The following is a 72,089-nucleotide window of genomic DNA, read 5'->3' as shown; positions in this document are numbered from 1 at the left end:
CCTGTATCACACAAAATTTATTAGTGAACTGGACAATACAAGTTGATTCCTCAATCAATTGCGATATAGAAAGTAAGTTGCAATTCAAACTAGGCACATATAAAACACTAGTCAGTTTCAGATGATCGTCTAATGCAACTATGCCTTCTTTCTCTGCTATTGTTGCTTTCCTGTCTGGTAGCCCAACAGAGCACGGAATGACATTCTTTGTCTTTCATTGACCCGAGGCTTCCTATCATATGACGAGAGACCCTTGTGTCTATTATCCATTCTGACAATTTTTGCTTACCACTTAGTCATTGACTCCCCTCTTTCTTTGTGTTCAAAAGGTTGAGCAGCATGCTCCACTGCTCACTACTCGGTCCATTTAACCCAGTCTTGGTTGGATCAATTGATTCTCCTTGAGACGCATTGCCTTGCGTAGAGGCTTTAGCTGTATCGGCCTTGACTTGGCCGCCACGACCTTTTCCTCCTGCCCTTGCTCCTTTTTCTCCGTTTTCAGTCATGCCGACTATTGTGTCTAAAAGCCCACAATCGGCGGCAGAATCACCACAAAAGATAGAGAACCGATCTCCAGATGTCTCAAAAAAAACTACCGCAGAACGTTGACTCGCCGGAGTCTTCGCTATTATGCGCACAAGAAGAACCGTCGGAAGAGCTCTACGAAAAATCACAGTGTCGAACTGAATCTGGTCTGCAAAAAACACAGTGTCGGACTGAACTTGGTCTGAGAAAAACACAATGCCAAACTGAATCTGTTCTGTGAAAAGCACAGTGCCGAACTGAATCTGCTCTACGAAAAGCACAACGCCAGACTGAATCTGTTATGCGCATAAGAAGAACGTTGACTCGTCGGAGTCTTCTCTGTTATGCGCACAAGAATAACTGTCGGAAGAGCTCTATGAAAAACACAGTGCCGAACTGAATCTCCTGTGGTCATGGAATGTAGACCACTTGCTCCTATTTCGAGGCTCTAATACCATGTAAAAACCAGAGCTTTTCCGGTTTATTCTTTTTTGTTCTTATTCGTTGAGAATGCCGATATATATATACATGAATACAGTCGAGTCTCCTACGTTTACAAGGACTCAAACTTACTTTTCCTAACTGAATACATGACAAGGATAAGAAGATGTATACAAAATGAGACTCCTAATTCAATCACAACGGAGACTCTTAATTCAATCCTAACAGTACATTAAAGAATTATGGAATATTCACACTTCAATTTCAATCAAATTTATTGATAACGGCAACATTGAATTCATCTTCGAGCAACCTGCAGACAAAACAACATCCTTGGAAGGAGGTTCATGGTTCTATAAGTCTAGTTGGATATTGCTCGAAGAATGGTTAGACTATGCTACTGAAGCAATTGAGAAAGTATGGTCCTAGCGAGTTTGGTTGCAGATTCACATGATCCCATGAAGCATGGTAGAGGAAACAAGGATCTGTTTTTTGGAAAATTTTGCAAGAAAAGTTATACCAAATCAAGAAAAAATCAGCTCCAATAACCCGTGGACTCTACGTCCGAAGGAAGATCATCACCAATCTATAGGAACCACTCTATACAGGTCGCTTCTTCATTTTCTTAGGGAAACCTATCTTGCTTTGCTCCTACTATGAGCAACTACCACGGGTTTGTGCAAACTGTGGATTAGTGGGGCACGTCTAGTACAACTACAAACGAATGGACCAAACAATTAACAATCACAAGGCTTTCCTTGACAATCGCACAATCAACTACCCAAGAGACTAATTAAGAGCAAAACATAGGCAAGGCGTGCAACTTAAAATACCAACTTTTTCTACTCAGTTGCATGCTCTAGAATCATGCAAAACTAGACATAGTGACCATGGCTCAAATGAAGACACTAAAAATGAATACCGATGTCCTCACAAGCGCAGATGCCTCAACATCTCCGACGAAGGACACTAGCAAAACAATGTCATAACCTTAAACAACATAGTATGTGGTGATAAAGGGGTCAAACCCATAGGGAAGCAAGAATAATTTTTATTTTTATTTTTTTTTTGTTCTAGACAAATAAAAGGAAAATGGATCTAGGATTTGCAGAAAATCAGAAAATAAAATTTATTAATGCTGAAATTAAATGTTCAGAATTAGACAAGACAATAATTTATGTTAGGAAATTAAAGAACACTGAAATCAATAAAAGAAATAAATAAAAGTGATCCAAAATTCAAATCCAGTGGTGGTAGCTGTCCGGGAAGACGAAATACAAGCTTTCTCCTTCCGTTCAGCCCTCGAACCCCTCGAGACACCTTAGCCTTGAACTGGACGAATTCAGATCTACAAAACACACAAACGAACAAAAATTAAATCTAAAAGATTGCTGGAATAAAATTAACATAAAAGAAAATAAAGAAAATGAAAATGATGGCTAATCAAATCCAGTGGTGGTAGTTGCAGATTGGTTGGACTTCTTATAGGAACCCCTCCTGACAAGATATAAGCGTTCTTCCCTTCTATAACCCTCAAACTCCTCAAGAAACCTTACCCTTGTGAACTGGGTGAATTGACTAACCCCTTCTCCAAGGCCCTTGGGTTCTTTTTTATAGAGAATGGTGGACAAAACTAGGATTAGAGAGGAAGAGATGGACAACTCTTGGGTATATGCAGAAATATGGGCGACCTAAGGTTTGAGAATGGAGGGTTAGGATTGTTTTAGGGAGATCCTAAGGTTGAAAAGAGGAGGAGAGAGTGCCCAATATTATGTAGGGATGAGATTTGGGTGCCTAGAATGGAGGGTGCAGATTTGGGTGCCTATAACTGGAGAAAGGTCATCGGTTGGTGTGATGTGGTGCCCTAAGTTGATTGGTTGAGGTTTCAGGAGTGAGGTGTAAGGCTAGGATGTTGTCTAGGGAGAGATCTATGGGTATGAGGGGCTGCTAAGGCTTGGATGGTTGAGATTAGAGGTTAGGAGAGAGTGGAGGGCGGAGATTTGATAGTTAGGGGCGGCTAGGATTTGTTAGAAGTGAAAAGAATGAGTGGGGAGGCGCCCTAGGGTTTGCTAAGGAGAGAGGAGTATGCTAATACAGTAGGAGGGGCACCTATCTGGGTTTGGCAGATAGGAGGCACCCTCCTATGCTCAGTTTTTCACAGAATCACTCCCTCTCTCAGTTGGAACTCACACTAGCTTCCCAAAAACTGCATTTCAGCCCTAAAACTTCCCCAATTTTCCCTAGGATTTGCACAAGAATCCTCAGAGGTCACAATATTGAATTTAATTGGGAAAAGGGCACATTTTGGCTATTCTAAGGCCTAGGTAACCCTAAAATGATGCCCGTTAAGGCATCAAAATACAAAGTTATCACACCCCCCAACTTGATCATTGCTAATGTCTTAGCAATGTAGCCTTAAAATTACACTGAGTATAAAAGAAAATAATTTCCATTACAAGATTGTCCCTAACAAAATTAGCCAAGTATCCTAATTCCATAATTCTCAAACTTTGTATAGATTGGTATTGGATTTAAGGGGTAAAATCGTCCTGCTTTAAACATTATAGAAATTTGCCTTAAAAATCTTATATACCCTTCCATTTGCTGATTGTCTCAAGCACGTCACACAGTATCGATAATAACTTCTTTTCTCTATCTCTAATCCTCTCCTTCTCCATGTATATCACTTCTTCTTCTCCTTATAGAACTCTACCTCTTCATGTACCTATCAATATTGGATAAACATCAATAAGAACATATACATGTTTTCTCTCATTCTTCCATACCATTCTACATAATGTAATATTTTTATCATTTCTAATTTGAATTAGATTTATTTATTAATAGTTGCTCAATATTCAAAGCCATCTAAATCCAATGCAAAAGACTTGATTCAAACCTATACTATTAATAATATAATATTTTGATAACATTTTGTTTGATTTATTTATTAATTATTGTTCAATATTCAAATCCATCTAAATTCAATGTGTATGATTTGATTCAAATCTGCAATATTAACAAATCAAATTTTAAGCATAAAGTTAAAAATAACAAACATTAGGATCTTAGTGTGTCTTATATATAATCCCGATCCAATTTATGTGCAACATTAGCCTAATCACCAATGCCAATTTCAGTTTGTGCCACTAAAATTTATTGGAAAGTTCCTAAAGAAGTTCTTAATCAATTTCTTGTATGGGAGCAATGAACTCAGGGATTAAAGACCATGTGCACATAGTGCTGCTCTACATGTATTGCAATCATCCTTAGCAAGCACATGGGCAACCATGCATGTTACCAATAGTTAACAAATATCTCACAGAAAAATCCTACTATGGGTAATAATAAAAATTTTCCAAAAAATCATTAGTGCAAATATTGGTAGGTGCCAATAGGTTCATCTGACGAGGTGTACCCTGTAGTGGAATCGCGTTCGTCTTGCGTATGCTTCAGCCCAGACTTTTCTTCGTGGTTGAGTGGCGAAGCTATTGGGGCCTCATCTCTGGCTGGGAAGTCCGTGCAGTTGGGTTCGGAGAAGCTGAGTCCATGCCTCGTGCCCAAGTGGTTTGTTGCATCGAGGCTGTCCCCTGTACGGGTTACGCGTGACGAGAGTCTTCTGTATGCGGGATGGATGCTCTAAGTGATCCGGCCCACGAGTTCATTGGGTCAATGGGTTTGAAACAGCGGGTTGTGGCAAATGGACCTGCCGTTTTGGCTGATGTTGTTTCGTCTCCCCGAGGCTAAGTACCGAGTGTCACGCCACGGATGGGCAATGGAGGTGGAGGCTTCCCCACCGTTGGATCTGGCCAAATCTAGGCCATCTGTTCTCCAAAAATAGGGGCCTTAGTTGTGATTTTTTCTTCGTCATTTGAATCTAGGTGCCCTTGCAATCGAGACTCCCACTTACCCGAGCCTTCTGCTAACACACTTCATCTAATTCCTTCCAACCTTTGTCTTTAGGTAACACCTCAGCCTAGTGTCTAGTTCCAATTCTAGCCCCGAGTGTTATGAGCTTCTCAACATTTTGGAGGGCAGTTCTCTTCAGACTCCTACTCCTCTTAGCTCCAATTTGGGGCCATCGATTGCCGAGGTCCCCCCTCGGTAAGAGGTGGAGGAGATGAAGGACAAGGTAGCTTCTGGGTGTGCCAAGGCAGTGACCCTCCTCTGGCCAAGGGGGACCAGGTCCCTGAGCACAATCCAAGGGCGGCAGTGGAAAGTGTTGCCCGAGGGGTGGCCCTAGCCAATTTACCACATTTGGAGTTTGATAGTACTCTAGACATGAACCAAGTGAAGGCCCTAGCTAACCGCTTCTGCATACCTCGGTCCTACTCACTCTGAGTACCCGACGTTGGTGATCGTCCATGGACTCCTGACCTTAACTTCCCTCTTCACCCTCTGATTTCTGAGTTGTCGAGGTGGTATGGGATCACCATCAGCCAACCTATCCCTAGTGCCCTCCAAACCATGGTAACCATGTTGGTAGTGGCTAGGCTTCAAGACGTGGAGCTGATGCCTAAGTTATTTCATGCCTTGTTCGTGCCAAGGAAGCACACCTCCAAGGCTGAAATGTATTACCTTCAACCTCAGAAGGGTAAGCCTGCTAATAACCCCTCGTCCATCCACAATTGGAAGGGCAAGTTCTTTTTTATTTATTGTCCCAAGGCTTGGTTGTTTTGAGAAGCCTATACGACAATGGAGAGGTGCCCCGCACACTTCGAAACGAGGAGGCCACTGACATAGCCCACCTACTCATGCTGGGGAAGGTCAAGCCCAAGCCTTTGGTGGAGGAGGAGTTCCCCTTGGTGTACGCGGGGCTTAGCCCTGCCCCCATCGGTAAGAGAGGTCCTGTAGTCTCTTAACACGCTCCCATCGTCTTCCTTAGCTTACTAAATTTTGTTTTTTGCCTGTTTGCAGAGGTTCCCATGGACGCGAAGAAGATGTTGTTGGAGGGCGTCTGTGCCAAGAAGAAAGCCCAAGGGGGCAGCACTCCAGGAGGGCAGGCACCGAAGAAGCCTGCCGAGGGAGCACCCACAAGGGGTGACTGGTGTGTTTGGAAGTGTGTCATTAACCAATTTGGAATACAAGTTTAATATTTATATATTTTTTTCCGATTCTCAAACAAATACTAATGCAATAAATCGGTGAGAACGTGTCGTATCCACAGGGAAGCGAAGGAAAAATTAATACATACTCAAATCAAGACAAGAGAACACAAGAAGGAAGTGCAGAAATATAAAGATTAATTAATTAAACTAAGGAAAATATAGAATTCAGACAATACTGAAAGTTAAAAGTGTAGAAACATAAATAAATACAGAAATAAAAAATGAAAGAAATGAAAAAAAAAATCTATAATCCAATTAGAGGTAGAAGTCTCCAGGTCTCTCCTTTGACCTTCGAACTTCTTGAGCTAGGCCTTCTGTCTTACCTAACTGACTTGCAGATCTGCAGAAAAATAACGAAAATCAAATGAAACGAAAAAAAATTGCAGAAAGGAAATAACGGAACTGGAAATGAAAGAACAAAAATTAAAACTAAAACTAATGTAAAATGGTTTGGATCCAATTCCAGAGTAGTGGTGTTGGTGAACTACAAGTAGGAACCCCTCCTCTTACCTGAGTGTCCTCCTCTTCCTCTACCCTTGAACTTCTCAAGATCAACCTTCTGTCTTACCTAGGGTAGAATCGAACCCCTTCTCAGGAACTCTTGGGTCCTTTTAATAGAGAATGGTGAATATAATTGGGATTAGAGAGAAAGAATGGGGAAACAACTAGGTTTTAGCAAAGATATGGGTGCCCTTGGGTTTCTAATGGAGGGTTAGGATGGCTTTGGGGTGATCCTAAGGTAGGGAATACAAGGAGATGGCACCCAATATTATGTAGGGCTGAGATTTGGGTACCTAGAAATAGATGGTGGAGATTGAGGTGCCTAGGGTTGAAAGGTGGAGATTAAAAGAAATGGGTGGCATCCTAGAGTGGATGGCTGAGATAAAAGATGGAATGGAGGGTTGAGATCTAGTGCTTAGGGGCTGAATGGTGAGGATTAATAGTTAGGTGGCACCCTAGGGTTTAAAAGCTACAAAAAGAGTGCCCTAGAATGAGTGGTTGAGATTAAAAGATGTGGAGAATGGAGATTAAACACCTAGGGGCGGTTAGGGTTTGGTAAGAGTAAAAAGAATGGTTTAAAGGTGCCCTAAGGTTTGCTAAAGCAAGGGGAGCATGCTAATACAGTAGGAGGGGCGCTAAACTGGGTTTAAGTTGGATGCCCTTAAGTGGATTAACGGAAAGACAAAAGAAACCCAACAAATGCAACTAATTAAAATGCATGAATAATTATTTCTAAAGTGCAATTCAGCAAGATAACATAAAAGAATAAAATAAACTAAGCACAAGAAACAACTAACATAATAATAAGAATGAAAACCTAACACATTCACAACTAAGAAGATAATTTTAGCAATGAAATAAACCTATATGATGCATGCCCTACAATATGAAACCCTAAATGTTGGGATTAAACACTTCAGAACACCAGTTTAAATATTTATAATTTTTTCGACTCTCAAACAACTACTAACGTAGTAAAGGGATGAGAACGGGTCGTATCCATAGGGAAGCGAGGGAAAATTTAATATATACTCAAATCCGGACAAGAGAGCACAAGAGGGAAGTGTAGAAATATAAAAGTTATTTAATTAAACTGAGAAAAATATAGAATTCGAATAGTACTAAAAGTTAAAAGTGCAGAAACATAAATAAATACAGAAATACATTAACAAAAGAAATGGAATAAAAATCTATAATCTGACCAGTGGTATCAGTCTCCGGACCTCTCCTTTGACCCTCGAACTTCTTGAGGTAGGCCTTTCGTCTTACCTAGCCGAATTGCGGATCTGTAGTAAATAAAACAAAGATCAAACAGAATGAAAATAAATTACAGAAAGTAAATAACGAAACTAGAATTGAAAAAACAAAAATTAAAACTAAGATAAAGTAAAAGTGGTTGGGATCCGATTCTAGATGTGGCAGTAGTGGTGTTGGCAAACTGCAAGTTGGAATCCCTCCTCTTGCCTGGGCGTCCTCCTCTTCCTCTACCCTTGAAATTCTCAAGATCTTTCATCTTACATGGGGGTTAAATCCAACCCTTTCTCAAGAGCTCTTGGGTCCTTTTTATAGAGAAGGGTGGACACAACTGGGATTAGAGAGAAAGAGGGGGTGGTAGTTGGATTTAGCAAAGATATGGGTGCCCTAGCATTTCTAATGGAGGGTTAGGATGATTTTGGGGTGATCCTAAGGCTGAAAAGAAAATAAGAGGGTGCCCAATATTATGTAGGGCTGAAATTTAGGCGCCTAGAAATGAATGGAGATTGAGGCACTTAAGGTTGAAAGGTGGAGACTAAAAGAGGTGGGTGGCATCCTAGAGTGGATGGCTGAGATAGAAGATGGAGTGGAGGGCTGAGTGATAACTCTGTATTTGGATGCCTTAGGGGCATTTTAGTCCTTAGAATAGTCAAGATGTGCCATTTTTCCAATGAAATGCAATGTTGTGGCCTCTAAGGGTCTGTTTGATTCCTGAGAAAAATATGAGAAAAGGGAATATTCCCAAATGATTTTCCCTTTCTTGCGTTTGTTTACAAGTAAACAGTGTTTTGGGATGAGAAACAAGAGTGGCGCGGGATCTCAAAATTAAGTGAGCGGGGTTGCACCAAAACAGTGTGATCCCGGTGAGAAAAGAAAAAGCTAAGACAGGTAAGAGCATGTAGATTATCTAATTTGGAGTGCAAAGACAGGTAATGTTTAGTGTGCTCAACCTCAAAATAGTTGGGCAAAGGCTTTGCTTTTGATTGACTATTTTCTTATTCAAATCTCCTTGTGGTCTTATTTTTGTAGTTTCACAGAAAATGCTTATTTTCTATTCCCTTGATGTTTTTTTTTTTTTTTTATTGATGTCAGCTCTGGGATGTCTAACAGAAAACCAGAGTTATGTGTAAAGTGAGAAGCATCCTACGCCAGCTTCTTTTAATGTCAAACATTTTCTCTGAAAACTGAAAGATATTATAATTTTGTTAATACAAGTTATATTGACACTGAAGAAAATATAAAATCTGCATTTCCTACACTGACCTGGAGGTGGCTTGCCACATTATGCCTTGTCAAACCCTCCATTTTCATCAACTCCAAGATTCGAGAAGGGATGGCTTGGTCGACATCTAGTTGCTCAATTGCCTGCAGAAACCGTTTATGCAGCTCAGGTGTCCAGTCTACCTGAAATCCAAAAAAAAAAAAAAAAAAACAAATAAAATTGGTGCAAATTTTCATTCTTTAAAATCTATTAGTCATATCTGGAAGTTAAAAAAATGTACTTGTTTTTGGCAGGGCTAAGTGTCTTATGCCTTTCAAGTCAAATTGTTAGACAACATGGATATGCATGAATTACCTTCATCTTCTTCTTGTTAATATTGATCATACATGAATTAGGAATAAGAGATGCCTTCTATGAGTTTCCAGCATCAATTCTAGAATACTCTGCATTTCCTTTGTCCTGTGGAGGAGAAGATATTCTACTTCCAGTCTTAGAACCATCAGTTGAGTCATCCTCTTCCATAATCCCACCCTCTTCACATCTTGGTGATGGCTCTGCCTTAACAGTAATCTCCACAACTATGTTGTTGCAAGTAGTTTCAACAGATTTGGGATCTCCTTGGTCCTCAATCTCTTTTTCTAATAAAAAGTTAGACTGATCATACACTCCCCATCATCCAAAAGTCTTTCCCCTTGTTTCAACTGTGGGGTTGAAGGTGCTGGGAACCTATCTGTGGCTACTGACTGCTCATGATCCTTTCTGTGGACCTGAATCTCATTTTCTGCTTCTAAAAGGCTTTTCTGCTCCACTTTGGTGGTTTCCAGTTGGAGTTGAATCATTGAAGATACAGTTTCTCTGATGGGTTTCAATGGTTTGGAGACAGCATTCTCCCCTGCATTGAAGGCCTGTTCAGGATAGACTCAGAAAATTTTCCAATATTTAGTTTATGGCATTAGCAGTGCATTTGAGTAGAAATAAAAGATCAAAATTTCCCAAACCCAGGAATTATTCTGTATGATCTTACTTTATGGACCACATGCTGCCATATGTTCCTAAGTTTATCTTCAGATAATGGTTTCTGAAGGAACTCTGCTGCACCAAGCTGAAAATATTATGCAATTAGAGACTTTGATGAGAATAGATAAAATATGTGTAAAATATTCCAAAGAACGTTTTTGAGAATAAGGAGACTTGATTGAAGAACTTACAGCAATGCACTTGATTGAATAAGGAGACTATTTTATCCATTTAAAAATTTAGTCAGTTTGGTTTGTGGGTTGTACCCTGCAGTATTCCTTTCTTTTGTTACTCGCTTCTGAGCACTAGGATTTTTTTTTCTCTGAAATGTCTGAGCATTAGGAAATTCAAAAAAAAAATTTCATTAACTGGTTGGTTGTATTTTATAACCAAGGCAGCTCAAAGGTAGAAGAAACTAAAAGATTGCTTACTGAAATTTGATGTGTTAGTGGTGCAAATTAAGGTTAACATGCATGCTTATTTTGAAATAATATATGCTGTGGATCACTTTATTCTTCTCTGAAAATCCTTCATCGTCAAGAAATTAAACACCCTAAGCAGAGCGATACTCTCAGAGTCAGTATTTTTTCATCTTTGTTGTTGCTTCCTGATACTTAAAATAAATAAAATGGTCTTCATGAACCATCATATCCTGGTATTTGTTTTTTTTTTTTTTTTCTGAAGTCGTTCCATTTTCTTAAGTCATCCCATCCAAGCCTGAATTAGACTGGGTTAATGAGAATGATTTTTTGGAAGCACGGAACCTAGAGGTAATTTGCACATTGTGTGCTGCATTTGGCTTGTATTCTGTATGTTCCCATGCACATTTTATTGGTTTGAGTGTTCACTAAACTGTTGTCCACCATAAGGCCTCAACTCCGGGATGGAAGCCTGGAACTTTTGTGGTGGTATGCTCAGACACTTTGACAGGGATATGTGCTGCCTTTCATTTTTGCAGTTCCATTGAATTTATATGGATAATCACCATTACCTGGCTTCTTGCATCTAAATGAATCTATCTAATAAATATGTTCCATCTGAAAGAGATTTAGCATATACATGATGTAACTATCTTCCTTGGGGAATGAGAACCATTGGATGTTCTGTTAGTTCCATTTAAGCCAGTGTTTTGCATTTTTATTTCCTTGAATAGCATCATGAACGAAGATTAATTCCAGAAATAGCTAACCTGGGAATGACCCATTGTTTAAGGCTCTCCTGGACTAAAGCATCCTTAGGCATAATTCTAGGACTTAGCTTAGCTTGGCCTGTTTCCCTAGTTTTTATTTCAGAAATAGCTAACCTTTCCTTTTTACTGAGTTAGGACTTTTTTGTATGGATTTTGTCTTTATTGGTATCTATGTATGTTTAGCATACTATGTTTATGTTGGAATTGATGCTACAATGATTTTGTTTGGACTTTTCTGTATGAGTTAGGACTTTTTCTATCTGTATTAATGTAGTAGATGTTACTCCATTTCGACATAGGTCTAGCTGCTGGTCTATTAAACTTGTAAGGCTTGTCTAAGGGGCTGTCAAATCATTCATCCTCTCAATTTTCTTATTTAGTGTATTCATGGTACAGTGAAGGAAGTAAACTTATTCATGGTTAATGGTTGTTCTTATTTTTTTTTTCATTGACTACTTTTCTAGCATGTAAATTATATAAGCATTCTAGAATGAATTCCCCAATTTATTTATTTATTTATTTGTTTGTTTATTTATTTTCTATGAATAGATGGAACAAAATTTGCTTTATGCAATTGTTGGGGCTGCAACTGCTATGATTGCAGTTACATTTCCATTGTTGCAAGAATATGTGGATTATATTGTTAGGGAACCATCCGTGAATCGGGATTTTGAACGAAGGGATTTATTGGATAGATTATATGGACAAAAAGAAATAGATTGTTATAACCAATTGTTATAATCGGGGTTTCCACATACGAAATAGGCTGAAAACAATCAAGCGGAATTTTGTAATATTAAAAAACCTTTTGAACCAAAGTGGCTTTGCGTTGAATGATTCAACCAGAACAATAGATGCAACACCTGATGTTTGGACTACATATATTGAGGTAAAATAGATTAACAACACTTATACTTTAAACACTTGGTTTACAAATTATATAAAAGATGACTAGTACGAAATGTGACTTATTATGGAACTCCCATGGTAAATGAACAGGCACATCCAGAGGCAAAGCAGTTTAGATGAAAAAGCATTCCAAACTATGACCAATTGGCATTGGTATGTGAAAATGATCAAGTGACTAGAAATGGTGCCTTTACAACCAATGAGCTAAATAAGCAAGATGCAATTTCTATAACTGCCACTAGTGCAACACCGAATGTTGAGCATGTGTTTGATGACATTGATGAGGCTGAGAATTCTAGAGATCCTAACCTTCAAACAAAGCCGGTGAAGGGAAGTAGTTTTGTAGAATGGAGAGTTTTAGGAAAACGGAAGTCATATGCTGCAATTGTTACTGAATAAGTGCAAGACATTGCTACACATCTCGGGAAACTTGCATCTGCAGTTGAGAGAGGGTTTAGTTTATTTAGCAAGGAAAATGTGTATACCGATGTTATGAGCCTAGAAGATTGTTTAGTGGCATTTTTTATGAAAGCATATGACTTCTTAGCTGAATCTGAAAGTCGAGTTATGACATTTTATGGAGTGGAGCCAAATTTGAGGAAGGCATGGCTTCAAATGAATGTGGGCCTCCATATATGAAGGGATGGATAAAAAACTTAAACTATTATAACTCACATTTATTAATAAACTAGGTACTAATTATATGTGACAAAAACTTGTTTTGATGGTTAAGCATTTGCATTCATTTTGTATATTTTTTGGGGATGCATTGGCAATTTGATTGTTGTCCCTTTTTTTGTGATAGTCAATCTACTTGTATTAGGTGGAATGAATGGTAATATTTTACCACAAATGGATTTATTGGTATATGGATGATTATGACTACATAGAATGAATAGGTTGAACTATTGGCATTGATGAACTAATTAAAAGTTAAAGACAAATTCAAATGATATATTGATATATTGATGTATGTATGACTTTTTGAATGAAATATGTTATTGAATGCAACTTCTTTGATGTACCAACAGGTACAAATAATAGAGCAATTTTAGTTTTTAGTAGACTATTTTATGAATGCATGCACAGGTCTTTTATGGATGAGTACATTGAGTAGACATATGAACAAATTATGTGATGAATGAGCAGGTCCAAATAATTAAGCATTTTTACTCTTTTTAAGTAAAATTTTTGAATGAGCAAGTTTAATAACACTATCATGCCACGTGGCAAGTTCAATCATATGTGTCATACATTTGGGGGGTGCAAGTTGTCATAAAAGTAAATTACATGCATTTTTTTAGTTGAGAAAAATTTTCTCAGCAAACAAACACTAGAAAGTGGATTTTCTCACAAAAATTTTCTCAGCAAACAAACACATTAAAACTAACTGAGAAAATAAATTTTCCTTTTCTCATCCCAACATTTCTCATCCCATCCTTTCTCAGTCCAATTTTCTCAGCAAACAAACAGACTCTAAGGGTCTCTTTGCAAATTCTAGGGAAAACGGAAAAGTTTTCATGACTGAAAAGTAGGTTTAGGGAAGCTTGTGTGAAGTCCAGCTAAGAAAGCGGGTGTTTTTGTGAAAAACTAAGAGCAGGAGGGAACCTCCTAGCTGCTAAACCCAGTTCGACGCCCCTCCTACTGTATTAGCATGCTCCCCACGCCTTAGCAAGCCCTAGGGCACCATTTAACCCATTCTTTTCACTCTTAAGAAACCTTAACGCCCCTAACTGTTAAATCTTCACCTTCCATCCCTTCTAATCTCCACCATCCATTTTAGGGCACTCTTTTTTTAGCATTTTAACCTTAAGAGCCACCTAACTTATAATCTTCACCATTCAGCCTTTAGCCATTAAATCTCAACATTACATAATATTTGGTGCCTTATCCTTTTCTTTTTATCCTTAAGATCATGTTAGAACCATCCTAACTCTTCATTCTAAACCCTAGGGCGCCCATATTTTTGCTAAAACCCAACTGCCACCACCTCTTTCTCTTTATTCTCAATTATATCCACCCTTCTTTATAAAAAGGACCCCAGGGGCCTTGGAGAAAGGGTTGGTCAATTCACCCAGGTAAGAAGGAGGTTGATCATGAGAAGTTCAAGGGTAGAGGAAGAGGAGGATGCCCAGGCAAGAGGAGAGGTTCGTACTTGCAGTTCGACAACACCACTATTGCCACCTTGGATTTGAATCCCAATCACTTTTTTCTTCAATTTTAGAATTACTTTCTATCCTTTAATTTCTAATTCATTTTTACTTCCTACAAATTTTACTTTTATTTTTAATTTGTACTTTATTTCTTTTCTACAAATCTGAAATTCGACTAGGTAAGACGGAAGGCCTAGCTCGAGAAATTGGAGAGTCAAATGAGAGATCCGAAGACTACTACGTCTGACCGAATTCTTATACATTTTTATTTTGTTCCTTTTATTTATTTGTTTCTGTTATTTATTTATTTTTAAGCACTTGTTATTCTCAATACTATTCGAATTTGGTTTTAATGAATTCTATTTTTTTAATTAATTAATTTTCTATTTCTGCAACTTCCTTTTGTGTTCTCTCTCCTGGATCTAACTACGTAATTATTTTTCCCCTACTTCCTGGTGGATACGACCCATTCTCATCATTTTACTGCGTTAGTAGTTGTTTGAGAATCGGAATAAAATTATAAATGTAGAAATTAGTGTTTTAGAGTGTTTAACGACGTGCTTCTAGACACACCACTGAGATCTAGTGGTTAGGGGTTGAATTAGCAGATAGGTGGTGCCCTAGGGTTTAAAAATGCAAAATGTGTGTCCTAGAATGAGTGGTGGAGATTAGAAAAAGTGGAGGGAGGAGATTAAACAGCTGGGGGTGGCGAGGGTTTGCTAAGGATGAAAATAATAGGTTAAAAGGCGCCCTAAGGTTTGCTAAGGAGAGGGGAGCATGCTAATACAGTAGGAGGGGCGCCAAACTGGGTTTAGTAGATAGGAGGCGCCTTATTGTTCTCTGTTTTTCACAAAAGTACCCCCTCTCTCAGCTGGACTTCACACCAGCTTCCCAAAAACTGCAATTTAGCCATGAAACCTTCCCAGTTTTACACAGAATTTGCACAGAGACCTTCAGATGTCACAACATTGAATTTAACTAGGAAAATGGCACACTTTGACTATTCTAAGGGCGAAAATACCGCTGAAAAGATGCCCTTAAGGCATCAAAATGCAAAATTATCACACCCCCAACTTAACCATTACTAGTCCCTTAGAAATGCAGCCTTAAAATTACACTAAGCATAGAGATCATTTCCATCTCAAGATCATCCTTGACAAAATTAGTCAAGCATCATGATTCTAACATTCTCAAACTCTGTATAGATCGCTATTGGGCTTAAGTGGTAAAACTGTCTTACTTTGAATACTATAGAAACTTTACTTAAAAATCTTATTTACCCTTCCATTTGCAGACTGTCTTGATAAGCTGGGATTGATTTTTAAAATCAGACATGTATTCTTCTTATCATTTTTTACAATGGATATCTATCCCTGAACTTGATTTGCACACTTATTTTTATTGTTACCTTCCACCGCTTCACGCAAATCTCAACACTTGCCTTAGGTGAAGAGACCTAGTTACTAAGTGGTAGGTAATTGTCTTTGGCATTCCTTTCCCCACTTAAAGCGAACCTTGACACTTGACTTAGGTGAAAAGACCCGGTTACTTAGTTTAGAGTATCCATTGACCTTTTATTCTCTCTCTCTCTCTCTCTCTCTCTCTCTCTCTCTCTCTCTCTCTCTCTCTTTTGCAACACTATTCAAGGTAGTCCACTGTCTCTTAATAATTTGAAATTTTTTTGTCTAATTTCTCAATCTTTCTCTTTTATCTTGGCAGGGGCAAACGGTTTCGACAATATTCAAATAAGACCAATTTTTACTCCAATCACTTCCTACCAATTTCTACAAAATTCAATATTCTTTTATCAGTTTCCTCAACTTTTTCTATTTGGGAATCAATTTTAATGGAAAAATTTTACAAACTTTTACAAATTTTGAAATTTTAATTCTTCATTTCTAAAGGCTTAGTTTTTCATTTTTGTTCAAATTTTCTCTCTCTCTTTCCTTACCCCCAATTTAAATGCCATTGTCCCTAATGGCATGATTAGAATGATGCAAAATAAGGATTCGGGCCAAAAGGAACAATGAATAGTGTTTTCTTAAGGGGTTCAAGGTCTGCCACCCAGTCTCGAATCAAGAAAAGTAACAATAATTCTAATGCTACAAACAAAAATCAACTAAAAACTACATTGGGTTGCCTCCCAACCAACGCTAAGTTTAGCGTCTTCAACCGGACACATTCATGCATTGTTCCCATCTATACTCCCTAACTCACTTTTATCTTCCAATAGACAATGTTCAAATTGGTCTAACCACGAGGTAGACAGGGCATCTAAAAGATCATTAACTATATTCACTTTGCACTCATCTTCCCCTAGCTTTGGATACTTAGAGGCACTAAAAATGTTTAACCGGACTTTCTACTCCCCTAATGAAATATCCATTTCTCCAGATTTACAGTTGATATTTATATTGGCCGATGCTTGAAATGGACATCTTAAAATTACTAGGATGTGGTTCATTTCCTCGATTAGGGTCATATCTGGGATGATGAAATCCACTAGGAAGTGACAACCCTCTAGCCTAATAATGATGTCCTCAATAACACTTTGAGGGGTCTTGTTTGACCAATCAGCGAGTTGTAGAATTACCGGATTAGGTTCTAACTTGCCGATCCTGAACCTATCATGAAAGGATGGAAAGCATATTTATACTCACCCCAAGATCCAATAGAGCATGATCGAATGTGACTCCAGAGATGACACAACTTATGAGAGGAGCATTAGGATCTTTCATATTTCGGGGAAGTTGGTTTAGGAGAGCTACATTAACATCTTCCAAGAGCATCATTTTTTGTGGGGCCGATCATGGATCCACCATTTGAGTATACAACTTTTTCAAGAACTTGGCATAGGTCAGGATATGTTGGATCGCGTCAAGAAGAGGGAAATCTCTTCAAATACCCTCAGCAGATGACTTCTTCAATCTCGTCTTGGAGGTTTCTGCAATTCTCCGTGTTATGACCATGGTCCCGATGAAAGTGACAATAAGCATTTGGGTTTCTGGTGGTTGGGTCTCCCCGTAGCCTATGTGGTCATCTGATGATGGAGGAGTCTTTAATGGTCATTAAGATCTCTCCTCGCTTCGCGTTAAGGAGAGTGTAGTTGGTTCATTCTACTGGCAAGGTCTTGGAATGTGGACTTGACCTGTAACTTCATGATGGGGACTTACTCCTCGAGCTCGGGGACTTGTTCTTTTTCCTTTTGTTGTTGTTCGTTCATTCTTCCTCTCTCTTCCTCTTCTCACCTTGCTGGTTGTCAATTTTTTGGTTTATTTCCTCTTTTGTACACTGATGAACTGATCTGCCAACTTAAGGAACTCGATGATGTTTTTTGGCTTATTGGTCACAATGTGCCACTTGAACTCTTTATGAGTGATTCCTTTTCGCACTACGGTGAGACGTATCGCTGGGTCAAGGTTTGGTATCTACAAGCATGTCTCATTGAAATGCTTGATGTAGCTTCGAATTGACTCTCCTTCCCTCTGCACCACATTCAGAAGGCTCTCCTATGACTTCGAGCACTTCTTACTGGTGATGAAGTGGGCCATAAACATGTATATGAACTGCGCCCCAGCTTCTGATGGAACCTAGCACGAGGTTTCTATACCGGGTCTGAACTACTTCTTTGAATGTGGTGGAGAAAGCCACACACATGCAAGCCTCATCGGCCCTGACGAGATGCATCTGGAACTAGAATGCATCTACATGATCATTGGGATCAGAAGACCCGTCATACTTATCTAGCAGCGGTACCTTGAAATCTTTCGACATTGGGGCCGCTAAGAGCTTGGGTGACAGGGGGGATGGCCGACTCAACAGAGCAGGCACCGCTCTTGTGGCCACTGAGCTCACCTCCTCTCTTTCTCGACCTTGATCCACTGGATGGCTAGGCTTCACTGGTGGATCGTTCCTTACCGATGAACGGCGAGTTTTGTGACGTTGTCGCTGTTGCTTCTTTGGTGGTTCAACATTTGTACTACCAGCCTCAGTGTTGTCAAGTATCTCAATCTTACTTCGAATGGTAGGGTGAGGTGGTTCAGGGGTTCTCCTTGTCGCTTCTTCGTCACGTGTCCAGTGTTGGCTGTCGCAGGGAATCAAGGGGCCTCCTCTCGAGCCCGCGCCTTGGGCCCCGAGTTGACGATCTACGTTACCTTGATGTGGAACTTGCTAACTGTGCCTCTTGAGCTGGCTGGGTTTGAGCTTTCTCTTTGGGAAGCACGGGGAGTACGCCAGTTGCCTACTATACCCCACAAGGGGGTCCATCATGAGGGAGGAATCGGTACCTACAAAGTTCTCTCAGTGCGGGCAGGGGACTAGCCAACGTTTTGATGAGCTCGGTGTTGATTCTGGTTTTGAGTTTGCCTTTGATGATGATTTGCCAACTGGTTCAGTTACAGTGGTGGGAACTGTTGTTGGTACTATTGATAGAAATAGTACTGCTGAAGCTACTGGAATTGATGGATCCACTGCATTTGAATTTGCATTGTTCAGTCGTTCTGGACAAGTCATTGAACTGGGAGCGCTCGACCCTAGGGGGACCACGAAAGGTTCCGAGAATACAACGCTCACTTGGGGGAGCAAGACACTCACCTGTTGGGTAGTTTGCAGCACGAACAGTGATGGAACCCCGAAGATAGTCAAGGGAATGGTGAATTGGCCGATAGTCACTGAGGAACCCTAGGGAGTGACTGTTTGCTGCTCTTGCCCCCCAGTGATGTTCATGTTGCTCTTTCCGCTATGGCTGGATGATGCCATTGAGGTTGAGATTGGGACTGAGATTATAACTAGGATTGGGATGACCTTTCGATTGTTTCCCACAGATGGTGCCAATTGATGATGCATGATCTGGAAGCTCCTAACTGGAAGGTTGCCTGGACGTGCTCACCTGGCGAGTTGGATCAAACTACAAAACAAGGATCAGAGAGACCGGGGTGGACGAACCGGGGAGGTTGTTCCGATGCTTAAGTTAGTATTCTTGCTGTGGTTGTGAGCTAAAGTTTGAATGCTAGAGAGCTTGAATGCAAGTAATCGTGCGTACTTGGGCCCTGGAGAGGTTGATGCCCTTATATAGCTGAACTGCCGTGGGTCTCATGAAACAGTTCCGGGATCTTCGTTCTGAGTAGATTAGATTTGTTTCCACTTTAGTCGGGGAGTAACGTATCAGTCAATGAAGTCTATCGTTACTGCCCAATCCGGGCGGGGAGAAGATAAGGTCTATCATTATGTGGCATGATCCCATGAGGTTTGGAGTCCATTGGGAAGCTTCTAGAATCGATTACGTGTCACTTTGGTTCCTGGGCCCTAAACTGGCTTAGGTGTCGAGGTGCCTTTATGCCGAGGTGGCTTTGTGTCGAGGTGATCAAACACCCGAGCTCTGAAAATTGTTGACTAGGATCATATTGTTGAGTTGTCATCCTACAGTAGATCGCATCCACGTGACCTTTACTTACTAGGTCATGTCAAATTATCCCTCATTAGTTGCAATGCAAATAAATTTGCATTGATGCAAAACAATGGCAATGTAAATGATTTAAGTGTAAATTCTGATCTATTTTTGTTTCAAATTTTAGTTTATTTTGTTTGATTATAGTACAAATGAAGTACATTAAAATATGAAGCAAAATCAAGTAAAACCCAAAAAAAATTGAAGAAGATTTTATATTTTTTTCATTTGCACTCCCAAGCATTTGTACTAGTGCAAATAAAATTGCATTGCAACCAAACACAAGCTAAATGCTCAATTTGGAAAAAAATACAAATACAATATACGTTTATACTCTTACTAAATTGAACCTAATGTGCATCCATTAAATCTCTTTATGATATCCTATGGGGCTTAAGTAGGATAGGAAACAAGGTATTTTCTCTAAAACTAGAAACCCATTACCCTTATATATACTTCTAACGAGTGCTGCTCTATGTACATTTCAGTAAATGAAAAGAAACCTATTCATGAAATAAGCATAATAATCTTTCACACTTTTATGTCTTCTATGACTGCCAATACTACAATACTTCTTCTTTAACTGTATCTTTGGTGAGTTGTTCGGATATTTGGTCTTCTTTTGCCGATTCCATTTGTTTGGTTTCCAATGGGTTTTTCAATTCATCATATGAGAATATGTTCTCTGATAGTGCATGATTTGGTTGCTCTTAGTTGGATGACAGTTTAGACGTCGGTCTACTTAGATGGCTGGTCGAACTGCAAGAAAGCACATTCAGAGAACCCGTGGTGGCTTACCCAGTGTGGGCACTCCGATGCTTAAGTTAGCGTATGGAGTTTGCGAGCTCAAGAATTTGTAGCTAGAGAGCTAGTGAGCAAATAATCGTGCGTACCTTATAATGTTGGGGTTGGAGCTCTTATATAGGTGAGCTGCCGTGGGTATTAAAAAACACCTCTGAAATCCCCAATCTGCATTACTAGGAGTCCGTTCCACACTCGGACATGGACTTTGTGTGAGCTGATAAGGCTTATCGAGTCCGCCCGATTTGGGTGGGATAAGGATAAGGCTTGCTGACGTGTGGCGTGATCCCAAAGAGGTTGGAGATAGCTGGCTATCTTTTAGAAATCAGCTACATGTCACCTCTATAGGTCAAGCCATCACAAAATGCTTGGACCTCGGTCTTGGTTGAGGTGCCTAAGGTACCCGAGCTGACTTGGCCTACTAAGGTGGCAGGAAATGATGAGTCATCTAGTCATCGGGTCGATCCACGTATATGCGTGCTAATAAGTTGGACCAAATTACCCCTCATCATTCTCCATCATTTATTTAGAATTTTCTTTATGAGCTTCGAAATCTGCAATTTTATATATTTCAAGAGGTAGTTGTTTAATTTCTATAACCATATTTTTGTAAAAAAAAAATGTATAGGCCTTTAAAAAATTATGTATGAAAAATAAGAAATAGAGGAAAGAATATAATATGTTAGAGGAAGGAATATAGGCCTTAAAATAGCTGCTAATATCTCATGGGCCGGGGTTGGGTTGAATTTTTGCCAAATTTTGAATGGGCCTGGCCCACTGAATGAGCCTGAAGTATTGTAAAAATTAAAATGTTCAGGGCCCAAGCCCAACAGGTCTATTAGAGATTAGAGGAGTGTTAAGGTTTTTCTTTTCTTTTATATTTTAAACAGTATTAAATAGAACGGATGACAAAATGGTAAAACATGATAACCATGATATTATTTTATTTTTTAACAAAACAATCACCTTTGGCTGAATTTGGTTTGAAAAAAAAAAAATAAAAGAAACGGTTCAAAAAAAGCAGGTGTTATAATATATTTGGTAGGAGACTGGGAGTGCAACTCGGGTGGGCTCGGGTTGGTATTTTATGAAAACTTGAATGGGCCTGGCTCGAAAACTCGAAGTCCGATGTGTAAAATCCTAAAACTAGTTACCTGATTTGCACCACTAAGGCTGTGTTTGTTTGTGGTGTAAATACAAAATTACTCTGATGTAGTTTTACAATGGTTAGATTTTTTAGTGTAAAAAGTAAACCAGTTTTATATTCATTTTACACTCTAGTGTGTTTGAATGGTTGATGTAAAAGGTAGTGTCGCTTAATTCTTTGATTCCTCAATCTCTTATTATTTTTTCCATGTCCAACATTGAGCATGATCTTCAAAAGCCTAAAAAGTTGCAGCTGAGATAAATGCTTATTGTTTTCATCATAGAACAAGAACCCCTATTTTTCTCTAACGAACCAGTGGATGAATGATGAGTTAATGTTAAATATTTGCAAGAAATTAAAAGGTAAAACATGAGAAAGAACAAGAGCTTTGTAGAGACAAAATCTGGTAATAGGAAAACCCATGATAAATCAATTTGGGATCAAAATCTAGCTTTGGGATCGAAATATGCTGCACATGTGATAAGAGTTTCATAGGATTTAAGCTTATAGACTGAGATTCTAGTTTTTGGGATCTAAAACTAGAGCTTCTTTGGTGCTACTCCAAACCATGTAGTTGCAGACATGTTTGAAAACTCTAGTTTTTGGGATCGAAAACTAGAGCTTCTTTGGTGCTTCTCCCTTGTCCAAGACATGTTTGAGTTTTCACTGTTGACCAACTGATTCCATCTTGGAATCTTGGATGTCGCATCGTGGTGGTTGCCGACCGACTAAGGTCGTGATCATGATCGCAACCAGATGTCTGAGGTCATGGAGGCTGCCGCAACAGTTGTTCTTGGATAGAGAGATAGAGAGAGAATATCACACCCACCAAGAAGTAGCAGCACCGAGGAAGGGAGATATTAGTGGGAGAGCTACCTTTACACCGATGGAGAGATGAGAAGAGGTTTTTACAGATTTTTTTTTGATGTATTTTTCTCGAAGTAAAAATCTATCAGAAAGCTTGCTTACATCAATATTCGTTTTTATTTTACACTCCAACCAAATAGCTGTAAAACTAAACCAAAGTGTAAAATTACAACCGGATTTTACAATGCTTCCAAATGCAACATAAGAATTGGGGATATGGTGCTGGAACTTGCAGCTGCATATCTTGGTGGGGTTATGGATCGAGGGACAGGTTACTGGCATTCAAAAGATAGAAAAGAAAACCAAACTGGTCACCGGGTTCTTGGTCAATTGTCCAGTCCAGAGTGTGACTACGTCCACACATATCAACATGATTTTTGAGCCGCTGTTGACCCGGATAGTTGGACTATTCGACCTAAGAACTATCTAAGCAATCGGTTCCGTTTTATCCCAAATTTAGTTCATGATCACAAAACCGTTGAATCAATCAATGACTTATTAACCCAAGCAGTCAAACCGCCAATCCATTCGACTCGTTCAATGATTTTAGCTGCTTTTAAATTTTAATTACTATTTTTTATTTTTTGATTTATTTTGTCAGAACAAGCCATCCGTTTAGACCATATAATGAAACCGTCTATCTTTTTTAAAACATTGCATATCAATAATTCCAAAAAAATTATAATATTAAAAAGACATATGATGCTGAAAAGAGTAAGATTTTTCGATATCATGCCTTTTTGACATGGGTCTTTCTGTTTTTACATGATATCAACCAATCACAATCCTGCGAATTTTGATGAAAACCTAATTGATTACTTATGATATCGGTTGATTGATTGTAAATTTTTCCGATATCATATTTATCCGGCATCATAGTGAACTCTTTTCTTATCACCCAAAAAAACTTCCCAAATCCAAGAGTGATTTGGGCACAACCAAAATTGGACCACGTAATGCAAGAAAACTTAAGTATGTGATTTAAATCACCAAAACAACCATACGTCATTCGATACAATTCAAAGATACAAGTAGAGTTTATTGTATTTTCATCAGCCAGAGATGTGCCCAGTTTATGAGAAACGAAACTGGTTCGAATCGAAAGTCGAAACTATAATTTATAAACAATGGGCCCATGTACTGAGGACGCGCTCTCTTCTGCAAAGGGGTTCGGACTCGGGCGTCTTGATTCGAATCGCGCCACACGCACTCTCCTCCCACTAAAATCCTAGCATCCACCTCCTTTCCCCCCCCGGTTTTCTCAATACCCATCTGCTCCGGCGAGATGATCGGTATAAGCTCGACAAAAGTCAGATTCTACAACCTCCGGTGAGATCTTTTCATATTCCTTCTGCAATCCTTGAATCATTATTGCATTAAGGCCTCTCGTTTCTCGAGGAATCTTCGGAGCAGTGTTAATTCTTCAAAGATTTTCGATCCATTGGCGAGAATCATCACGACAAGTTCTCGAAGGTCCTTCTCATCTCTGTTTTGCAGGGGTTTCCCCTCTCCACTGAGAGTTTCAGGTTCGATCCGCTATGCATTTGTTAGATCCTTTATTTGTTTTTGGTGGTTTCTGCTATTCTTCCCCGCTTTCATGTTTATGCATTTGTAGTGTTTCTCTTCCATGATTTGTTTGTAGAAATTCTGGGATTATGTCTGGGCAATTGGGAGTTTGATGTGAGACTGATTATGAACCGAAGAGATTTGAATTCATCAATCTTCTAGCCTTCTACCAAAAAAAAAAAAAAAGGAATCTGCTAGGCAAGTAGTCGTAAGCAATTGATCAAAAAAAGTAGTCGTAAGCAATAACTTTAGGAAAGGGGAAAATGAGCTTTATCTTTTCTAAGACAACTACTAATAATGCTCTCTAATGACGAAGACCAATAGAAATGTCTAAAGATTTGTTGAGTGATAAATTTTCTGAAATACAATTTTTGCTAATCTGTCAGCTATGGTTGCGTCCGTATGAGAGCTTAAGCTGAAACGTTAGATTGAGCTTTGAGACCACTGGGAAAGGTGAGCATTTTTACCGATCCTTTGGTCTTTAGATTTATTTTTTCCATTTGTAGGTCTTGAGATTTATGAAACAATTAATTTCCATAGACTCCCTTTCTTACATGAAAAGGGAAAAGTATAGAGAAACTTTGGCATGACCTGCTATGTCTAATTTCATCCTTTTTTATTGGTACTCATATCTCTCTATCCACACATTTTTATCTTGTCTCTAGAAATTCTATGTGTGGTGCCATCTTATGATCTCTTTTGTCTATGCACTCAATCTATCTGCTTATATTTTATATAGGGGCAGCAGATTCCACTTCCCTCTATTTTGAAAATGGCTGTAACTGATTTTGACATCTTTAGTCTTCTAACCAAAGTGCTTCAAGCTGCTGACATTGATATCAAGAAAGAGGCTGCTAAGTTTGTGAATTCAGATTGAGCTGAAGTGGTTAAAATTTATCCTGTAAAATTAGAATTATAAGAATAGATTTGGATAAGTATTAGCCTAATCAGCAACGAGGATTGAACTTACCATATTGTGTATTGGATAAATTTACCAATTTTTTGTTAATTCAGAGATTAGCAACTAAATATCTGAATCTGCCACATTCTGGGAATGTATGGTTGTATTGAAAAGATGCAATGTGTGCATTTTAAGTAGTTTGTATTTGTGATTGGTAGTTGTTAATGATGGACAGTTCAAAGTTCCAGTCTTCTCATTTACTGAAATCTCAGTTGTGGAATGTAGCAACCGCTTAACATCAAACTGATGTTAATATATGCTAAGATGCTTGAAAGATACTGGTTTTTACCATTTATATGAATTTTGTTTATAGCATTGAAGTAGGATTGATTTGCCAATGATAATCTGTGTTATTTTAATAAACTTTGGGTACTACACTACCTCAAGCAGTTCTGAAGTTTGATTTGGTTCTAAAGACCATTAGGCAGGCCCATTACCTAATGTTGTTCCTGGCCATGCAGGATTTTGGAAGAAGTGGACTGGATAAAGACTTAACCTCTTTTAGCTCAAGTCTGATTCAGTTCTTTCTTCTGTAATGAAGAAATCACTGATTTTCTCATCTAACCCAGTTCTTAGTATAAAAACCTGCCCCTATCTCATCCATCATTAACTAGCAAGATATCAAGTACTTCAAAGAACCCATCTGCAGTTTCTTTGTAAGCTATTGGGAGAGGCTGCAGCTTGCGCCTCTCCAAGGGATGTTGTATGGGAGTACAAATCTAATTCAGTTTCTGAAATAATAAAAATTCACTATTACTCATAAAAAAAGAATCCATCTGCAGCTTCAGGGATGCTGTTTTTGATAGATAACTTGTAACCTTTATTGATTATGATAAAAGAATTTTTACGTAGAAAGAAGGATGATTCAGGCTGGCATTACCACCTGATCCTATTCTTTGGTTACATTTACAGTCCATCAATTGATTATTCCCCAATACAACTATTCCTTATTTGCCTTGTTCTTTACTAAGGAACCAACAAGAGGGTTTGTTGATCTGTGCACCCAACCAAATGTAGCTTGAAGTTCCCTTGCTAGATGTTGCACCTCCCTCATTATATTCTGATATTGCCACATTCTTTTTCTGTCATACTTCAACCATCCCAACCACCACCTTTGAGTCCCCCTTCACCTTTCGATTCCTATAGGGCCTAAAGACCTGGCCAGAACTGTAAAATACCAAAAAAAGTTATTTATATTTAATTAATTGGGGTCTTGGGGGTTACCTTGTAATTTTCCCCCTTGGAGGGACTTCTTGGTAAAAACAAAAGAAAACAAAAAGACTAAACCTAAATGCTTGGTCTTGAACGTAGGAAATAAATTTTTTGATACTTGAGTTTTCAAAAAGTTGGGGATATTTCTCCTTCATATCATCCTCAAGCTCCCAAGTGGCCTCTCTCTCAATGTGATTACTCCATTGAATCTTAACATAATGGATAGTGCGGTGCCTCAACACTTGTTCCTTTCTGTCCACAATTCCCACCAGTTGCACCTCATAAGTTAGGTCCTCTTTGAGCTGTAAAGAGGGGTGATCTGTTACATGATTAGGGTCTGGTATATATTTTCTCAACATTGAAACATGAAACATGTTATGTATTCCAGCCAGTGATGGAGGTAAAGGAAGTTTGTATGCCACTTCACCGACTCTCTCCAAAATCTCAAATGGGCCCATATATCTAGGGCTCAACTTGCCTTGGATCCCAAATCTCATCACTCCTTTAGTAGGAGATACCTTTGTGTGGTGATCAATGTAGCCAAATTACTAGTGGAGTTCCTACTCAAAGCATCTGCTACCACATTGGCTTAATGGTAATTGACAATCAAATCATAATTTTTTTGTAGCTCCAACCACCTCCTTTGTCTCATATTAAACTCCTTTTGAGTGGTAAGGTATTTAAGGCTTTTATGATCGGTAAATATTTCACATTTCTCCCCATACAAGTAATGTCTCCATATTTCAAGGGAAAATACTACAGTTGCCAACTCTAGGTCATGTGTGGGGTAATTTCATTCATATGGTTTCAATTGCCTCAATGCATAGGCTACAACTTTACCATGTTGCATGAGAACACACCCTAAACCTCGCTTAGAAGTATCACAATAGATGGTGAAACCCCCATTTCCTGAAGGAATAGTGAGAATTAGAGCTGATACTAATTGCTTTTTTAACTCTTGAAAACTTTGCTCACATTCATTTGACCATTCAAAACTTAACACCTTTTTGAGTTGATTGAGTCAAAGGCATGACTATACGGGAAAAACCCTTAATAAATCTCCTGTAGTACCCTGCCAAACCCAAGAAACTAGGAATTTCGATAACATTAGTTGGTCTATTCCAATCCACCACTGCTTCTACTTTCTTTGGATCCGCTGATACTTTATCCTTGGATATTACATGACCCAAGAATGCTACATTGTCACGCTAAAATTCACACGTTTTAGTTTTGCATAGAGCTTCTCTCTTAGAATCTGCAACACCATTTTTAGATGTTTTTCACGCTCCTCCTTACTCTTTGAATACACAAGGATATCATATATGAACACTACAACAAACTGGTCCAGGAAGAGCTTGAACATTTTGTTCTTTCGATCCATAAAAGATGCTGGTACATTAATTAAACCAAATGGCATCACAAGAAATTCATGATGTCCATACCTCATTCTAAAGGCGGTTTTAGGGGCATCTTCCACCTTAATCTTTAGTTGGTGATAAGTAGAATGAAGGTCAATCTTGGAGAAAATTTGAACACCTTGCAACTGATCGAAAAGATCATCGATCCTAGGTAGAGGGTATTTATTCCGTATTGTCACCTTATTTAATTCCCTATAATCAATGCAAAGGCACATGCATCCATCCTTTTTCTTCACAAATAACACTAGAGCACCCCAAGGAGGCACACTAGGTCTAAAGAATTCTTTGTCTAACAACTCCTGCAATTGTTCCTTCAGCTCCTTTAATTCCATTAGAGCCATCCTATATGGGGCTTTAGAAATAGGTCCTGTTTCTGGTATTATTTCAATGGAGGATTCAATCTCCCTATTTAGAGGCAACCTTGGTAAGTCCTCTAGAAACACATATGGAAATTATTTTCAATTGGAATATCCATTGTTTTTCTCCCTGGCTAGTGTCTCTGACTATGACCAAGTAAGCCTTACAACCTCTTCTCAAGAACTGTTTAGCCTGCGGGGCAGAGATGACTTGGGGTTGAACATCCGCCCCACTACCTATGAAGAAAAATTCAAGCTTACCAGGAATTCGAAATATCACTATCTTTTGCCACATTCCATGGATGCAAAATTAGTTGCTGAGCAATCTATGCCAAAGATTATATCAATATCCCGCAACTCTAGTACCATTAAATCAGCTAATAATTCCATATGGCCAACTTTAACTATATAGGATTTGCATACATGATCAGGTAGCCAGGGGAAGAGAAGAAGGATCACTTAATAAGGTGGGATATAGTGTGTAGAAGTAAGGAAGAAGGTGAATTGGGGATAGGAAATTTGGTCTTGGACTTAAAGAATACAACTTTGTTAGGTAAGTGGCTGTGGAGATGGCCCTTGGAAAGAGGGAGGTGTGGCATGAGGTGATAGCTAGTGTTCATGGTTGCTCAAATAATGGCTGGGATGTTGGTGTTTCTTGACGGGCTACTTTGACAACTCCTTAGAAAGTGATTCATAGCAATCCTTCCCCAATTTCTTAATTTTGTCAGGTATGATGTTTCCTTAGGGAATTCTGTTCTCTTTTGGGAAGATGTTTGGGTGGAAAATTCAGCCTTAAAAGACCTTTTCTCTTCTCTTTACTCTATTTCCTTGGTTAAGAATAAGGCTGTCTCAAATTTCCTTCCCTATCCCCTTTTGCCTTTGTCATTAAATTGGGATTTTGGATTCCGTCGGGGCTTGAGGGATGCTGAACTTGGTGATGTTTCTCAACTTCTTTTGATTCTTGATAATGTCTGTTTGGATCCTTTACAGTCAGACAAGAGGATTTGGTCCCCCCACCCAAAAGGCTCCTTTTCTTGTGCCTCCTTTTTGAAAGCCCTTTGTTCTTCCTCCCCTCAAATCAGTTTTTCCGGTAAAGGAGCTTTGGGATAAGCTTGTTCCTCCTAAAATTATATTGTTTTGTTGTGAAGTGTTTTATGGGAAAATCAATACTCTAGACTGCCTACAAAAAAAGAAGCCTTTTATGTGCTTGTCCCCTAGCTGGTGTATTCTTTGCAAAGCTAATGGTGAGGACTGCTTCTACTCACTAATTTCCTGCTCCTTTTCTGTTGCTATTTGGGATTGGATTTTTGCCTTATTTGGTTGCAGGTGGAATTTACCTAGCTGGTCTTTGTATGGCCTAGTGTTTTAAAAGCGAAAGGCGCACAAAAAGCGACAGGTTCCAAATGCCCCTGAGGCGCAAGGCGAGGCACACACCTTTTTAAAAAAGGCACACAAAATAAAAAAAAAACTAGAAAAATAGAAAAAAATAGAAAAAAACATGTAGAAATTCTAAGAAATCAGGAAAATATCAAAAAACAAAGTTAATTACTTAATTATTAGCTCCTATTTTTCTGTGAACAAGAAGAAGAACTGAAGAAGAAGGAGGAGAAGAAGAAGAAAAGAAGAAGAAGAAAAGAAGAATAAGAAGGGGGCAGAGCCCCTGTTTTACTGTAAAAACATATCAGAAGAAAGACAATGAAAAAAAAACAAGTAACAAGAGTGGGCGGAGCCCCTGTTTTTCTGTGAAGAAGAAGAAGAACTGAAGGAGGAGAAGAAGGAGAAGGAGAAGGAGAAGAAAAGAAGAAGAAGAAGGGGGCGGGTGGAACCCCTGTTTTCAGTGTAAAAAGAGAAGAAGAAGAAGAAGGGGGCGGAGCCCCTGTTTTACTGTAAAAATATTTCACAATGAAGAAGAAGGGGGCGCAGCCCCTGTTTTAGAAAAAAGACAATGAAAAAACAAGAGTGGGTGGAGCCCCTGTTTTTTTTGTGAACAAGAAGAACTGAAGAAGAAGGAGGAGAAGAAGAAGAAGGAGAAGGAGAAGAAGGAGAAGAAGAAGAAAAGAAGAAGAAGAAGAAGGGGGCGGGCGGAACCCCTGTTTTAGTGTAAAAAAAGAAGAAACAAATACTGAAATACCTGATCTTGATTGCTGAAAGCCTGTTGGTCATCCGACTAAGAGATGGCCTCTGATAGAACGTTGAAGGTGGCTGTTCGATTGAGAGATGGCCTGAACTTGTTGATCCAAGAAGAACGTGGGGGCTGAGGGCTTGAGACTTCAACTGATACTGGGAGTCCGAGAAGCCTTGCATGGCAAGTTTTTTTCTCTCGAGAGGGTCGTGACTTTCTTTTGAATTTGCTATACCATATCCAACCATTTTGGCACATAAAAGGAAATAATCTATACGCATAGCATTATAATCTATCTATAAAAGTCAATTTAAAAACAAATTAAAAAACAAAAGGCAACAAATATAGGCGTGCGCTTAGACCGCCTGGCGCTTGGTCTAAGGCGCACGCCTTAGGCACAGAGGCGAGTGCCTTATTAAAGTGTAGGCGCCTTGACCCATGCGAGGCGCCTGCTCTCGAAAACGCCTTGCCTTGCGCCTCAGGCACGCCTTTTAAAACACTGGTATGGCCCACAAAAAGAGGGAGGATTATGTGGAAATGTACCAGAGCAGCCACACCTTGGACAATATGGGAGGAAAGAAATGCAAAAATTTTTCAAGAAACAAAGTCTCCTGAATATCAAAGAGTGTATCTTAATAAGGGAAATTCGTTGGTTAAGAACTTCAGAATTTTTCCATTTGTTCTCATATGATGACTTTGGAAGGAACTGGCTAGAGGTGGGTAATAGCTCCCTCAAGAAGAAAAGGACTTCTATAGTATGGACTCCACCGTTGGAGGGTTGTGTAAAACTGAATTTTGATGGAAGCAGTCAAGGAAATCCTGGCCCCTTAGGTATAGGAGGGATTTTGAGAGGTATAGATGGTAATATCTTAGCCTTGTACTCGGGTCCAGCGGGAATAGGAGACTCAAATAGGGCTGAGTTGTTGGAAGCTTTACAAGATATTCAGATTGCTAATCAACATGGTGTTGAGAACCTTCAAATTGAAGATGACTCCAAGATTGTTGTAGATTGGTTAACAGATCCGAGCTTAGTCATTTGGTGCTACAAGAATCTCTCAAAGAAGGCCAGCTGGTTATTGAGAAACATGAATGTTGTTAGTATACAATGGTTGGCACTTGGCAGGTCTGCAAACACTATGGCAGATTATCTTGCTAAACAAGGGATTTTGAGGGAACATTTGTATTGGGCTACCTTGTAATCTTGATCTATAGTGCTATTTGATTCACTCTTTAAGGGAGGTCACACCTCGTGCTTTTCAGTAAGATGGTTGTAACAGTTCTCATATTGTCTTAAGAAAATTCCTCTTCAATTATCAAAACAAAAAAAAAACATGATCAGCAATCAAAATACCCCCTAATGGAGTTTCAATAGATAATTCAATCTCACTTGGAATAGATATCCAACCATGTTTCTTAGCAAAACTAGCAGGCACAAAAGAATGAGTGGCATCGGGATCAAATAACACATAAGCATAAGTAGTTGACAGTTGACACAGAGAGGATACCTAACACCATTGCATTAGAGGCTTGTGCATGTTGCTGAGTAGACATGTTCACGGGCCGGGTCGGGATGGGTTCAAGCTGGGCCTTGCCTTTACATTAACAGAATATGTTCAGGCCCGACCATCGGGCCTAGGTCTTGAGTCCGAGCTCAACTCTCATATAAAGCCTGAAGCTCGGGCTTGAGCCCAACCAGAAATTTAGAAAAAATATTTTTCTTTTTTATTCAATTAAAAACTATTTTATTTATATTAAAAGACCTCAAAACCTAAAAAAATAATGAAAGATCTCACTACTACTTGAAAAAAGAGAAGAATAAACCAGAAATTTGGAAAAAATAATTTTCTTTTTTATTCAATTAAAAACTATTTATTTATATTAAAAGACTTCAAAACCTAAAAAAATAATGAAAGATCTCACTATTACTTGAAAAAAGAACAGAGTAATAAAGAAAAATTATATTATATATATTTTTATTATATAATACATTATCAAATTGGGCTCGGGCTTGGGTTGGGCTTTTTTGAGAAAGCTCGAGCTCGGCCCAAAAAAGGTCGGGCCCAATGTTTTAGGCCTGAGCCTAAACCCGCGGGCCTGAAATCTTGTCCAAGCCCAACTTAGATTGGGCTTGGCTGCATCGGCCCGTTGGGCTACTTGGCCCATGAACAAGTCTATTGCTGAGTAAGAATGTACACCCTAGCTTGACTTCTAGGTTTCTGAACTCCTCCTTTCTTTTGATTTGCAACTACAATTCTATTATTTGTAGTATTTTTTGAGTGTCCTGAGATGTTTGAATGCCAAACTTCTCTTTCCTTGTAGGACAATCAGCAGCTATCTTGTGGCCCTGTTGGCCACAAGCAAAACAACTGCCATTTGATCCAATGACAACTTGCTTGAGAATGATGCTTCTGGCACCTACAGACACCAAGGAGTTCCACCTTTTTTTCCCTAGTGTTTTGATTTTCAAGCTTCTTAGCTTGTTTTCCTGACCTTTGACCATTAAGATTGTCCCTGCCTCTTCTTCTGGTTGTTGTTGATAGTACCCTAATTCTAGACGATGCCCCTCTCTAATAGTAATGCTTTACTAAGCACCTCAGCATAGGTCTCTAATTCAAATGCAATTCCCTTTATTCTCCTCATATACTTGTTCTTGTGTCCACCAATCATTAGCAACTCCTTGTTGCAAATGGGTTGCATATACCATTTTGTCCTCTGGGCACTTAAACACCTTAAGAGCTTTCTCCATCTCTTGGATTCACTTCTCTACCTCAATGGAGTCAATGGTATCCTTAAAAGGTGGCGGAGCGATCCTCTTACATTCCAAAAACCTGTTACGTTGCTTCAGTTGTGCCATCAAGTTTTGTTTCAATTGTTGTTGCTGTTGGCTCAGTAATGCAGAGATGTTGTCATTTGTAGTATTTTGTTGTTGGGGGAGCATTTGTTGTAACATTTGATATATCCCAGAAGTATTCTTAAGACTGGATTGGGCTACAACATTAGTCAGAGGTACCTGATCTCCATTAATATCTCCAACATTACCAACAAAATTGTTAACTTCTTCTTGTCGACGGGAACCCCTAGATTCATGACTCTAACCTCTTGCGGCATAGGAGGATTTAGGGAAAAATCTTCTCTGAGTGGGGAGGCATAGTGACATATTGAATCAAATTGTAACGCTGAAATCATGAGTCAATTACTTAAATTATTCTAAATGTTAATTCACTATAGCAAGTACACTAAATTTATGATCTAAAAATTAACTAAACAATAACAAAACACAATTAATCAAATCAAAAGATCTGAGTTAATCTAATTCATAGTTTCTTACCCATCTCACTACAAACCTAAGTAATTCCCTAAAGACCATAACTTGGCTCTGATACCACTAAATTGTCACTCCCCGAACCTAAGTCAAGACATGACAACGCCACATGCAAGGCAATCCTGCTTAAAAGCAAAATTGGAGATCTGAAAAATAATCTCAAATACCTCAAAATAATGATATTCGAATCTATTGAATAGTCCTTACATCAAATATACCAAGAAGAACTTCATGTTAACAAGTGGGATAAAAAATCCTATTCAACTAATAATTAACTTCAAAGCATGGTTCCAAATTAAATGAACAATTAACTAATGAGATCTAATCTTGATTTCAAGACCAAGCTAGCAGAACAAGCTCTCTACTCTTCTCACATCCAAGCAAACTGCAAAAGCTATTCCTTGGTGTCAGAAAATGTGGAAAGAAAATGAATGAATACACTGTTCAGTAATTGACAATCCATTCCAATGGTTGGATCAAGCTGGTGTTAAAAGTCATAATATAATAATTGATATCTGATAGAAAATCCTTTATTAGAAACCTCATATAAATCCATATACATTATATTTAAGGAAATAACAACTCAAATAGTTACAAAACAAAACTTACATATGGGAAAAAATGGTTAACAACACATAATGTGGAATGTGTAACATATATCCCATAACAGATTCAAAAAGTAGACTATGATCACTCTAACCTTAGTGGCAAGGTGTAGAACACATATATGCCCTGTGGTGAGGGCCCAGAACAAACTAACTTGTGATGCCATCATATTCATCACAATAGTGGGGGTCAAAGCATAGTCACTTAATTTCAGAATACAGATATATATGACAATCAACGCATGGGTTTCAATAACACATTTAACAATAGCAGTAAAAATATATTCAACTTGGATACCAAATATTCAGAAAATCAATGGAATATTTTAAGAAAGATGGAGTATCAAAGAAATAATTTCAAATATTAATAGTGTAATCAACATAATTCCAAATTACAATTGTCTAAATGTTTTGCTTATAACCTATCGTTTCATAAGGTCAAACATTTTTTTCGTGCTTGACTCTATTTTATGTAGGATAAAAATAAGTAGTATATGCTGTTGTTCAATTAACATGTTCAAAACTAACTAGAGAGATGGAAGGTTGCTTACCTAGTACGCTAAATTCCAGTACCCAATATATATACCAAGTCAAGGTGTGTCATGAAAGCCTATAAATAATAAATAGATACATAAATAAAAAATATTACAGAAAATCCAGAATTATAGATGCTATGTGCACGATGCATATGCCTCTAGCTTATTGCCTAATTCCCACAAAATCTAAATGGTTTATCACTTAGGTTTTTAAGTTTCTCTAACTTTAAATTTTCAACTAATAAGTGCCTGGGATCCATTTCCAACATTTATAACTCATTTTCTAAGAACAAAATTTATGAATTTATCCTTCAAATACAGACTCCCCACGACCAACCATAAGATAGTATCGAATTTGACCCAAAAATTTTACAAAACTGCTAATCATCATTCTTTGCAGAATTCCCAAGTTTAGTTTGTTTTAAATGTCACCTTACCAAGACCATAACTTTTCACCCAGAAGTTAAAATGAGGGTATCTACCTACCATTTTGAAGACCTCTCCAAGAACTATGATTTGGAATCAAAATCTGGCCAAAAACTGGAGGGTGGTTTCTGACGGCCTAATGTTGAAGGATAAATTCATAAATTTTGTCCTTAGAAAATGAGCTATAAATGATGAAAATTGGTCATGGGAGATTATTAGTTGAAAAATTGAAATTAGAGAAACTTAGAAACCCTAGTGATAAACCATTTTAGATTTAGTGGGATTTAGGCAATAAGCCAGAGGCATCACATAGTATCTACAATTCTAGATTTGTTGTAATAATTTATTTATTTTTTTAATTTATGTATCTATCTATTATTTATAAACTTTCACGACACACCTTGACTTGGTATATATGTCATTATATTGGGTACTGGGATGTAGCGTACTAGGTAAGCGACCTTCCATTTGTTTGGTTAACTTGGAAAATGTTAATTTAATAAAAGTATATGCTAATTTTTTTCTTACATAAAGTAAAGCCAAGCATGAGAAAATATTTGACCTTATGAAATGATAACTTATAAGCAAAAATTTTAGACAATTGTAATTTGGAATTATGCTGATTGCATTTTTAACTATTTGAAATGATTTATTTGATACTCTGTCATTCTTAAAATATTCCATTGATTTTCTGAGTATATGCTATCCAAGTCGAATATGTTTTGACTACTATTGTCAAATGTGCTATTGAGACCCATGCGTGAATTGTCTTATCTATTTGTATTCTAAAATTAAGTGACTACGCTTTGGATTCAGCCATTGGGGATGAATATGATGGCATCATGGGCTGGTCTATTTTGGGCCCTCACCACAGGGCATATACGTGGCTCTAGACCTTGCCACTAAGGTTAGAGTGGTTGTAGTCTACTTTCTGAATTTGTTATGTGATATATGTTACACATTCCACATTATGTGTTTCTAACCAAAATTTCCCATATGAATGAATCTATATGGATTTATGTGAGTTTTTCGGTAAAGGATTTTCTATCAAATATCAATTATTATATAATGATTTTAACACCAGCTTGATCCGACTAGTGGGATGAATGTCTATTACTGAGTAGTGTACTCATCCATTTTCTTTCCTCATTTTCAAACACCGAGGAGTAGATTTTGTTGTTTTCTTGGGTGTGATAAGAGTAGAGAGCTTGTTCTGCTAGCATGTTGGTCTTGTAATCAGGATTATATCCCATTAGTTAATTGTTTATTTAATTTTTTCCTTCATGTTTTAAAGGAACCATTCTTTGAAGTTCATTATTGGTTAAATAGGAATTTTAATCCCACTTGTTAATACGGGGTTCTTCTTGGTATATTTGATGTAAGGACTATTCATTAGATTCAAATATCTTTATTTTGAGGTATTTAAGATTGTTCTACAAATCTCCAGTTTTGATTTTAAGCAAAATAGTTGCATGTTCTTTGAACACGCAATGTTGTCATGTCTTGACTTAAGTTTGGGGCGTGACAAGAACAAAGCCAGATGTTTCTGAATACTCCACCAACTTTCTAGAATGGCCAGCTTACCCAATTTGCAGTCATCAAAATTAAGTTTGGCGTGGTTTGCATCTGGAGGGCACCACCCCCTACAAATTCTAGGCCTTGTGCATGAGAATGTGCCACTATTTGCTATTCATGAATGATATCTTCCATTGAATAAGCTGAAAAGATCTCAAGTGTCTTAATCCAGTGTATCACTTTTTGGGTGATATTTTCTCATTTGCAGCTTCATGGTTATTGGATGCTCCAATTAAATGCTACATTAATGTTTTGAAAATTGTAATCATATCGTAAATCATAAAGAAGTTGAATTAAATCAAATCATGAATCATATTGTAAATTGTAAGATTATTTTTATTTTTTAAAAACTTGTCAAAATATTGAATATAGAAATGCTAAAAGTCAAGATATAAATAGAAAAGTGATTTTACTTTTTTTTAATCCATATCTACCATATATGTAGCTAAAACAATAGAATTTACCACTTACAATAGAATGCTAAGATGACATAATCAAGTTTGACTTGAAAGTCAAATAATCCACATACAATAGCTCTATATCCTACATATGATGGAAAATGAATTTAATATATGGTCTTATATAATGTTAATAAATCAATTTCAAGTAAGGTCCTTAAAACAAGTCATCCTTGACAAAACTAAATATAAATAAAATAAAACGATGAAGTAGAGAACTAATTCTTAATTGAATTTATTTGAATCACAGGAATCCTATAAATTGTAAGATTTATGAATCAAATTGTAGGATTCAAACAAAAATCATAAAATTTTTGAAAAAAAGAATTCGGACATAAGATTCGAATTGGAACCCTTGGGATTCATGATTCAAATCGCGAATCATATATTGTAAATGGTAGATTTTGACAAATGTTTCCATCCATGACTTATACAAGTATGGGAGATATTCCCAATGTGCGGCTGGATGCTGTGCTCTCAGGGTGTTTTCACGATTTTTGCTTTCAAGAGACTCAGGCTCAGAAACAATGGATGCCATTCAAGAAGGCTTATTGCTTGTAGAGGGTTGCAAATTGGGTTACTCAATGTGAAGAATTTCAACAAAATCAAGCTTGGGTATGGCTCAACCTGACCCGACCCAACCCAAGTTGCACCCTAGTTGATTGTTTTAATCACATGTGCATGCATGAAAAGTCTAACCAGTGTATTCAGTAAATTGATGAGGACTTTTGGATTTGGTTGGTGACAGTTTCTGCTGGATTCAACATATGCTTAAAGGGGAGATAGGGGAAAGGTCTTAGCCAACTGTAAGTGTCCTTCAATATTTTTGTTTTGATAACAAATGGGCTATTCTACTTTTGATTTTTTCTCAATGTATGCATAAGAAATTGTTATGTTCTAGTTCAATAGAATTAATGCTTTGCTGTTCTTGAAATTGTGGTAGTATTTAGCATTCCTAATTTTGCCTATTTTGAATGGCAGTAGTAATTTTTAATATGAAAATTTCACATATATTTACTGCTTTGATTTCTGAACTTCCTTTTTAAATTGGGGTAGTGATTGGGGCACATCCCCTTTTTACTAAAGGGGCATACTTCTATTTGATAGCCAAAAAGTACTTGGCTTAAATGAAGACAATAATAATACCCATATGTGTCTTTCTGTTGTTATGAACAGTGGTCTCTCCTGTCTATTTCAGATGGGGTTTGCCTATTTATAAAAAAGTTTTCTTGTTTTTTCTTTTTTAGTTTTCGGATGTCAATAGATGATTATGGCAATCTTGACTAGAAAACTATCATTCTAGTTGTTGTAGGTAAAGCGTTTTGGTTATGGCTGCAAATGCAAGTCCTACTGTAATGCCCAAAGAAATTAAGGTATTGTCTAGGCTTCTAGCTCATGACAGGACTCCCACTAGGACAATTTTGTTTGGTAGAGGGCTAGATTTTAACCCTTTATTACATCCTGATGTGGGGAAGGCTGAGTAACCAAATGGCATTTATTTTCCTCAATGCAAATAAGCAAGGGAGGTGTGGAATATCATGAGGAAAGAAATTCACATTTAGTAGATCCTATGCCTTTCTCTTAATTGGTGCAATCTCCCTTACAATAAACTATCTTGATAATAATGCCAGTTTTCCAGCTGTTGAAAACACTTGAGAATAAAAATTAGAAATGTTTTTCTCTCTTGAGAAAAAAGAGATGCTTTTTAATACCTAAGTTCAGTGTTTTAAAAGGTATACTCAGGTGCATAGATGAGATTCATTTATTAGGTATACCTTAACTGAACCTAGGTGTACCTCACCTTGCTTATTTCTATGCTATGATGAATTTTAACCATGAATTTGATGTTTGAATAATAATTTACGATACAGTTCCATGGCTGGCTAACTTGCATGGGAAGGAGCAAATAGAATTTAGCTGTATTGGGTTCCTAACCCCATTGACTGAGGGATTGTATAATTATTTTCTTGCATAAGGTAAGGAGTTCATTTTCTCAAAAAAAAAAAAAAAGGTAAGGAGTTCATTAACAAAGGGACAAATTTGACCCCTGAAAGCTATACAATGTGATACTGTACAAAACATTTAAAAATTCCCCATGGTGGAATGGGATAGCTCTTGTTTTTTGTTTTCCCCCTGCTCTGTATCTCCATATTTCATCCTTTAACAATAAAGCTGCTGATTTGTTACTGTTCCAAAAGAAGTAATTTACTTTATTATAGGTTATAGCTATGATGTTTAGAGTTCAAACAGTTTAGCCCATGTAGGACTTGAACCTACAAGTCTATAATTTTCATGCTAATAACATAACACTATCCAATTGAGCTAATAAGCATTTTGAAATATTTTGTTTCTCTTTTTCTTTTCTTTTTTTAATCAAAGAAAGCTCAAAATCATTCATTATGCTATATTCAAAATAATTTATATGTTCAAACTTTGTTCAGACTTGAGAGAGCTAATAATCTATATTTTGTTTTTTTTTTCAAAATATAGATTTGTATAACAATAAAAAAAATTAGATTTGCTTAGTCCTATATATTAAGCTTTTCATTTTTTTTAAAGTGGCGCTAAATGATGTTTAGAGTTTAAACGGTTTAGCCTATGTAGGACTTGAACCTACAAAGGCTATAATCTTCATGCTAATAACATAATGCTCTAACCAATTGAGTCAATAGACTTTTAAATATTTTGTTTAGAAAATTTTAATTTTGCATTTTTTCCATATATTAACCTTCTCATTTATCTTTTTTCAAAAGTGGTGCCTTCATTAGGCAAATACCTTAGGCTTTAGCAACTCTTTGTGCTTTAGTTGTGCCTTTTTCTCTTGAAATTCTAGGTTAACCATAATTTGAGCAGATGAACATTTAGTCTAACCTAATGCCATTTTTTTTTTGGTAATAGAAAGAAAAAATTATTAAAATAAAAAGGAAAAGAAAATACAGAGGAAGGTGACAAGCAGTCACCCAAAAGATGATGATACCTTTTTTTGGTTGGTTTATCATAATGTATTTAAAAATAATGTCTTTTTTGGGGTTATTTACGAACGGTCAGAGTCTTTGAAATGGAATTCTGCGTTTTGGGGGAAGGTCTAGCTACTATATGGGTGCAGGGAGGAACAATCAGAGTCTTTGTTGATGAGGAAGGGGTTCGTGATCGTGAAGTCTTCCTCTGAAGATGCCTGGTTCTTTGATTTGCAGGTGGCAATCCTTCTCGTGAAGAGGTTGAAAGTTGGGTGTTTCTTCATTGGTGAAACCTGCAGAAATCAGCGGTAAGAAGACTAGAAGGGAATAAGTGGTTTCTAGTATTTGCATCAGAGGAAGAAGCGTATGGAGCACTTCACTCTCAACTATCCATCCTCAATGGCATTTACTGTTCACTGTTGCATTGGTCCCAATTCGGAATTGGTTGTTCGGAAAGACAGGTTTGGTTATGGTAAGTGGTGGATCAAGATTTTTGGCGTCCTACTTTTAGCTTGGTGTCCCGTAGTGTTCAAGGAGATAAGCAATGTAGTTGGAGGTTTCATGACTGCAGATCCAAGCAACCTAGCTTGGAGAAACCTCCAAGCCCTTCATTTGTTGGTCTGGAGCAAAGCAATAAAAGATATCCCCAAAACCTTAGATTTGGTAGTGAGGGATGTGATACCTCCTTTGGATAGCTGTCAAGGATGCAGAGTACCCTCTTGTTCACTGGAAGCCCTATTGCAATGGTTGAGACATGAACATGGGGACTCCTGTTTCGCGTCTATACCCACCACCCGGTTTCAGTCCGCCATCTTCCTTAGTAGAAGGAAGAGTAGCAGGGGCTACTCCTGCTTGTGGTGGTGTTGGTCTCTCTGGGTGCGGAGCCAGAGCGGCTGCCTGTACAAACTGTAAATGGAGAGGGAAGGGGTTGGGAGATGCATCCAGTTCTGGTGGTGGGTGAAGGAGAGGGAGCTTGTCTCTCAAAGTCCCAGCTCTCGGTGGAGGAAGGGTTTAGGGATGGTCTTTTGACGGTGGCAGGAATGGCGGCCGACAAAGCACTGACGAGAGACTTCTTCTCGGGGCTCTCGAGTACAATGGCAGCCTTGTTCTCAGGTCGCTCAAACAGGCAGGAACTTCAAATTTAAAATCTTTTTTCTACCAGGAGTCGGTGGAATCTTCAGGCTTAGAGCTTGCTCATTTTTGAGTTTGGATCGTCCGTTGCAGGTAAATCCAATTACTTTCGTTGCCCCACCTAGAAGTGATGAGTTGGACTTGGGCCTAAATAGACATATTATGAAGTCCAGTGCATTGGATCTGACTGGTGACCTAGTTCCCTTAAGACTATTTGGCAGCGGTTTGACCAAATCAAAGTCTTGCTAAGGGAAGATTCATGTATCGCTTGCTTCTTCGTCCAATGGCGAGTTCCAAGACAAACCCAAGCATTAAGCTTACTATCAAGAAGCCAAGCTTGGCAACAAGCTAAGGTGAGCCCAGTCAGGATTTAGTTTTGGCGAGTGACATTCCTATCGAGAGGCCTATAGAGGAAGTATGCAATGACCAGGAAAGTGTAGATGACCAGGTGGACAAAGCAATTCGGTTTGGAAATTTGCTCGGGGTTTCCTACCCCGCCGATCAGGACAGGATCGTGTGGAAGTGGTTTAAAGCTAAGGTGCTCCAGCAAGGCGAGGACTCCTATAGTGTCGTGTCAGACTTAGATACAAAGCCCGAATTTTCTTGGTTAGATCACTCTTATGATCCTTCGGCATTTCCTATTGGGAGCAGAAAGTCCAAGTGTTTAGAGACTGCTATGATGTGAAGCTGGTTGATCCCCCTCCCCAAGGATGTTGAAGAACTAGAGGGAGGGGCAGAAGAGGTAGAGGCAAGAAATTTTAATCCAGTCAAAGGGGGTGCTTGTGGCTTGCTAGTTTTTGTTTCAGGTCTTTTTCAAGTTGCTTGTTTTTTGTTGTTTGGTTACGTTGGGTGAGAGCTGGTGGTCTTGTTTTGGTGGCACTTGCATTGCTAATGGGTGCGATGCCTTGGAGTGTGCCAATTTTCTTGTCTGCAATTCATGTACTTCTTGTATACTTCTATTAATAAAGCTTTACCTTATCATTTTCAAAAAAAAAAGAAACATATTTCTTTTTCTGTTTCTTTTTTGAAGGTGGACTTTTTTGAGGTCTTTCCATGGCTTACACATGTACAGAAACTCATTGTATAGAGAACCATGTTCTTTTGTCTAATGCAATATAATTTACCTTTTCTAAAAAAGGCAGTCAGCCAAAAGAAGAAACACAATCTACACTTACAAATAAAACCCACCCCAGACTTTAAAAAATCAGCAGAGACAATCAATCTGACAAAAGCACCAATACCAAAACAACAGATCACCCTCATGATACAAAACAATACATAGAACTAGAACCCTATAATGACAAAGCAAACTTGACCCAACACTTCAACGACTCAATTAGAAACTTCTTTACTTCTCTTACTAACTTTCTTTGGCCTCACCTTCTTAGTAGGCCCAATTCCAAGCAAACCCTTGCAGTATTGAATTTTCTGACGGCATTAGGCTTGCTGAGTGGGCCAATGGGAACCGAAATAGTAGAAGGATCAAGAGGAATACCTGGATCTGTATCAGCCGAATCTGGAGTCTCCAAGGGATCGATAGGAAGTGCTGTGAGTTCTGCTGTAGTGGAATCAACCTCCTTATGAAGTCTCTGCCGTGAGTAATACTGTGAGACGGAATGCAAAGGGGGTGGCAAGGTAGGTGACATTGGATGGTTGTCAAGCACAGTAGTAGACACAGGAACTGGAACTGGGAGAGGGATAGACTGCTGGCTTACTTCCCCAAAACACTCCCCTTGAGAAGGATTCCTTGAGAAGAAGTATGTAGATTCGAAAAAGGTGATGTCCATAGTAACAAACCGGTTCCCAGAGACTGGATCATAGCAGCGGTACCCTTTCTGATTCTCTGCATATCCAAGGAAGATGCATTTCTTTGCCTTGGGATCAAGCTTCGAATGGTAAGGACCAAGAATATGCGCAAAGCAGACACACCCGAACACCCTTAGGGGAATATGAAACATCTCCCCCTGAGGAAAAAGAAGGCTGAATGGAGTGCTGAATCCAAGTATACGAGAAGGCATCCTGTTAATCAGATATACTGTCGTGAGAACAGCATCACCCCCAAAACGAACCGGAATTGTCGCTGTGATCATAATGCTTCTTGCCGTCTCAACAATATGTCTGTTCTTTATCTCTACAACACCATTCTGCTGTGGACTGCAGGAGCAGCTACTCTGATGGACAACACCATACTCCAACAGATATGAGGCAAGATGTCTCTCAAAATATTCCCTAGCATTGTCAAATCTGAACATCTTGATTCTAGTTCCAAACTGTGTTAATACCATCTGATGGAATTGCCTCACCAAGGATGGTACCTCATCACGTGATTTCATCAAGTAAATCCAGGAATATCGAGAGAAATCATCCACAAACAGAAGAAAATAGCAATAGTCGCCCATAGAGGGAACATGATAAGGGCCCCACACATCTGAATGAATAACATCAAAAGGAGAAGAACATCTTTTATTACTTGGTTTAAAAGAGTGTCTACAATGCTTTCCAAGTTCACAACCTTCACACTTCAACCTTGACAAACTCACAGACTCAAACAGTTTTGGAAACAAAGAACTTAAAGAAGAAAAAGACAAATGACCCAGACGATTATGCCAAAGTATAATCCGATCCACAAGTTTTGACTCACTGTCCTTGCAAACATGATGACTTTGGTGAATTGGAAGAGTATCTAGGAGGTAGATTCCATTCACTTCACGACCACTCTCAATCATCCTCTTTGAATCCAGATCTTACAAAATACAATGTCCAGGAGAAAAAATTACTGAGTAGTTCAGATTCTTAGTCAAACTACTAACAGATAACAAGTTGGTGCTCAATCTAGGAACATGGAGGACAGAGGGTAAACAAATGGAATCATTAATCTTGACAGATCCCTTTCCAGCAATAGGAACATGGGATCCATCAGCTGTGGAGACCCTATCTCTGCTAGAACTGAGCTGGTAAGAGGAGAAAATGGTGGAGCAATGGGTCATGTGCTCTGAGGCTCCAGAGTCTATAATCCAAGGAGATCTCTCCTTACCTGAAGCAGAAACATAGTTTGCAGTGACATGTGGACTACCCGTGTGGGCAAGGGAGGTAGAGTGAGTTTCACCTGTGCTACCTGTACCTTATTGTTCGGTTGTGGCTGAATTGGAACTAGATGTATCCCTCTGATTCAGAAGTAACCCAAACCTCTCAAGCTCGGCCCTTACTGCAGCAGCTGCAACAGACTCCAAGGCAGCTGTAGTAGGGGGGCTGGAGTGTCACCAGTAACTGCCATATGTGCATTTCCTTTCTTATTCTTCAATCTGGTTGGCACAAGATGTGGGTGAAACTTCCAGCAAGTATCTCTTATATGCTTTGGTTTCTTACAATAGTCACAGACTAAGTCCCTTTTGTCTTCTTGTTCTCATTGCCATTCTGTTTAGGTTTCACAGCACTTACCATAGCAGACTGAACAAACATGAGATTCTTCATCATTACATCCCTCCCACACTCCTCTCCTGACACGAATGCATATGCTTGGGAGAGAGTGACACTGTACCTGGAAAGAAGATGCTGTCGTGCAATGTCATAGTCAGGGTTAAGGCCAGCAAGAAATTCGAACACCCTATACTTCTCTAAGTGTCTTTGATAGGTAGCTGTATCCTTGGTGGTTTCCCAAGCAAAGGTCTCTAGATGGTCAATCTCCTGCCACAGGGTCTTAAGGACTAAAAAATAAGCTGCAACAGATCTATCTCCCTGCCTAGTAGCAATAATCTGATTTCTCAGTTGATAAGCCCTAGCAACATTCTCCTTCTATGAATAGGTCTCTACAACCCCATCCCATATCTCCTTAACAGTGTTTGCCCATAAAAAGTTTTTACTTATATGTGGCAACATAGAATTACACAACCATGTTATTACCATATAATTTTCTTGCACCCACCGTGAGTTGCCAGTTTCGGGTTTTACCTCTTCACCAGTAATATACCCCAATTTTCCACGAGCCCCAATGGCCATCTTTGCAGATTGGGACCATTCCAAGTAATTTGTACCATCCAACCTAACTATAGTAATGGTTTCGACTCCGAAGGGGTCTCTAGCACCTCCTCCCACTGGTCCCATTTCATTCCCGGGCTTATATTCAACTCTGTGTCCCTCCATGTGTCTCAAAGAGGTACAGAAAACAATTAAAAAATGCAACAAGAATAAACAAAATACCTTCTGGAACCAACGACACTCCTTTGGTGTCTTGGACTTTCTTCCCACGAAAGATTCCCTTTCGGTGGGATGGGGAGAAGAGAGAGAAGAAGCAACCGCCCTCTCTAGAGGCCTCCAAACCACATGGAACTTGAATCGCCCCTTACAAAAAACCCAGAGGAACCCTAAAAACATAGGGCGCCACTACCTAGGTCAAAATTGAAGAGTCCAACAAAATCAGGACTCTTTCCCTTTCTCTAGTTTTTCCTGATTCTGATGAGAAACCCTAGACCAGCTACAGGGTATACAGATCCATCAAGAAAATCCAAAAACTGGGCTTACCTGAAAGCTTCGATCAACCTCTTAAATCTCCATGCAGTCGGCCGATTTAGGGCTGCAGGAACGAATCTCTTCAAGAACCTTCAACCTGCTCTGATACCAAGTAGAAAACCTTATGTGCTGATTTCGGCCAAGCTTCTTGTGAAAGGAAGAGTAGAAAGTTGGGGATTTCAGCAAGAGAGAAAAGGAAAGAAAAGAGAAGAAGGTCGACTAGGACAGATTCACATTACCCTAGCCGCCAGCCCCTCATTCTATTTATAATTAACTTAAGTATGAGATATTACAAGGATGCCCTTAGTAGGGTGGCAACTTAAACTAAGTAATTACAGCTCTTTAAAAAATAAAACTAATGGGCCCAAGGCCCAACAACATCTTAATTTAAAAGAAAATAAACTAAACACAAGTCGGCTCACTCAACAAGGCTTTTTCTTCATGATCTTCAGCGTCCTTTGGTCCTCAACTGCTGATTGATTCTATCGAACTCCAACACCACATTTCTCTCAAAGAAATAGTCCAGCATCATCTCTCGCTCTCCTCTACCACCCAAATCAACTTTTTTTGAGAAAATTTAACCAGGATTCATTAAAGGAAGAAGAGGTTCAAAGCAGGGGAGGAACCCCTACAAATTACAAAGGAAGAAGATTGTTGCTATACAAATGCTCCAAATACACACCACATTTGGCTAAGCCATCTGCTGTATGATTGTGTTCCCTAGGAATCCAAACTAATTTTACATTTAAACAGTCCAAAGAGTCCCTAGCCTCTGCCAAATAGTGACTCAATCTCCAAGGTTCCCCCACTTTGTCTCTTAACCATTTTTTAGTATTTGCTGAATCACCTGCAATGATTAAATTCTGGATTCCCAAATTTTTTATTATTCTGATTCTTGTGAGGCAGCCATCACTTCAGCCTTTGTAGAATAAGCCAAGCCAAATGGACCGCTGAAAGTCCAACAAATGTTGCCCCTTTCATCCCTTACTGTGCCTCCAATACCAGCTAAGTGGGTTATCTAAGGCACTTCCATCGAAGTTTAGGGTCATCACTCCTTTCACAGATGGGGTCAGGATGTCTCAAGGATGTTTGATGGAGGTGAGGGAGAAACAGAAAGGGGTAAGCATCTCTATTGAGATCATTGACTGAGAGTCCTTTGAACAGACCTGAGTTCACCGTCCAGAGGTTGCAAAGGTAAGTAATGTCTGAAATTAACACCTCCAGGGGCCTGAATTTGTTGCAAGCGTTTGTTTCTTTCATCCCAAACTCCCCACAACACTGCATGTAGCACTGATTGCCAATAAACTTTACCCCTTTTACTTAAACCTGTTCCTTGCCATTGGTGCAGAAAGTCCATAATGTGCTCTGGTATAACCCAGCTGTAACCTGCCATTTTCAAGAAGCAGAACCAAATCTTTTGGGTGAACTTGCAGTGAAGAAAAATGTGATCTGTTGATTCACCTTCACTGAAGCATAAAATGCAAACATGAGGAGAGATGGACGGTCTTTTTTTTTTGATGAATGAGAGATGGACGTTCTTCCCAAAAACTTTTTCTGCAAGAGATCACGGATATTTAATTTCTAGAGACAAGATTCCCATACAAAGGAGCAAACTCTTGAAGGGATGTGGCTACACCAGATCGTCTTAAAAGTAAAGGAGGAATGCTGTTTATCAGCAATCAAAACCTTGAACATAGACTTAGAAGAGAAATCGCCAGTAGGGTGCAGGGTCCAGATTCGGGTGTCAGAATAGGAGGGGGGAGATGTAGGCTTCTTTAAGGGTCTGAATTAAGTCTATTAATTCAGAAATCTCTGAATCCCTTAGGGGTCTTCTGAGTCGAAGGTTTAGGGTGTTCTCAACAGTTTGGTTTGGAAGGCAGGAAGAAATAATGGCTTCCTGGTCAAGGGTAAGCTTAAAAAGTCTAGGGAAAGAGGCTGCAGGGGTAGTTTCCCCCCACCAAAGGTCTTTCCAGAATTTTATTTTAGATCCATTTCCCACTTTATATATCTTATAAAAGGAAAGAAAGAAGTATGGGTGGAGATGATACCTTTCCAAGGATTTGTCGACTTTATCCTGTTCAAATGGAGATTTCTATCCCACCCATTTATATTTGATCCATATTTGCTTGAGATGGCAGCTGTCCAAAGAGCATTGGGTTCTTTAGGGAACTTCCACAGCCATTTACCTAAGAGAGGAATTTTTCTCTTTTAAGTGCCCAATTCCCAAACCACCTTCCTTTTTAGGCTTGCAAACTTGTTTCCAACTGACTAAGTGGCTTCTCTTTTCCTCACCTCCTTTCCAAAGAAAGTTCCTTTGAAGCTTCTCAATCTGATTTCTGACTTTGGTTGGAATCTGGAAGACTGAAAGGAAGTTGACTGGCAAATTTGCTAAGGAGGCCTTAAAGAGTGTAAGCCTTCCCTCTTTTGAGAGATAACACTTCTTCCAAGATGATAATTTCTTCTCACATTTCTCCACCATTGGTGTCCAGAAGTTGAGAGATTTTGGATTCCCTCCAAGAGGCATCCCTAGATAGGACATAGGAAGATTCTCCTCTTTACACCCCAACAGAGTCCTTTCTAATCCTTTTTACAGAGGGTGGTTACCTAGAAGTTCCTGATAACCTATTGTTAATGCTATTTTTGTATGTGTCAGTGTGTGCATGCTTGTATGCATGTGTTTGTGTAGAATCCCTTATATGTGCAATGATTTCACAAATTTTTCACCATGAAGTATTCCTTGTATATCATAAATAAGGTTTCTCTTAAAATCTAGAATTGAAGTCTTGCTTGATATTTCTTTTTAATTTCTTAACTCATTATAAAAGTTGGTTTAATTATCAATCTTGGCCGTAAATTAAAAGTAATATATACTTGACAAATTGAGACTCAATGTCTCTTTGGTAATATCTGATAAAGTTTGAACAGCATTGACCATGCACAATGTCAGTTCGTGGATAGTGTACCGATACTTCCAAGAATCCCTCACCCTTTCCTGCTCACATTCTCTTCTCCGTTCAACTGGTGAGGAGACAGTTTTTTTTTTCCTCCCTGGTTCCTAGTGAGAAAGAAGACCCAAGAAAAAAAGAGACAGAGCATGTGTGTGTGTTGTGTTTGAGAAAGAAAACCAAAAAAGGAAAAAGAAAAAATTTAACAAACAAAAACAACCACTACAAAGAACATAGGGATCACAACCTGTCCAACTTTTTTTTAGTTGGTGCCTTGGTGGGTTTTGCAGCTTCCAACCACAGACTCAACACCCAGAAATTCTCCTTGTTTGTCGTTCATATTTTTCATCAGGACCAGCTGAGCTCTGTCCTCCGTAAGCATCAACCACACTCTTCATCTCTTCCTAGTTTCATCTTGGTTTAGATGTGGTTTTCTTTCTTTCCTTTTAGTTGTTTCTTTAAAATCTGTTTGTTTTGTCTGTTTGTATCTACTTCTGACTGTTAGCATAGTTGTCAAGGTGATGCCTAGGCGACAAGGTGCCCTTAGAGGCTTGCCTCACCTAAACGCCAGCAGTTTTGTACTTTCTATCATAAAATACTTTTTTATTCTGTGTTTTTTTTTTGAGATTATAATTATAAAATAAACATTAATAAACTAAAAATATTCATATTTTGTGTTTATATACTAGTTTCTTTTTATTATTTTCTTATTTGTTTGGGTTTAACCAACACAAACATTGCTAAATGCTGTATTGAGCCCTCAAAGACTTCAAAACGTGAACCAATAAGTATGGTAGAACTTAAAATTTTGTTTAATCAACACATTTTCTTCTTTTACTATCTTTTACTATCTTCTACTACTTTTTCTTTTCTTCTTTTCCTGGGTTCAGTCCCCACATTTTTTTTTTCAATTTTCTTTTATTTCATTTTTTTCTCATGGATATGTTGATTTTCTATACTTGAACATGAACTTTATATTTTTCTTACGAAAATTATGAATAATTATTCTAGTGGGAGTTGACAGCTCAAAGTTTTGAAGTTTTGACACATATTGTTGTTTTTCTCTTCTCTTCCTCTTCTCTTCTCTTCTTCTTCCTCTCTTCTCCTTTCCTTCTTATTTCCTGCGAAGATAACACTTGTAGGTCCATATAACATTGTCCGGATCTGTCAGCTACCTAACTACCATCTTAGAGTCCCCCAAAATTATCACTCTGTTCACATTCATGTCTTGGAAACTGCACCCCTTGCAATACTGCTTGAAACTCAACAAAGATAGAGTCCCCCCATTCAGTTGGGCCTGAATATTAAACAATTATATTCCCTTTCACATCCCCAAACACACCCTGTATCCCTGACGGCCCTAGATTTCCAAGGTTGCTGCAAAGTTTAGTTTTATGAGCTCTTCTGTAGGAGGGTCCTAGGCTGGATTAGGCTTAACCTTAGCTTCTAAACAATTTTATACAGCTCCCCAGTTTCACCAGATATCATCAAAGGAGAATTGGAAAAAAGATTTACGGTTTTAGCCGAATGTATAGCTTTACTAATGAAACATTCCCAAATATGATGATAAAAAAAAATGAAATATTCCCAAATAACCTCCATCCTCTTTTGTTTATCATCGAAGATTCTAGCATTTCTTTCTTCCCAAATGGTCCAAATCAATGCAACTTTCGCACATCTCCAGAAGATTCTATCCCTCCGCTTAGACCAGCTAAAGGTAGATGGGTTAAAGAGACCACTAACCTGCTAGATGTGGTGACCAACTACGTCCAAAAAGTATAAATAATTTTTCCCAAAGGCTTGCAACCACTGGACAAGAAATAAACAAGTGGTAACAGCTCTCACCAATAGCTTTACAAAGGGTACACCAATTAGGGGATAAGCAAAAAGAGGCCTTCTTTTTCGCAAAGTGTTCAATGTAATTAACTTTTCATGAGAGGCTTCCTAGCAAAGAGCACTAACCTTGGGTGGGTGGGGTTTGGACTAGACTTCTTTAGAAGGGAAAGAAGAGCGAGAGGAGGCTGAGCATGAAGAAGAGAAGGAAGCACAAGAGAAAACACCTTTGAGGTGAGGCATCCATACCCTAAAGTCAGGTAAGGAAGGGTCCAAACTAATCATTGGACAGTTTCACGAGCAAAGCAACCTGATCAAACTCATGATCCCTTGGGTTTCTTCTAAATCCCAAGTCACAACTAATAGTAGTCAAGGTGAAGGAGGCAAATCATCGGACAGGTTCATTTTTAAACAAGGGAATACAAAGAGGGAAAGGAGGTCTTTAAGAGTAGAATTACTAATTTCCCATAACTAAACCTTATCTCTAGTACATGCATCTTACCTAGTAAGGCTTAGAAACTGAACAAGAATTCCATGTATGGATTTCTATGGAGAAGTGAAAGTAGCCTGCTAAGATACACCAGCATCCCAACCATTACTTTCTTGCCCATGTATACTTTCTCCTTTCGTGCCATAGTTTTTCCCTCTCCAATGGCCATCTCCGCAACCACTTACCCAACAAGGCCAAATTCTTCTTCCATATATTACCTATGCACACAAAGTTTCTCATAATTTTCTCTACTTTCAGCACCTCCCTCTATGGCGTCCTAAAGATTGAGAGGTAGTTGACTGGTAAGTTTTCTAATGTGGATTTTATTAACATTATTCTTCCTCCTAGGGAGATAATTTCTCTTCCATGCTGCCAGTCGTTTAGCACATCTTTCTACTATTGGTGCCTAGAACCTACTTTTTCAAGGGTTCTCTCCCAAAGGCATACCTAGGTAATTGACCAAGCTGAAATAGGGCAACCTAAGGGTTCCACTTTTGCATTCAATTCTTCCTCATTTAAATTTATTCCAGCCACAAATTAATCTTCAGCTTTGAAAGCCATTCACAAACAAATCCAGTTTTCCTTAAATTTGTTACTAGTCTTGCAATCCAGCTTTGGATTACATCAGTCTTATGCCAATGCCTATCAGTTTCTTTGCTGATGTTAGGAGCTGGAGGTGATTGACCAATGTTGATATTGTTTCTTGTTGTGGGTGAGGCTCTCTCTCTCTCTCTCTCGTGATTAGTAACAATGAATTTTATTGATTATAAAAAATAATGAATATATATTTATCAAAAAAAAGTAATGAATATATCTATACAAGAGAAACCAAACACTATGCCACCCCTGGTAGTCTATGAGGCCCCGATATTCTGCCATCCTCTAATGATGTCAACTGTTGCTGTGTGTTGAATAACGATGTTTTCACCCAGTGGGTCACGTTGATCATCATGCTTAATGGACTGACAACAAGAAACAGAAGAAGATAATGGTAAACATTCAGATGAAATAAGTAAATCAAGTTTCTTTGCAAAAGGATTGCCGAACTAACGATGCCAAATATTCCAATCATTATTACAAGATAAGGAAGTAGTAGAAAGTAAACAAGAACTAGTTGCTAGAGAAGTAGGTCTCTTCTCAAATTCTAGAGTGAATAGCCATCCTGGTCTACGCTACTCCCCCTTCAGCTCTCTAGTGTGTTGGTCCTGTATCAAACAACCATTAGGTGAGAAGGTGACAGTGTGACCATGTTCAACAAGTTAGACCAGCTGGTATTAAATTTATTGCAAGTCTAGGAATAAATAACGTCTGTGGTAACTTGATAGGGGAAGAGCAAGAGGTAGATAAGGTGAGATAATTACAGCTAGAAATATCAAGTTGCTCACCATTGGCTGTAACAATGTGTTTGCTAGAAGGAAGAGGATAGGATGGCTGATCACATGTAGCTCCCATCATATGACTGGAAGCACTAGAATCTATTATCTAGAGATGACTAAGAGAGGCACAATAGTAGGCATACTTACTAGACAAACCAAAAGCAGAAAATGCAGAGGAGATTTCCAAGGACATCAACTTCCGAATCTTTTCTTTAGTCATAACATTTGCAGTGTCATTTTTGGTCTGAGATGTGGAGGATGATGTATCATCTGATCCCTCAACCGAGGTTTGATATGCCTTGTGATGTCTCTTTTTCCCACTAGATTGGTTTCCTTTAGGTGATCTTGTGGGGCATTCAGTAATAATGTGACCAAATTTCTTGTAGTAAGTGCGTATTTTTTTCTTACAATGGGATATCACATGACCAAATTTTTTGCACTTGTAACACTGCACACTGGATAAGTCCTTTGGTTTGGACTTACCTGTTTCTAAAAATACAACCTCTACTATATCATTCTTGAAGTGATTATCCTGGTTTCCTCTCTGAGTAATTCACCCAAAATAGTATCAAGTTATGGTACAGTGTCTCTACATAAAATGCTTGATCTTATTACTTCATACTCAGGTCAGAGATGTATGAAAAAGTGCATTACTTTCCTTTTGTCAAAATGTTCCTTCAAAGTTTTGATACAGGAAGTTGAGGACATTTCACCCATGTGAATAAGCTCATACTCTTCCCAAAGATTGATGAACCCCGCATAATATTCTTGAATTTTTCTTTCACCCTGGCTGTAGGAAATAACTTAGTTTCAATCGGATATTGTCGTGAGATGTTGGACTGTTGATAAAGCTTTTCGAGATATCATACATCTCCTTGGCTGTCTGGAGATCCCTCGTAGGGATAGCAACATCAGTAGTGACTAAACTTAGAATTCAGGATGCAATATGGGCATTATTAATCTTCCAAGCCTACAGCCCTTTTGCATCAGTCACTCAGGCACAGTTGTGGATCCATCAATATAGCCCCACAACCCCTTGCCTTAACATAAAACTAAAAATGGAGCTTCCATAAGGCATAGTTGGTTCCCTTTTTTTTATAGGAAACGGTAACTTTCATTAAGAAGATTAAAAAGGTACAGCTGTCACCACCCAAAGGATAGCTAAAGAGACCAAGTCATAAACAGTTTACAAGCAAGCCCAAATTAAAGCCCCCCTATTTACTCCTTGCTTTGCTAGAGCATCGACGATTCCATTTTCTGATCTTACCCACTTAAACTATACCCTTAACTCCTTTGCTAAGTACAATATTTCCCTTAACGGTTGCCTGTAAGTCCATGCACCTAACTTTCTTCCTTTCATCCAGCCGATTACCAGTTTGGAGTCACCTTCCACTTCTAGCTATTGCATAGGCATAGTTGGTTCCATTTATCTTAATAGGAAGAACATCACCTCTTTCAGATGCCATAGTAAGGGAAAAGATGAAGAAAATAGTCTCTAACAGTCTGAAAATAGAAAAAGAAATATGTTCACAGTCCAAAACCGGAAGGTTCACAGACGAACCAAACAAAGGGAGGGATCAAAACCCTAGCAAACCAACTCCAATCTTCACCAAATTTCTATGGCTGTAGGAACAGCCTAGGGCGACACCAGATCTAAATTTTTAGAGCAAACGGATCAACTTTTTGAAAGAAAACCCCGAAAAACCGACCTGAGTGGCATCCCAGTCCAGAAAATTCAGATTTCTTGTCTTCATCAGAACAGTCCAAGAAAGAAGGATATGCCAGTCCAAATAGGTTGAGAAATAGACCCAACTTGATGCTGAATATAAGAGAACAAAGTCTGAGATCAAATCCAAATAAAATGAACCCCACATGAATAGACCTTGCGTGAACAGTAACGTGAATGGTAACCGTGAACAGTAACTTGATTGTTAGTCTTGGTTCACCAAACTAATTTCCACACTAAAGCTGCTCTGATACCATGTTAGTGCAGTTCGTACAAGAGAGAACACAGCAGATTTGGGGGTTGTGTCTAATGTGCAAACCGCACCAAGAAGACGCCATTTATATTAAAAGATGTAAAAGGACACTTCTGTCCTTGTAATACACTAAGTAATGTACAAGGTAAAAAGAATAGAAAAGTAATGGTACAACAAGAAAGCAAAATTACAATTCAGCCATCACTATCTCTGTATATACACCCCCTTCCAAAAAAAAGGAAAGTGACTTTCAGGTTTCTATCTTGGGGCAAACCTAGGGGCTATTGCTTGGTGTAATGGTAAAACCTTGGTTTGATAACCATGAGAATGCAGGTTTGAGTCTGATAACAGCGACTATATCCAGTCCACCCTCCCAACACCCCAGATATACTGGGACCAACATTGGGTAATGGCTTTTTTTTTCCTTTAATCCAAGGGCAAACCTAAATATTAAGCGTCAAGGTGCTTAGGTTCCTCCGTGGATGCTAGTGCATGCCTGATGTCTCATCTTCATCTGCTCTCAAAATGGTACCGGGTACACTACATTTGGAGTTTGGACAAGTTCATTTGTCAAACCAGAAACTATCTCCACAAGTTGGGAGGGGATTGTACTTGTAAAATGGTCCGATGTGTTAAACAAGTCCTCCGTATTAATGTAGTTAAGGCTATTTTCCTTAATTATTACACACAAATTACTACTTTCCGACCCCAAATAGTTGGGATAAAGACTGGAACTCTAAGGTTGGTATTGTTTGTTTTTATCTGTTGATTAGTATAATAGAAAAGATGCATTGATATACCACTTTTATCATTTTTGTGTTTTACTACTTTGTACTGTCAAGTTTGTATTGTTTGAACTCTAAGGTTGGTCTTTTTTGTAATTGTTTTTTCCATTTATTGAGTGATAGCAATACAAAGTTATTAGTTGGTGATGCAAGCAATGACTTTACATTGTTTTCTGCAGGCAGAGTATTTGTATTTGTCAACTTCAGAGTATATACATTTGAGAATGTCAACTAAAGTATCAAGCTTCTGGGGTCCTGTTACATCCACCACAGACTGGTGTGAGAAAAATTATGTCCATTCTTCCTACATTGCAGAATTCTATAACACTATATCAAATATTCCAACCATTCTTTTGGCACTCATTGGGCTTATAAATGCCTTGAGACAACGATTTGAGAAGAGATTTAGTGTACTTCACATATCTAATATGATACTTGCCATTGGGAGCATGTTATTCCATGCAACACTACAGCATGTGTAAGTTTCTTTCTGCTATGCCATCTCTTACTGGTTTTCCTTTTTATTAACTTCTTTCCCAGCATGATAAAATGGTCCTTAGACCAAGTTTTTTAAAATGTTATTTTATTTTTCTAATTTAAATCTCTAAGTTAGATTCAATGGTTTTAATGTAATTGTCATCTTCCTTCTGGTCATCTTTACTTCCTAATTTATTTGGGGCTCCTTGCTCATAATTTTCTTCATTAGGGTTAGTTAGAAAAGCAATTGAAGAGAAAGTAAAATTTGGGCTGGCTAATCTTTTGTTCCTTATGGTTGTGTTTTGTAACCTGACCCTATATCCTGTGCATGTTTGTTTTGTTTTGTTTTCTTTCTATCTTTGTTCTTTAAGTTTTTGGTTGCAAAGAAAGTGGAAAAAGAAAAGAAAAGAAAAGAAAAACAGAAAAGAAAGTGACTTTCCTTGGTTCAGCAATAGGGATACAAGCAATGTCAATCAGATCACACACTGTTTGTGAAAAGGGGAGAAGATAAAATGGCTTCCTTAATAGTATATGTGGATGACATAATTGTTATCGGTGACTGGAAGGATGAAATTCAAAGGTTGAAGGGTTTCCTTGCCACTCAGTTTGAAGTGAAGGATCTAGGACCTGCCAAATACTTCCTTGGAATTGAAGTTGCTCGATCAAAAAAGGGTATCTTTATCTCCAAAAGGAAATATGCCCCAGATTTGCTTCAGGACACTGGAAAGATGGCGGTTAAGCCAATTGACTCTCCCATTGACCCTAACCGTAAATTAAGTGACAGCCAGGGTGAACCTCTTAAAGATGTGAAACAATTTCAGAGGCTTGTACGGAGATTGTTATATCTCTCTATGACCCGTCCAGACATTGCATATACTGTTGGTGTCCTCAGTCAGTTCATGCATGCACCTAGGTCCACTCATCTTGAAGCAGCAGAGAGGATACTACGATATCTTAAGAAGTTTCTTGGTGCTGGCTTGTTATTTCAAAGGCACGGGCATTTGAGAGTTGAAGTTTATATAGATGTGGATTGGGCTGGATCTCAAAGTGACAGAAAGTCTACTAGTGGTTACTGTACCTTTGTAGGAGGGAACCTCGTTACTTGGAGGATTTAAAAACAAACCGTGGTGGCTAGATCTAGTGCTGAAGCTGAATACCGTGCAATGACCCACGGAGTAGCTAAAGGTATGTGGATAAAGAATCTGTTGAGTGAGTTGGGTTTCCCAGTGGACAAACCCATAACTCTATTCTGTGATAACAAAGTAGCTATAAGTTATTGCTGCTAACCCGATGCTACATGATAGAACGAAGCACATCGAAGTTGACAAGCATTTTATCAGAGAGAAAGTCATCACAGGTGAAGTATGTACTCCCTATGTCAGCTTTGAAGACCAACTGGCAGACATCTTTACAAAAGGGCTAAACTATTCCAGACATCATGATCTCTGTGACAAGTTGGGCATGATTGATATCTTTTCCCCAACTTGAGGGGGAGTGCTGATAGATGTTGTACACAGGTTTAGTACTGCAGGGGTATTTCTGTAATTTTCCATTCTTTTATGTTGTACGACCAGTATAGTATAAATAACAACTGCTTCTTTCGCCTGAAGTATTCTTTTGAGGCATTCAGTCCTCTCGCCTCTCCTCTCTTCTCTTCTCTTCCTCTCTTCCTCCTCTCTTCTCTTGTTCAACAATGCCTTTTAAGAAACATATTTCTAAATGATATCCTGTTCTTGATTCTATGCCTTACAAAGATGATTTATATGTAAGGGATTTTGGTGGTTGAGCAAGCATGCTTGGTTTCATGTATTGACTCAAGTCCATTTGTATCTTTTTTTCTTTGATCTATTGAGCTTTGACAACAAATTGGTATTTTGAACTTTGAGTCCATTTCTTGTTTGAAAAGACCAAGAAAAAGGAAAGAAAATCTTTAAAAGGTAACAATGATGCAAAAGCTTGAAACTTGACAAAATTTTTTTTTTCTTGTTTCATTTTCTTTATAGTTCAAGCTTCTAAATGTTGGGCAATTAAGAAACATCATGTGTAGAAATGTAGAATACATATTCTTCTTTCTGAAATGGTTAGGATACAAAAGTTTTGACCCTTTGTAGGGAAGGGTCAAACAAAGGGATATACGCATTATTATTGATGTCAAGTTACTTATCAAATAAATAGATAAACATGCCTAGAATATGGGTATAGGTGATGAGGATGCTGACATGGATGAGTGACAAGGCTAGCTTGCTATGGAGGATAACGTTAGAAATGAGCCCATTAGGAATGGTTTAGAACTAGCCCCAATAGTTGACGGGATGAGGGAAAGTTGACTGAGATAATTTAGCTAAGAAGTAAATCAGTCTTCTAAAGCTGATACAAACTTGATTAAAAATAGAGAAGAAAGTGGAAGAAAGGTAGAAGACAACAGAATAGAAGAAGATGGAGAAAAGAAGAGGAAGAAGAAGAAGAGTTTGATAATCTCTTCTCTCCCCTCACTAATCCTTTTGTTAATCTTCATTTTCTAAGTTAATTACAAGTATGCCCTTAAGTGGGCGGTCAGCTAAGCAAGAACTTAAAATAAACTTATAAAAAGAAGTAACAGGCCCATTAACAAAGAAAATAAATAATACACTACATAAATAAAAGAATAGATACTAGGGCCCATTCAGCCCAGTCTCTCTACACTCCCCCTCAAGCTGAGCATAGATGTCAATCATGCCCAGCATGCTTATATAGTGTGTCAGCTTCCCTCTTGGAACACCCTTGGTCAAAATATCATCCAACTGCTCTTCTGAAGAGATAAATGGCAAGCAAACCTCCCCTAAAGCAACTCTTTCCCGTATAAAATGTCTATCAATCTCTATGTTCTTAGTTGTCATGTTGAACATGATTATGTGCAATGTTGATAGCTACCCAGTTTTCACAATAGAGCATCATTGGATTTTCATAGTCAACTCCCAACTCTTCTAAAAGTGATTGTAGCCACAGTAATTTTGACACTCCATGTGCCATTGCCTTGTACTTTGCTTCAACAGAGGATCTAGTAACTACAAATTGTTTCTTACTCCTCCATGAGACAATGTTCCTTGCCACCATAGCACAAGATCCCGAAGGGGATCTCCTATCATCAATACATCCAGTCCAATCAGCATCAGTGTATACCTCCAGTTTCATGTGTTCATATTTGGCAAATAGAACACCTTTCAAGTAACACAAAACTCATTATGCAGCAACTAAATGTGTATCTCTAGGAGAATGCATAAATTGACTAATAACACTCACTACATAGGAAATACTTAGTGGAGTCATGTAGGGATATAACAATTTCCTAAGTAGTCTCTGAAACACTCCCCTATTAGGCAAACGTTCGCCACCAATAGCAGAAAGCTTATGATTGTGATCTATAGGGGTGGAAGCCAGTTTAACACCAAGTTTACCAGTCTCTGCAAGGAGGTCAAGAACATACTTGTGTTGAGAAATGAAGATACAATCCTTAGATCTAGCAACTTCAATTCCTAAGAAATACCTGATATCTCCTAAATCCTTGATCTCAAATTTAGAGTTAAGAAATCTTTTGAGTTTACTCACCTCCTGAGTGTCATTACCTGTGACCACAATGTCGTCAACATAAACAATCAGAAAAGTCACTAAAGAGTTACTTCTTTTCAGAAACAAAGTATGGTCAAATGGAGTTTATGTGTAACTCAAGGAGACGAGCAGCTCTGAATCTCTCAAGCTAGGCCCGAGGAGACTGTTTGAGACCATAAATGGACTTTTGCAATTTACACACCTTCTCTTGCATTTCCTTTCCATACACCCCCGGAGGCAAAGACATATAGACCTATCATGTAGGTCTCCATTCAATAAGGCATTTTTAACATCAAACTGGTGGAGAGGCCAATCAAAAGTAGTAGCTAGAGACAACAAAACCCAACTGAGGTCATCTTGGCCACAGGAGAAAAAGTCTCAAGGTAATCAATACCATACATTTGAGTGTAACCTTTAGCAACCAATCGGGCCGTAAACCTCTCAATAGTGCCATCAAAATGATATTTGATGGTGAATACCCATTTACAATCTACTGGTTCCTTCCCTTCAGGCAAATCCACGATATCCCAGGTATGGTTCTTATTGCAAAGCATCCAATTCAGTTATCATAGCATCCCTCCATTCAGGTTTAGATAGGGCTTTTGGTACAGACCTGGGAATCATATGGGAAGATATAGAGGCAAGATAAGAGTAATAGGTAGGAGATAGAAGGCTATAGGACAAGTGTTTAGAGATGCAATGTGTTGTACGCTTCCACTTGCCTTTGCAAAGGGCAATAGGAAGATCAAGGTCTGGAAAGGAAGTAGGTGGGTCAGAGGAACGTTGACCTGTTACCTCAGTAATGATAGGAGGTGCAAGAGGCTCTATTGCAAGAGTGGAAACAACTTGCCTATACTAGAAACTGTCTTTGGTACCACCTTTGGAGAACAGGAAGTGAGGGTACTATAGGAGTAGGTGGAGGAGGGGGAGTAGGAATACTTGAGGTAGACACAGTGGGAGGAGAGGTAACTCAATAGAGGACTCAAAAGGAACTAGAAGAGGAACAACTAGAGACATAGAAAAAGGTTCCTCAGATTGCTCCCCCTTAGGAGAAATACTAAAGAAAGGAGTAGACTCGACAAATGTGACATCCCGAGAAACAAAGCGAGTGCCACGAATCGGATCAAAATAGCAATATCCCTTTTGCGTGGAGGCATGTCTTAGAAAAATACACTTATGTGCCTTAGGTTCAAATTTGGGTCTTTGATGGTTATGAACATTTACATAGCAAGTGCACCCAAAAACTCGGACAATAAGAGAAAAGAGATTCTCATTTGAAGAGAAAAGGCTAAATGGGGTTTTGAAACCTTGAACCCGGGAAGGTATGTGATTAATAAAAAAGGTAGCAGTAAGGACAACATCTCCTCAAAATTTAATAGGAACATGAGATGCAAAAAGGAGGCATCTAGCAACCTCAACCACATGGTGGTTCTTTCTTTCCGCCACTCCATTCTGCTATGGAGTGTAGGAACAAGAATTTTGATGAATAACCCCAAAAGTTTCAAAGTAGGATGAAAGGTTCTTCTCAAAATATTCTTTAGCATTATCAGAATGGAATATTTTGATCCGGGTGTTAAACTGGGCAAGGATAAGTTCATGAAATTTTCGCACAATAGTTGGTACTTCATCCCGAGATCTCATGAGATAAATCCAAGTGTAACGAGAATAATTATCAATAAAAAGAATAAAGTACTTGTAACCCACCATAGTAGGCAAATGATATGACCCTCACACATTAGAGTGCACAATATGAAAATGACAAATAGATCTTTTATTGCTTATTGAATAATAATATCTACAATGCTTTGCAAGTTCACAACACTCACAATGAAGACTCGATAAAGACACTCCCTTAAACATATTGGGAAACAAATAACTCAAAGCAGAAAAAAGGCAAATGATAAACCGGAAATGACATAACATGACTCTATCAATAAACTCTAACAAAACAAACTCCAAAGCTACTACATCAGGTGGTCCAAGACTCCTATCAAGTGTGTCTAGCAAGTATATTCCATTCGCCTCATGGCCACTCCCAATCGTCCTCTAAGATTTCAGGTCCTAGAAAACACAATGGGTAGGAAAAAAGGTTGTGTTACAATTTATGGATTTAGTCAAGTTGCTAACAGATAAAAGATTGGTATTAGGTTTGGGGACATGAAGGACAGAGGATAAAACAAGGATGTCAGAGGTCTTGATATCCCCTTTGCCAGATATGGGAGCAAGAAACCCATCAGCAGCAAACCCTCTACTAACTAGGCAAAAGATCCTTTAATCTATAGGGAACTTATCTCTCCATACACTCTCCTAATCAAAGGGTGTATGGGAAAAAGAGAAAAGAAAGAAAGAGAAGGGAAAAACCTACTCTGATACCAAGAAGTAAATCAGTCCTCTAAAACTGATATAAACTTGATTAAAAATAGAGAAGAAAGTGGAAGGTAGAAGACAGCAGAACAGAAGACGGAGAAAAGAAGAGAAAGAGGAAGAGGAGTTTGATAATCTTCTCTCTCCCCTTGCTAATCCTTTTGTTAATCTTCTTTTTCTTAGTTAATTACAAGTATGCCCTTAAGTGGGTGGTCAGCTAAGCAAGAACTTAAAATAAACTTATAAAAAGAAGTAACAGGCCCATAAAGGCAGGCCCATTAACAAACAAAATAAATAACACACTACATAAATAAAAGAATAGATACTAGGGCCCATTCGGCCCAGTCTCTCTACAAGCTACATGCATAGATGATAGACTGCGCCTGACTTGGTGTAAATGGAAGGCTTCAAAGAAAAAACAAGGGGAAGGCCAAAGAAGTTCATAAGAATTATGAAATGATCTATGGACCTAAAATATCACAGCAGTGTACCCCTCCCAAGACCCAAAGTAGCTAGGACCATCATTGGGAAATGGCCCTTTTATGTATGTTTTAGAAGTGACTTAAAGAAACAAGTCTGAATGTGTCAATGGTCAACCTTAGTGATTGGTGGAGGAATATTAGTTTGCAGTTTAAAATAAATTTGAACAAGTTGCATGCATAATAGAAAGTTGCCTTGCATAGCCTCGACATGTTCATTTTTTTTTTTTGTGGAACCTTCATCAAGGTGGGAGGATAGATTATAATCGTCCCTAGTGCCCTTTCATTTAAATCTGTTAGGTTAAGAGCATGATCTTTTACTGAACCATTCTTTGCTGTTCTGTTCATTATTTTACAATTGTAATGTACATAATGACATTTGGGATCTATTAACAGCCAACAGCAAAGTGATGAAACTCCAATGGTCTGGGAAATGCTCCTCTACATCTACATCCTCTACTCACCGGATTGGCACTATAGGAGTACAATGCCTACCTTTCTGTTCCTTTATGGTGCTGCCTTTGCTATTGTCCATTCACAAGTGCGTTTTGGCATTGGTTTCAAGTTGCATTATGGGATCCTCTGTCTGCTCTGCATCCCTCGGATGTACAAGTATTACATCCACATTGAAGATGTCTCAGCCAAGCGTCTTGCGAAGCTTTATGTGGGAACCTTGTTTTTGGGGACTTTGTGTTGGCTGTGTGATCGCTATTTGTGTGAAGAGATATCCCACTGGTATATTAACCCACAGGGTCATGCATTATGGCACGTCCTAATGGGTTTTAACTCTTACTTTGCAAACACATTTTTGATGTTCTGTCGTGCTCAGCAACGGGGCTGGGCCCCAAAGGTCGCCCACTTCATGGGGTTCTTCCCTTACGTGGGAATCCAGAAACCGAAGAGTCAGTGAATTAAGAGTACGCATGTCCGCATGAGGTGATGGGAAATGTGGATCGTCTCTTAATAGGCAGTATGAACAGGTGAGCATCGACGACAAGCAATCACTTTTCTTTCCTTTTCCTAACTGGATGGATGTAAATGATGGTGAAAATATTCATGTGGTTGGTTGTGATCTCGTCAAAAATCTTCAGTGTAAAACTGCCGGGTGCTTGCAATGTACCATATTTATACCCCATGGTCGATGGAAGTGAGATCAAGTGGATCTTGGTAGGTTCTATTTTTGGATGCTTTCAATTGTTTCAGAAAGAAAGTAGAAAATGTGTTAGATTAGTAAAATTTGTCCTTTCTATGGGGAAACCCTATTACAACTCTTGAAAAGCCGTTTTTTAACTCGTCCGAGAAGTGCTTTTTGGGTGAATCTAATGTTTTGACTGAATGTTGAGTGTTGACAGGCTGTCAATATTGGATTTGTTTTGCCTTCTAATATACGACATTTTCATTGCTATTGAAGCGATTTCAGGTGCTCTTTTTCTTTCATCAGATTTGATATGATAATCCAGATTTTTAGTGAGGTACCTACCGACCTAGGAATTTTCCACATTCTACGTGGCAAATTAGTTTAGAGTCCTAACCTAGAATACTACATGTGGCAAACCGGTAGTAAAGGGTAGAGAAGTACTTTTGATTGAGATCGTTCCCACCTGCGAACAGAGCTGATTTTTACTTGGTCCAAGTGATGGTTATGAAATTGAAGATTACTAGATTTTTGCTGCAATAGAAGTGCAGATTTATACTGATGGTTATACAAGGAATCTTCCCAATAAGATTGCATTGACAAGACGAAACCTGAGCTTAGTTCAAAATATCGATTCTCTGGTTGGGCAAAATTTGGAGTCTTCAACAGTGATTCTCTTTTATTTTTATTACTTTTCAGTTAAGATATATTGATAAATTAATATATTAGGATGTTTGTTAATTGTTCAAACCAATCTATTAAAGTCTCTAATCTCAGTTTTAAGCGTTTTGATGACTTCGAAAATTAATATATATGATGGATAATTTTGAACCATGAGCGCAAGGTGGGAAATAGCAACTATTTGGCAAATTATATTACATATTATTTCTTTATTTTATAAAGGGTGCAATGGTGAAATAATTCAATTAGTTTGGATATTCGAATTAAATGGTTAAATCAAACATCGAATATTCAGTCAAATTCAAATTCTGATGACCTTCGTAAGGATTCATCCGATATCAAATCAAATTCAAGTCATTGGTTTTCTAATGGAATTCGGATTGAGGTATGGTGTGATTCACTTTTTAAATTCGCTTCATTTGAACCTTTTAATCATACCCCTCGCCTGAATCCTGATATAAACAAACCTCAAAGCATAGCAATATTCAGCTGCATGAGATAAATGAGAAAGGATGAAATTGGTGGAATTTAGAAGGGTTCCTGGTGACAAAATCTTCCCTCTTCTGATCAATAATAAGCTAGTATGGCACTTAACAACTAATAGAAAACTATCAATATTTAGCAGGCGACCATCTTATTTTCTGGTCCAACAAATAAATATAAATGGGCAAGAATGAGGATGAATTCTTGTATCACTAACTCAGCGGCTCATCTGATCCCTATGGCTGCACCTTAAGTCGATGACTGACCATCCATTTTTAGCCACCAAAGAAAGAAAAAAAAGCTTCTATAAGAAACCCTCATAGAGTGATAACCGCATCACGATTCAAGACCTGTTCCAGAAGGTGGCCTACAACCGAGAGAGATGTGAGTTGATGGGGAAGTGAGAAACTGGAAGCGGAGCTCCAGCTTTCTTCTCTTTCTCCTTCCTTTTGGCTTTCTCAGGAGGACTTCCGGACTTCATCTGTCCATCATCAACTACGCGCGAAGATGAAGGAACAAAGCACCCAAAAACGTTCAAGAGCGACGAAGCCATTTGCAAATTTTGCCTTATCTGTTCCACACTTTCACTTCTATGCAAGAACAAGAAGAAGAGGAGATGAGCTGAAAGTATACGAAGACTGAGACCGGCCTAGAAGATTTGAGTGGGAGAAAGGTATTACCGGGTGGGTGGTTTGTATATAGTTGGAAATGTTGAATGGATGGGTTAGATGGTCTGGGTTTCGCTTGCAGAGCAAGGTAGGGTAGCTACTGGGTCAGAAAACAGAAGTCTTGTCTGGTTCACTATGACAGTGGGCTCTGCTGACGTGAGTCAATCAAAACACGGCCACCTCACACAAGTTTCCACTAGTCTTTTGCGTGGCGCTGGATGTTTCTCGGCATCTTCGTTGGTCCTTGTGGGTCGGTCATGTGGCTGCTGCCGCTACGGCCTATGGGATTGTTAGTTAGTGGTCGCCTTTGCGTAATAATCATGGAATGAGAACCATGCACGGTCTCAACTTTCAACTTTCAATGGAGGCTTTTGAATCTTCCAAGGGACTCATAAATTAAACTAAATAAATAAAGACTTGAATTGAAAGAAATAAGATATATCTTATGCCTGGCTTGGGATGGCAATTTCCACCCTATCCGAGGTATCCGCCTTGGCTTTTTTTTTTTTTTTTTTTTGAGAAATGGATTTTGGGATTTTACGGCCATTAAGGGTATGATAGAGTATAATATTTGATTAAACCTGATCCTCCCCATTCATATATTGACTATTAAAATACCCCTATTATTTATAATTAAATTATCAATATATCAGGGGATATACCAAGATTACATAGTACAGGTTTTGGACCTGACCCATCCACCTTTAAATGAGAGGAGGGTAGAGTTGAGGACGAAAAATTTTGCATTTTCATGTATGAAGAGGGTTTGAATATTAAAATTACAACCCACTGTAAGTCTTCGGGAGGGTATGAATTGGAAGAGTCAGGAGAGGGGTGAGAGGAGAGTCTAGAATTTATAAAACCTTTTGTGAACTCGTCCTATTCCCATCCCTACTTATGCTGGAACTAAGGGCGATCATGGACTGGGGTTGGTTTGGGTAGAGCTTATAACCTATGCTATGGGCTCTAGTTTAGGCCTGGACCAGGGCCAGACTAGGCTTGGTTCCAAGCTATGATTTAGTCAATGTTTGGCTTCTACCTTAATTGAAGATTAGGTTTAAAATTTAAAATATTTGAATAACCATTATTTTCAAAATGTTTGAAAAGAAATTTAGATTTTAAATTCTCAAATGAGTGATTAAATTAAAAGATTAAAATATTTGAATAACCATCATTTGAAAATAGTGACATTATATAGTTAAATGTCTCAAGTGTGTGATGTTAGGATAGGGTGCAATTAAATTGAGCTTCAATCGAATAGTTTGGGCTTGAGTTTCATTAGGCTAGATTCGAGTTTGATGCCCATCAATTTTTGAATATTAGGGTGAATTTGATTAGTTATTTCAATTTGAATTTGACCAACAAAATGTTTAGCTTGAAAGTTTGTGAGCCTAGATCGATTAATATAAAAAATATATTGCTATATTATGTAATGCAGAAATATAGTATATATTAGTTTTAGTAAAATGTATTATAAATATAAAAAATATTATATATTGTAAAAATATATAAGTATTCCAAGTTTCAAGTCGAACTTGAATTTATTGAATATTTACATAAACTGAACTTTTTGCTGAAAATAGAGTTCAAATCGAACTCAGGAGTATTTTAGTCAAATCAAATTAAGACATGCCAAAATTTGGCTCTCGGTTTGATTACACCCCTACGTTAGGAGATAGGGTGTGATATTAGAACATAAGTTTTTTTTTTTTTTTGCTTTTTTAGTCCTCAATTTTAACTGTACACACTAATTTTACTGAGATTATTGCTATACATATATTTTATCTTGGTATTTATCAAAATTTTCCTAATTTTGAAACATCTCTTCATTGTTTTATGGGGTGCTTGACAACATGGTTGGTTTTGTTTTTTAAAATCTTTTTTGTATTTTTTATCATGTTTCATGTTTGAAATAGTAAATTTGGTAAATAATAAATAAGATAATATTAGTTAAAAATTTTTAACTTATTAACATAAAAATAAATTAATATTATTTTGACTATTATTTTCATTATAATGAGGTCTATGATTGAATCCCAATTAAATAATCAGTTCAAGACTGATTCTACGTGGTTATTTATTATTCATAATAATATAAATATAATTATTTTATTTTAAAAAATATAATTTAATTTATTATTGTATCTCCAAATAGGCGTTAAAAAAATTGTATCTCCAAATTGGCTTCCCCGCTAGTTAAGAAATGAAAACAAAGGGAATTATAATTTGATGAGATGGAACAACTAATATACACATATCCTATCCTTATTTGAATAAAATTATGTAAAATGAGAGGGAGAAACTAAAGTGGAATTTGATAAAAATGAAGTCTGAAAAAATCTCTCTTTAACCGTCCTCTCAAAAGCAAAATTTTGTCTTTTTGTTTTTCAAAGCATCTTTAATTAATATTAACAATTTTACCCAAAAAAATTAATATTAACAAGGAGGCGGGCATTTTATTCTGAACCACATGAATAATGAATTATGTCCGAAAACATTCCATACATCCACTTACCAAATCAGATTTTTTTTTTATTCTTTTAGAGGTACGATTCAGACGTTAACACAAACAAGACCCGACCTTTGAATAATTTTTTTAGATGAGAAAATGTATGGTGGTAGTAAGACATGGAATGATTAGCACTTATATGATATACTGCTCCATTATTTAGAAGCTTTTTCAGTACCAGTCAAATACTTTTTTAGATTTCAGACCTTGAATCAGAGCAATCAAAAACCACCTAAGGCTGTATTTAGTAAGAGCTCAAAAAGTGAATGCACTGATGTGTGAATGTGGGTCAACATTAGTGTTAGAGTTCTAAATGAATCGGGTCTGGTACGGGACAGGGTGTGCTAGTCTTATTTTGATTATTAACTAGGACAATTGGATTTGACTCCATCAGACCCGATTAGATTTATCAACTATAACTACAAATGATAATGACAATTTAGATCGTGCTTCATTTTAATAATATATCCTAAATAAAACTGAAACTAAAATACTAAATTGTTTATCTGTTGATAATATGTGTCTTTAACCATAATTATATATCTTATGTATTATTTATGGAATTTCTTCTTTTAGACATAAAATATAACAAAAATTATAATAAATAATCCAAGGGATCTTTGTATATTTTTAATTTATAATTAGTTTGAAATAAAAAGAATCAATCCTGACTCAACTATTAATCAGCTTTATATATATATATATATATATATATATATATATATATATATATATATATAAAGCTTTGGCTCCTAGGCAGTTGGGCAGTGATCCAACTAAGTACTTTTAGGATTTAGGGTTTAAAGGACCCATACCCACATGGGGGGACCAAACACCAATAATCCAATACACCCAAATACCCTTAATTAACCCGTTATTGAGGTGAGGGAAGCCCATATTTAGGCTCTAATTAAAGAGGTCACCCTTGGTATCAAAATCACTCTTTTTCTTCTTTTTTTTTTGGGAATTTGTCTAAAACTCACTATGAATTTTCAGCATTTCTCTTAAACTCACCATAACTTTTCAAAATGTCTAAAACTCACCATGTCACTAACTCAACGTTAAACAGACTAATGGGCGTTAATATATTACCATTTTAACCTTTATAGAAAATATAAAATATATACAAAATAAATTAATGGGTGCTAATGTATTACCATTTTAATATTTAGACATGAAAAAAGGAAAAAGTTCAAAAAAATATTTTCAAATATAAAATACATAAAACATAAAAATTACAAAAATATAAAAAATTATAGAAATTGCAAACAAAATAAAAAAAAATCAAATTATAGAAACTATAGAAATTGAAAAACAAGTAACAAAATAAAAATTGTAGAAAAGCACCAAAAATAAAAAAAAAAACACAAAATTTGTAAATAAATAACAAAAATACAGGAAAATTTTAGATTGTAGAAAATAGAAAAATGTAAAAAATATTGGAAATTATAACAAATATTAAAAGTGCAAAAAAACAAGAAAATTGAAAACTGAAAAAGACAATTGAAAACTGAAGAAAACAAGAAAATTGGACACCTCTGTTAAGAAGCATTAACAGTGCACTAATTGAATGTGAGTTTTGGAAAATAAAAACTTATTGATATAGTGAGTTTTAGACATTTTGAAAAGTTGTGGTGAGTTTAAGAGAAATGTTAAAAACTCATGATGAATTTTAAAATATTTCCCCTTTTTTTTTATCAAAATCACGTCTTTTGTAATCAACAATGAAACAGCCATTCGACCTATTGAAACTAATACTGAAAATAGGAGCTAGTCCGTTTTATTCAGATGTATAACAAATATAGAAAAAACCCAATTGTTCATACATAATTTAACTTAGATCATATATATATATATATATATGAGACGGTGGCAACTGCATCATGGCATTCACCTTGAATGAAGCTAGCTAGAGTTATTCAAGGAGATCTACAGGCGAGAGAGGTGTGAATTGATGGGGAAGTAAGAAACTGGAACTGGAAGTGGAGCTCCACCAGTTTTTTTTTTCTTGCTTCTGTCTTTCTCAGCAGGCGAACTTCACTTCTAAATTCTATACGGGAAAGAAGCCATCTGCTTTTGTTTTGGGTTATCTGTTCGACACTTCACTTCTAAATTCTATACGGGAAAGAAGAAGAGGAAGACGTGAAGAGAAGAAATGGGTTATCTTATTAGCTTAAGTTAAGAGCTGGAAGATTTGAGTCATGATCTGAGTGACCGTGGAACCGTGGAACCGTGGACAGAACATCTCCTCTCACCAATTGGGTCGGCGACCGTGGAACCGCCATGGATATCATACAAATCAAAGATTGCCATTGGTTCCGTCCCAGCGAATCCCCCACGAACATCACCGTCTTCCCTCTCATCCTCACCAGAAGATCAAGCCCATTGAACCTACAACTGCCACGTACTCATCATCAATAGGTAGAAATTAAAGAGGTATTGTCTCAAAAATATCTGATGCATGATCAAAATAAAATGGGATGGTGGAGAAAAACATTTACGTACCTGGGGAGCTCACAGTCAAGAGGCTTCCAACAATCTGGTAATCGGTGTCCAACTGCCAACGAACAGGTTACAGGCGGTTTCGTTAGATTAGATAATATGGTCTGCGAATCCAAAATGTCCAATTTTTGGACTTTTATTGATATTAAAGTCCAAAAGTTGCGTTTATGAACTATAATCCCTATAAAAAAAGCCTTTCGGTTCAACTTCAATCGTTTATAGCTGCATTTTTCAATGGTGCTGAATATTTTAGGGGTGATCATTTCTATTATCCAATATTCAAAATTTTGTCACGTAGCAAAGTGTTTTGGGTTGCATATGTAGCACCTCAATATACTAAAATTACAAGGTATTTGGGGTTTTTATGATTTCATTGGTAGCCAATGGGTAGGGATTGCCAACAGGGTGGCTCAGTTGGGAATCTGGATATATAGCGCAATTCGATCACTGCATTTTTCTCAATTCCTCAGTTGATATAGGGTTTAGATCCCAATTCCTCGGTTGATATATTAGCTGGATTGTTTCAGTGGGGATGCGGATTGACTTTAGGGGATTCATGTCACTAAATACCACTGCAACCACACATTGGGAACATTTCCCTTCTCATTTCATTGAAGCATTTTATCTGACCTCGTAGTAGTCAGCATCCCTAGTGAAATTTTGAACAAAAAATATATATAATGGCGTTCTGAAAATTTATGATGTTGGGCCTATTATAAAGAACAAGTGAGAATCACCCAATGCATCGATACTTTGAACCATTCTAGTCGTCTTGAAAATTTATGAGGTTGGGCCTATTTTAATTGGATGCAGTCCTGGGAGCAATATATTTTACTATAAAATATATTAAATGTATTCATGAGTTGAGACTTTTTTGAGACATTTAAATATGTTTTCAAAATCTAATGTCTATGATCTTTGAAAAATGGTGATTGTGTAAATATTTGAACTTTCAAAGCTAATCTTTGACTTTGAGTTAAGATATTTAAATAAAAATATAACAGTAAAAACTAACATGTCTTTTTATATTTCTATTCATCTGTCTATCTATCTATCTATCTATACTAGTAATTAAGCACATGCGTTGCACGTGAGAAATTTTTCTTCATATTAATTACTTGAATTTTAGATATATCATAGTTAAGATAGAAATTGAAAATTAAAAATGTAATAATATGATTAAAAATAAACTTAAATATTAATTATTCAATTATGACATCATGCATTTTTTTGAAAAGTTGGACCATTGACCCACCATCTAGATAAGAAATAGCATTGCTTTTGGATTAGTTTTAAATTAGGAAAAATTATAGTAAAAGCCGGTTGTACATTTAAAATTTGGTTACAAGTTGGTCCATAAACCAACAAAGCTCTAAAAAATGGTTTTACATTTCAAATTATAAAAACCCTCGTCATGCCATCGAAGGGTTATGTGGTTATTGCCAACATGAAACTCTTAATCCATATTGGACATGATAAAAAGCATATACTAAAATTGCCCTTTAATGTTGGGTGATTGGAAAAAAAAAAGGTTTTTAGTTTCTCTCTCTCTCTCCCTCTCTCGATCTCCCTCACACTCATTCACTCATCGTCATTTTTATTTGCTCAACGACTATGTGATTTGAAAATAAATAAAAATAATTTTTGGTTTCTGTATTTACGTTCTCTATTTCAATTTCTCTCATTCTCTCTCTCTCTCGTTTTCTTATTTTCTTATTTTCTTATACACTTATATATGGTATTAATCAAATTATATAAAAGAACATGAGACCAACTTGGTATGGTTCAAAAATAAATTATTACACCAATTTGATAAAATTTACAAGAAACTCTTAGCTATGAAATTTACACCAATTGGAGAACGATAGAGATTGAGGGAGAAGAAGATTTTGACCGAGAGGGAGAGTGAGTGAGAAGAATGAGGGAACAATAGAGAGAGAGAGGGGGGGGTTTTGATTTGGCTATAGGTCGAAGCAAAGAGAGTGGAAGAGACAAAGGGAGCATGAGATCGAGAGATGACTATGAGAATGAGAGAGAAGGGAGGGAGATCGAGAGATAGAGAGAGTG

At 37.8% G+C, this 72,089-nt stretch overlaps 1 protein-coding gene across 7 annotated transcripts; it reads left to right on the top strand.

Moving 5' to 3' along the window:
- Nucleotides 1–23,591: 23,591 nt before the first annotated feature.
- LOC148872657 (alkaline ceramidase-like) lies at nt 23,592–63,449 on the top strand. Of its 7 annotated transcripts, none has more exons than XM_088970564.1 (6): nt 23,592–24,106; nt 24,533–24,599; nt 37,575–37,752; nt 37,886–37,943; nt 55,319–55,617; nt 62,441–63,449. In XM_088970564.1, exons 5-6 carry the CDS (start codon nt 55,364–55,366, stop codon nt 62,952–62,954), a joined length of 768 nt encoding a protein of 255 aa, XP_088826690.1. In that variant the 5' UTR covers nt 23,592–24,106; nt 24,533–24,599; nt 37,575–37,752; nt 37,886–37,943; nt 55,319–55,363; the 3' UTR covers nt 62,955–63,449. The 7 variants fall into 7 exon arrangements, with proteins under 7 accessions (XP_088826690.1, XP_088826689.1, XP_088826694.1 ...); XM_088970565.1 differs by having other exon boundaries at nt 23,725–24,106; nt 37,619–37,752; XM_088970566.1 differs by having other exon boundaries at nt 23,729–24,106; nt 37,654–37,752.
- The last annotated feature ends 8,640 nt before the right edge of the window (nt 63,450–72,089 follow it).

Source organism: Nelumbo lutea, chromosome 2 (genome assembly GCF_056320005.1).
Source record: "Nelumbo lutea isolate HS-2025 chromosome 2, American lotus-T2T, whole genome shotgun sequence".
Classification (NCBI taxonomy): Eukaryota; Viridiplantae; Streptophyta; class Magnoliopsida; order Proteales; family Nelumbonaceae; genus Nelumbo; species Nelumbo lutea.
This window is presented reverse-complemented; position numbering and strand designations above follow the sequence as displayed.

Excerpts from the sequence above, each read along its gene's own strand:
- LOC148872657 (XM_088970563.1), top strand. The coding sequence starts at position 55,364 with ATGTCAACTAAAGTATCAAGCTTCTGGGGTCCTGTTACATCCACCACA. Across the intron at positions 55,618-62,440 it reads CATGCAACACTACAGCATGT|CCAACAGCAAAGTGATGAAA; the intron begins GTAAGTTTCTTT and ends ATCTATTAACAG.